Below are 60948 nucleotides of genomic sequence, written 5' to 3' on the forward strand. Positions count from 1 at the left end.
ATAAATAAAGCGTACGTAAATAAATCCGATTGTAAATAGGAAACCGTATATAACTGTCAATTTAGCGGACATGTCATTTCGCTACGCGGAATCGACATCTGCATCAATTTTGGCAGCTGCCTAGATATTGTGAGGGAAAATCTTCTTTATTTTCAAATAGAATAGAGGTTATTTTGGTATGGTCGTCAATCGTTGGATAGGGATTGCGATCGCGCCTGTCTTTTGCGTGGAACCCTTCCGCGTGGACCCGGATTATGTCCATCGGGACATGTACGGATAGAAAAATAAATGCCTACAAATATATATTTTTTATACATACTTTCATCTAGTTTCTTTAACGCTGATTAAGCTCATGTGAACTAATTGGACTTTAATTTAATTACAAAATAGTGTTCGGTTCCCAGCAGATAGGTAATCCATGAAAGTTTGATATAAAGTCAAGTTAGACAATGTTAATTTAACAATCATATCATAACTTGACGAATAGTCTTGAGATTTTCGTATTTTATGTATTGACTATTATCATACTGTACACTACAATTTATTGTAGTGTCACTAGTGACTAAATTTTGGTCAAAAAGCTCAGATTGACGGTAGAAGCTGTAAAATTTGCTTTGTAAATATAATAATATGACAAAAGATTTTGTCGAAAATTGTTTGTAGAACTACGACGTATAAACTTTAATTTGAGTTCTCAAACGATAGTCTCGTTTAGAGCTGATTTTTATTTCATAAAATTTACTTAATAAACTTAAAATAAAATATAAATATAATTAATATAAATATTACAATTAAAAATAAAGTCCAAACATTATACAGTAAAACTTATTTTGCTAACGCTTAACAATTCGAAGCGTAAATAAGGGTTGCGAGGGTGGCATGAGTCAGCGCTGACCGCTGATGAAGATCTCATTCACACCTCAGCTTTGTGCATATTGTCGCACGTTACTTGCAGATTCGGGATTACTACGCCGAGCACCGAACACTGCTTTACCGGACAATGACTCGGCTGTTTCATGCAAATTTTTCTATGACCGCTCTTTTGAAATGTTGTCATATATTTAAATAATAGAAAAAGATGTGCGATTGAAAGTCAACCACAGTGAATTGTAATATGTTTTCTTTTAAATGCCATTGAGCATTTAAAAGTCTTTGTAAAATAAACAAAGTACTTCTCGAACGTTATGTAAGTATATAAATAGTTGCAGTCACATTTTACTTCGTAATCTTACTCTCATCCAAAGAAGTTTCATTATATAATTATATCAAACAATAAAATTATAAATCAATCCATCCATATGTCCTCAATGCAAAATGCATTGGTAACATTTGCTTTTAAATCAAATCAAAATATTCTTTATTTAAATACATACTTTTGAATCGTCGTGTGATAGCATTGAGTTAACGAGTGACTAGCTATCGTTTTAAGATAGACCAGCAAACCTAAAAGGCGACTTATCACCAGTGACAAAATAAAATAATAATACATAACTAATAATAAATTACAGACTATATGAAAAATTATATTATTAAAAATAAAAACTGACCTTTAAAGTAAAAAAAGTTATAAATGATATACGAATTACTGTTTTACATATCGTTTTCAAAGTAGGTATGAATATTATTATTTTTTCAGCAAAAAATTACTTTTAGTTTAAAGTTGGAATATTTGCTTGGGTTAAAGTAGCAAGTTTTTATAAATTCTTGAACAAATCGAACTCTTTTTAAACTATATGCTACTTCTTACCTTTTGCAAAAAAGTTCTAAATATATATTATTATTAATAATTTATTGTAATATTAATGTAACTAAATACTCTAGTAATGATGTCCTACAAAATACCAATTATTACCTTTTTCGATATGTTTTCATAAACACATGACACTAAGGAACGATTGTTGACCGGACGCTGCGTGGGATCTTCCCATATCAAACATTCTCATAGAAAGTACGAGTAGCAATGAATCAATTGTGTCAGTTTTGATCGCTCCGCCGCAGATCCTTTAGCGTTTAAGACGCGGAAGTTTTGTCCGTCCTTAAAAACCGTAGCTTTTAAATGTAAAACCTTCCGTTTAATTTTTTTTTCCACAGCCTCATCTCAATAATGCTATAGATTGATCGTTAGAGAACTCAGAGACGAGAAAGTGCTTAATGTGTGGTCATAATTCGTTAAGAAAACATCGTAAAGAGTTTGTTGAATGAAATTCAGCCAAATTATCATCAGCAATTTGTAAAGCAGCTAAGATAAGCCATCTTCTCATCTAAAGGAAAGGATACCTGTTAGTAGGACATTGTAGATCTATTACTAGTGCTTCATATAGGTATAATATGTGTATAATATTCTGAACATTACCAACTCATCGATGCTATGAACTGACATCTAAAATTTTCTTCTAGAAGTCTTAAGAATCCTTCCGAGAATTAAACGATTTCGATAAATATTCCACCCTATCTTCAGTTTGGGATTAGTTATTGATAATAATGTGCAGTTATTTGCAATAACCGAACGCATTGTGTAAGAAGTTGAATTGACAATTGCGAATGCAAAGGGATTTCATATTATCTATCAGTGTGATAAAGTTGTACCATTTGTGAGTGGTATTAATGTTATTCTTACACAAATATGATTTACAGCGTTTCTGGGAACGCACAATGCTCCCGTGGCTCAACTCTTCCCCATTGTCGCCTGTGGACTTTTTTTTTGAATAATTTCGTAGCAACGTTGTCAGAAAGGATAATTTCAAATCTATGTGTCCGTCATCTGCGGACAATGCCCACTATTAGCGGATTATAATCCGCAAAAAGAGCAGGTACTGTTTCGGACGCCGTCTAAGTTAAGGGTGTCAGCGTTTTGATGGAATACCATAATTCAAGTAATAACAATATGAATGATTTTCGCTCATCTCAGACTTTTATCAACGATCAAAATTTTCAAACAACAGTGCAATTATTTCAGAACAATAATTTTAATTACATTTGAATATATTTTCTATACTAATAAAATATCGGATTTGTTATAATAAGTATGTCTGAAAGTGGCTCTTAATATATTTTGTTTTTAGCTGCATTATTAGATTTCGCTTTGATTTGAAACTTATCCACTCCACGTCTTGTAAATAAATTTGACAAGTGTTCAGCTCGTGACTTGCACCGATATTATAATATTTGCTTGCGCTAGACAGATGCAAGTCTCTCTCCCAGGAGACACTTGGCGACGATTATCTCAAACAATAACATTCTGCCGGACACTACGTGATATTGCCTTCGACTCTGGCATACGTTTGTTATTTTAGTTGTTGCTCAAATGATTTTCACTTCTGAACATGTTTCGGCTTCCTGGAATATTTTTAATTTGCAAGGAATAACATGTATTTTAAAAATTTGTTAAATATAATGACTTATTAACCTAAAATGAAAAAAAAGGTCCTGATTTAGTGAGTAGGTTTGTATATAAAACAAATCTGCAACGGGAACCTCTTCGTCTTATTTAGTGTAGAAGAATAGTCAGTGGACTTGAAAATAAGCATTCAATTGGAGTTAAAGTTTTTTATCGTCGTTTCTGTGACCAAGTGAAACATCAAATGACTTTTGGCGTTTTCTAAAAATGAATTCCCCGCTCGTATGAAACCTAACTAAGGAAATAGTATATAATAAAAAAAAACGAAAAGACTCGAAAACAAACTCTATCTTGCTTCCGACAAATTTGGATTACTTATTCTTCCTAAGGTCATTCATTTAGGCACTTAAATGTAACCCTAAACCAGTTGATTGGTAGATATTTCTAAAGTTTGGCAAAGTCATAATTATTGTCCATAAATAACACAATATAATATAACCAGGAAAGAACCAAATCACAAACTCATATCGGCATGTAAGTCCATAGCAGTTGATTTAACCGTATCTATAAAAAATGTATACAAATTCAGTATAATTGTTTAACGGACCACACTTGATGTTCCCGCTGCATCGAATCGTGCAACACCTTGGACTTGTCAATCATACCTTTCAAGTCCCGCTATAAAGTACACAACGCCCCACGAGACCATGTGAACATTTGATCACGGCCCACACAATTGATACAATTGCGAGAACGCCTACAAAACCTTGATTTAACAATAAATTCGCGGTTAACAGTACACATTTAGCCTTTTCGTCATGCATGTTTTCGATAGGCGTATGTCGTTGTGATAAGGTTCAAATTAAGGCAAAATATCGAGGATATATAAAGCTAGGAGATAATCCGAAACAGAGGGTTTCGCACCTGCTTGTTGTATGCGTTTCAACACTGATTATAACAGTATATTTGTCGAGATGAGAAAATTGACTATGGGTGGAACAAAAAGGAAGAATATCTGAATTTGTTGCTTATTTTTTTATGTATTTAAATTTCCAACTTATATCAGTTTTGTTATAAAAGATCAGCTTTTCTTCGCGACTCGATTAGCGTCACAAACGGGGTCTCGTAATTGATAACCCTTATCCTTTGTTTTATCCTAATCCAGTTCTCAAAATACCTCTATAAATCAAAATTGGAGCTAATGATGTTTGTTTAGGAAGATACTTTTATCTAATTTCTCATGCACATGTTTATCTATACACAAAAATACCGTCTGACCAACATTTAGACAATAAACAAAAGACAGTAAGAGATACTTCCGCAGTAGACAATTTTATTTACATTATATCATCAACTTTACTTATTCTACATATTTTCTCTCAGCTACACCAACGCAAGCTTTAATCCGTCGAGTTGCACCTATAACAGACCTCCTCACTGGCTCAAATATCCAAGCGACATCGGTGTTATCAAGAACGATGGCATCACTAGCGCAGATGCACAAAACGGGCCCCCACATCAAAAAGCGAAAATCTAGAAACCCGCTCAATGGAAATCCTTTCGCCAAGGTACGCAAACGATTTCTTATATTTATCTGTCCTTAATAAACTCATTGTAATTTTACAGCTAAAAAAATCTCCTTATAAATTTCTCCAATTATAATAATTTTTGATTATTTATCTCCTGTGATAGAATGGTACCTACCCGAGTGGATTGAGAGACTGAGTAGATATCAAGCAGTCGGCAATAGTTAGTTATCGTTGTGGTACTCTGATATCCAAACTGCATTGAAAGGATAAGGTGAAAAAGTTGAAAGGTTGAGTGAATCAGGTACCGGGCACAAGGGACATTATTACTTAGATCATATAGTTAGCGACATATAAATGGTATGAAAGTCGCTTCTCTTGGTCTACCCTACTAGGATAATTTGGATTTAAAAAATAATTTACTTTTAAGAAATGTAACTCATAACGGTAACTTTTGGATTTAAACAAAAGATAAAGGTATACATAATACTATGGTTAACAGCATATTAGAAATATAGATAAAAGAAATTGGGTACAATTATCTCTTATTTTTTAAAAGCGTGCATTCTCATTAACCCATACAGAATACTAGGGAATATACTTTGAGATATTCACCTGCATATGAATTTTACGAAACTTTGTAATTCGCAACGCCCAAAAACTTTATTGAATTTCCGAGTGCTCAATTTACTTTTTAAATTTATCTAGCTCTCAGTGATAAAGAAAAACATACCATAAAGATCCAAACCTTCTCCTTAAAAGCATAGGATTAATGTTGTCTTAAATTTTCGCGATAATTACACATTGACACTTTACAGCGTTCGTGGTCACAGGTAGACAAAGTGCTCGAAACGTCGGGATGTTAAAAATAATTAATATACGCGATTCAAATCCGTTATAACTAGTTTTATTTCAAAGCATAGGATTCTTCAATCCAGCAGGAAACATTTACATGTTGTCTCAATTTCAGGGTGTAATACTGAAAACTTTGATCAGAAAACCCAAGAAGCCAAACTCAGCTAACCGCAAGTGTGTACTCGTGCGGCTCTCCAGTGGGCGCGAGATGATCGCGTACGTGCCCGGCATCGGACACAACCTGCAGGAACACAACATCGTCCTCGTCAGGGTCGGCAGGTCAGCTATGTAGTGTGAACCAATAAAACAACAACAGCCTGTAAATTCCCACTGCTGGGCTAAAGGCCTGCTCTCCCTTTGGAGGAGAAGGTTTGGAATATATTACACCACGCTGTTCCAATGCGGGTTGGTGGAATGCACATTTGGCAGAATTTCGAAGAAATTAGACACATGCAGGTTTCCTCACGATGTTTTCCTTCACCGCTGAGCACGAGATGAATTATAAAGACAAATTAAGCACATATATATAGTGGTGCTTGCCTGGGTTTGAACCCGCAATCATCGGTTAAGATGCACGCGTTCTAACCATTGGGCCATCTCAGCTCTGAACCTATGCTAAATCTTAACTGCAGCACTTTTATTCTAGTGATGAGGTCTTACACAGTAGCAAGACTATGTCATTTGTAATGCTCTGCTCAATCTTTTGGCATCATGAAAAAGCACGTCAACTTTCACGATGCCCGCGCACATCATAAAAATTGATGAGTTATTTTAGAATGTTTATTTTATTACAAAATTAAAGTGAATATTTTAATTTGTGATTTAGTACTTATAGCAGTTGTGAAAAAGAAAAAAATTTGTTTTATAGAAAATATTTTTATTTATATTGTAACTATTTTCATTCAAGCTATTTCTAATTATTATATCACTATCATTTAGTAGAAATAATTTTAACGTGCGATAATGTCCTGGCCTAATTATAGTCGCGATGGCAATTCTCAACAAATAATACCTATCTGCGTATATTATTATACTAAAGAATGGCAGGCTCAAAGACAGGCGTCATCTCGTTTTCCTTACTAATGGAACCTCACCTCACCTCATTAATGGAATGGCAATCCAAAATGACCGAGAGAGTTCCAGTGCAGGGTACAAGAGAACAAATACTGCTAGACACTAAAAAAGACCGCCACTTTCTATAACTTTTCATTGGTCCTAACGTATATTAAACACTAGACTCACGTCAATCCAAACGGGTTACTTTACAAACATTACGATCAAAAAAAAGGTAATAACAGTCGCTCGACAAAAACAATATCTTCTAAAATAGGGTTTCGTTTATGATTTTCAGAGTTAAAGATTGTCCCGGCGTGAAGCTGAAGTGTGTCCGAGGGAAGTTCGACTTGCCGCACGTCATCAAGCAGAAAGTGTAGGTCGCCAGTTGTTTAATGTGATTTGTAGCGAAATATATTTAGTTTAAGTACACGGATTTGTTTTATTTTTTAGCCCTTTTTATCCTACTATCGTGGAGTATTAAAAACATCACGTTCGGCTTGATAGAATGCGAAATTGTTTGCGTTATTTACACTACCTACGATATTATAAGATTTTAAAATGACATGGTTATTTTTATCTCTCTATCTCGTGAACAAGACATTCGTAGATAATGTCGAAATATCGAGCTCCACCGAATAAAAATAAAAAATATGGTAAATATCCCGTAATTAGGTAATAACTACGATAGTAGTAGGTAAATAACAAATTTTGTATTTTTTTACAAAATTCCAATATAAAAAACAAATGACTAGGAAGCAATGGTTTTATGTTTATAACTCCAAGTAAGGACGCTTTTCATGCATTTGTTATGCTATTCAGACATTAGACTATTTATGCCTGGTACTAAAAGCCAAAACCCTAATACGCGACTGAAGCCGTTTATTATAAACCACTGGCATCAACTTTATTGCATAACGAGTATATTTATTGTCTAAAGTTTATTTAATTAAGATAAACGGAAACATATACAAACGCTACATGAAGTAAATATAAATGTAGCTACGGGCACATAATAAACAAGGGTTCGCGAACCTCATTGGTCGGTAAAATCACAAAGCGGCGCTTGCGCAAGCCGCTCCCATTCTATTGTGACATAAAGGTATGTACTTCACTTTTTATTCAATGGTAACTTGAATGGGCTTACTTACTTATTCGGTAGTTAATGTATTAACTTTATGATACGAGATAAAAAAGCTCTATTATAGGTATTTCACTCGAATTAGACAGAGTTATTTATACATAGTATAAAGTATATAGGTAGTATACCGTACAAATTAGAATGACTGTTTGTTTTAATTAAAATGAATTCGTAACAAAATTAAAATGATTAATGACTTCAGCGGCGAGTGAGCCAGTGTAAATAAATGAACACGTTGTGTTTCTTAAAGAGCAAAATATGTAAGTGGAGAGTAAAATTAATAAAAAAAAATGTTTTTAAGTTTGATATATTTATTTTATTTCATTGACAATAATTTAAAGAATATTCTGCAATTGTTACATAATATAATATCTAATAAATTACCTAAAATACTATTTACAAGATTGCACAAATAGCTAAGACCTTATACATTAGAATAAATAACAGTTAAAACGATTCTAATACTAATGCTAGCAGAGGCACGTCTGGTGACACCTCATGCATGTTTTTGTCGACAGCAGGCCTTTGAGCTTGGACAATTCATTCTTCAGATATGTTACTTTCAAAGCGAGATGGATCTCTCTCAGCTTCCTCCTATCGCGGCTCTGCTTCGCAGCAAAATTATTCCTTTCCCTTTGTTTTCTATAGGAATCGTCGGCGTTTTGACTGGTTTGAACGGCACGACGCATTCTCGGATTGTTACCGAGTAAAGCTCCTCCGTTCTTTTCAGCCATTGCTCTGAGCGCATCCCTTTCGAAGGCTTGAAAATCTGGATCATCAGATAATGAGTCGACGTCCATCATATAACTAGGACGCTTCCTCTCGTTCACTGATACGGGGGAGTCTGGCGGCGATATCATGCCCGTTCTCATTGGGGGGCTCATTGATTGCGGGATGTATCCAGAACACGAAGACGCTGGCGAGGCTTCAGCGACGGGCACGTACATCGGCTGGACATAGCCGATGTAGGGGTAATGTTCTACACTGTGTTGCACTGTGTTCGTACACGGATATGGAAACTCCGTATATGTTGGTACCGGTGATATGCTTTCCGATTTACACTTCACTGTGAGATCTAATGCTGCGTCATCAGCGTACGGCGTCCAGAGAGCCATGTTTGCTACAATGATGTCGTTACGGTGGATTGCGAGTAACTAATGATCTTGTGGGTAGCCCCTGTCTTTTTGTATGCACGGGGGTGTGGCCTAATTGTGCAGGGCACCCCCACTCATTGCAAGGGTTGCTTCCGCTACCTGAACCAACGGGACATATTGCAAGAACAATGGGGTGACTTGCGGTCTATTATGATGCGTTGCATAGATTTTGCATTTGCTATTCATGTCTACTGTTGTTTTTTGGCACCATCGATAGCAGAGTGTGAAGGTTGATTTCAATTATATCAAGATGTCACAATAGTTGACGCAATATCGGCAATTGTTTTCCGATACTGTCTTTATACTAAGTTCATTAGGAAAACTAAAGCATACCTATGTCAAGTTTATGGTTGAATAGTATTTTAGATAAAATAGTTAATGTACCTACTTGGATTGAGTTGGTATAATAATCGTCTTGGTCTTTAGCCGTGTCCATTAATTAAAGTTACTTTGGACATTAAACAGCCTACGAATGTTAGTAATATAAGAAATACAGCCTATATTTTCATACGATTATTGGCAATTACTATAACGGTATTTTTATATCTTCGTAGACCTCGTTAGGTAGCCTGCAAGGGCCGGGAGGAATTCAAAGACAAATAAGCATACCTATATCCACTAATCCGCAATAAACCGTCGATGCGAATTAAGGTAATCCCTTTTCTTATCAGGGGCGGACTGAGCCCACCAATGAGATTAGCAGCCGAGGAGAAAAATACCTCCATAGGTCTACTAGACTTCCGTGTAACTGAGCACTAAAATCCCAAGATATATTACCTAACTAAGTTACTCGAAGTTTATGATAAAATATACATAACAGATATGCCTCTCAAAGAATAACTTAACTTACATTTTTAACGGTATACCTTATAGATATAACAAAATAAATAAAATGCAATAATTATTCTCTAATATGGGGCCATTATGGACCTTGTGTATTCTTGTAGCCTTTTCCAAACGAAAATAAACAACCCTTTAGATTTAGGTATTTCATGAGATTTGTTAATAGACACATAGCATAGCTCATACAGACAAAGTCACAACCTCACCGAGTGTATCAAAATATTATTGTCATTGTTAATGATTTCAGCCATCTCGGACTAATTACGTATCGTTACGATCGCAAAACATTTGACAAACAGAATCATTAGCTAGTTAGCTTCATCCTGTAAACAAGTTGTTAACAAAATCCGTAATCATTGTTTATTGATATTATTCGTCAAAACAAATTACGAAAATTGCAATTTTGTAAGCAAACTCAGTATACATATTCTAAGTTTTCTAATATTGAAAATCGTAGACATTCTTTGAGCATGTCAAAATATACCCTTGTTGGACTTGCTCGTTCTTCTTAAGTCAGAGTTTGTGTTTCACAAGCCGATGATAGTTTTTATTGTGACTATTAATATGTAAGTGTGATGCCTCTCTACAGAATATAAAACAATGTTGCTTTTCGCCGTTAGATCAATTAAATTAAACAAAAAAAAAATTAACGTCGTTTTTAATAAAAGAATTAGTCAAGAGGAAGATTTAGAAATACAATACATGCATATCATAGTAGAGAAAAGCCGAGAATATAAACATTTTTCAACCCTAGTTGCAATAAAAAAAACAGTTTCACTTTTATATATTTTTTTTCAATCATCTAAAAGTTGTACATAGTCCCTTATTGGATCAGTGTGGACCCGGGACGAGTAGCTACTCTTTTTTAATAAAGACATAAGTATATCAATGAAATATAACGCATATATTACGTCAAGTCGTAAAGTTTTGGTTCATAAAATACCAGCCGACACTACGACTTCAAGTTTAATTTAAGACTTTAAAATGTAAATGAAACTAAAACATGTCTTATACGAACCCATTTATTACGTCGTTCTACAGAGAAATCCAATTGCAAAGTCAGTTCCGCTGGAAAAACCAGCAGCATCCTTCATCTATATATTATTAATCTATTCGAAAAGAATATAGTCTACTTTTTGCCTGAATACCAACCAACCCCTTTGAACTAGTAAGTATTTTATAATGCTAATAAAAAAAAAAATTACTTAGTGTATTTAATATTCGAAACTAATGATCCATTCTAAAACTTCACTTGGTGGTAGGGCTTTGTGCAAGCCCGTCTGGGTAGGTACCACCCACTCATCAGTTAGTCTACCGCCAAATAACAGTACTCAGTATTGTTGTGTTCCGGTTTGAAGGATGAGTGAGCCAGTGTAACTATAGGCACAAGGGACATAACATCTTAGTTTCCATGGTTGGTGGCACGTTGACGATGTAAGGAACAGTTAATATTTCTTACAGCGTCATTGTCTATGGGTGATGGTGACAACTTACCATCAGGTGGCAGTCAATCTTAGATTTCTAATTGATATAATTATTTGATAATTTTAATTAATATTTTTAATTTATTTCTGTATATATATGTGTTATTATTATATTCTAAGACTACGCGTTCTTGACTTACTTTAAATTATTGTACCTGTATTTATATATATCGGTTTGAAAGGTTTAATGAACCAATGTAAGTTGTAACTATTAACATAGTTCCTAAGGTTCGCGGTCCATCAACGATACGAGTATGAGGAGTGGCTAGTATTTGCACAGTCCTGATGTTCAGGGTCCCAGTTAAAAAATATAACAAATCGTTAATGACTTATTTTTTACGCGAATCTAAATGGCGAGCTAATTGATTTGTATTACCTATAATTGAGTATGTTTCAATATCACTCAATTGAAAATCAAAATATTCTCTAGTAAAGTAGAATTATACTTGAAACAACTTATGTATCGTCATATTACACAGTGTTGTATTAAATTCCTCTTAATTAACTACACCATTCTCAAAAGAACAGATCTCAGCATATTACAATCTGTTACCAATTTTTTTATTATTATATTATTATTGCATATTTTTTTGCGGAGATTATGCTTACAGTCGTAGCATTTGGTCAAATAGAAACCAAATCACTCGTGAACAATGAAAGATAATTCGAACGATTCATAAAAGTTACTCATGCAGTTATAGGAAGCAAATGTCATCGTAAGGTAGACCGGATATAATTGTATTTAATTCTTATATTATTCGGAATATTTTTAACCGACATCGCAGAGAGTTAGTAGGAGAGTAATGCTGCATTTGTAGCGACTTTTTTGTATAGATAGGACAGACATCCATAAACATAATGATGACTATAACTCGTACATTTTACAACTAGGTAGGCAGTAACTAGTAAGTAGGTAGGTTACGTATTGGGTTACTTGTTTTTATTCTCGGTTTAATCTAGGTAGCAATATACCGAAGTACATAGCTAGTAGATTAAAAATGTAAGTATACTTATTTATTGTAATTATTCTATTATTAGACAATGTTCTAGAAGAATTTTATTACATTTCTAATCCTACCTACAATTGTACATAGTAGGTAATCCTCGTGTACTTAGTACCGAAATAATTATATAACAAACAGCATCGTTGGAAAACCCGCAAAGCAGCTTAGCGTAAAACAAAACTGGGATTATAATCCGCCGTATTAAGTCATTGCAATAATGCGGGTGCTGTATTTTATAGTCATTGCCGCTGCGCAAGTTTTACGACTTCTGCAATAAATCGTGCGCCGGCGCAGGTAGGCGGGCGGTGGGCGGCACGTGTCTATGAGATTAATATTAATAACTGGCTATTAACGGCTAAAAAAGTTTTCTAAGTTTTTGCATGAACAGAGTCAGCAATGTTTCTATAATTAAATGACTTATTATGGTGCCGTTTATTTTATATTTAATACGTAAGTATTATATATAATTATATTATTTATTTTATTGCGTAAGATTATTCTTACTCTAGTAAAACATCGCTTCGCTCTTACCTAAATAGTAATTTTTTATTTTATCAGGTTTTGGTATTTTTTAATTTACATGGATGATTCAATATTTTAAGTTACTTTTTAAGCGAGCTCCTAAAATTTTTTTTAGTAAGTTACTATATCTTCCAAATGTTGTGATGCAGCCTTTGGTTGGCTGTTGGACTCACATAATGAATTTGCGGTCTATTTGCTTTTTTTTCAATATATTATAGGTAATAATTTAAGTCTAATATCATGTATTAATTTAACAAGCAAGCTCGTTTATCTGCTATATACCGAAACAAAATTATACTTCAATATTTTTGTATGAATGAATAATAAATTTATTCATATTTAAGTTGATATAAAGAAATAGGTAACATAAAAATAATTAAAAAAAATACAAAAATCAAAATATTTAACAGATTCAATAGTATCAATATGGAAGAACACCCAAGGTACGGCACTGTAGGCACATAGATATATCGTAACAATGTCTATTACATACTTATTTGAATCACCAAGTTGGCCAAAATATCTTAAAACGCAGCAGCTGCTTCTATCGATCTTATACTGACAATTCTTCTACTTCTTGAATGCCAAGTATAAAACAAAGGAGAGATTTTATTTATTGCATTTACTCGTAATTTTTTAAACCATCATAAAACAAGCAATCCCGCTGTAGGTACCTATATCAGTACTATTGAATAATTCCGTCTAAAGGATTAAGATCGCTTAAGCCTAGCCATTGTTTTACAACATTTAAAAATATTGATGTTTTTCTTTTTGGCTCAGCGGTCAGATTATGTACGAACGGACTTACAGTCTTAAATACCTAGATCGCGATGGTTTTACCTACATTATCATTACCTATATATATGTATATTGGTATACAGAAGTGCGATTCGGAGAAAGAGTACAATACTTTAATATGAAGTAAGTACATACCTACACGATGTATATCTGATAATGTCTAGCGGCGGGTTTTCAAATGTAGGTATTATTATAAATTAAAAGCCCCCACTTTAAAATATTACCAGAGTTGAGTTCATATATCTGTTTTTTGTGTGTTCATTTTTGTTTGTATCGCGCTGTATATTTTCAGTCACTATAAAAGGTTGACTGAAGATGACATTTTTTGGCATTATATCATTACGCCTTTCCATACCTAAATAAAACAAAAAAAGGTACGTATGTGAAGTTGTTCTTAAACACGTTTAGTTCTTATATTATTAAGTAACGGTATTTAAAAATACTATTCAAAAGCAATTGTGCCACAAAACAAACGACCGCAGACGCGTCATGAATTCGTCTCAAAAAGTCGTCATTGTCACACAACCCTTTACTAAATAATTTTCAACAGTCGTGTATCAAAAAAGTATAAACGATGAACATAGAAACACACAAAACGAAATACTAGAACATTCACAATACACTACCCGGGGCTTAAGATAAAGGCGCCCCGTGCAAATATTTTCCCAGAATGGTCTAACGGACACGTTTGTTTGCACCAAATCTCCAAGGATTTAGATAAGTTGAAAAATCAAACATGTTGCGAACGCTTCCAAAGTGTCATCTTTAATACCGTAAATAGAATTAATATTTCGTAACTGTTAACTCCTGTTTCACAGAATACAATATCGTTCTGCGTTTTTCAAAGTACCTACTCTTTGTAATATTTGTTTTCAAAGTACCTAAAAAAAAAGATAGAAATAATTATTGCGATTGGTTATCTTTGAATCAGACGTACTGGCATTAATTTTTATATACGAACGTATATTGTTTAAATTAAATTGATTATTACAGTTACTTTTAATTTTGCTTTAAATAGAATTAGGTAGGGCCTTAGTGTTAATAATTCTAATATATTTTAATTAAACCATTTAAGAAAAACTTTGAAACCATTTAATTTTCAATATATTTTATTACTAACTACTTATAACTCATTACTATAGATCTGATTTAAATCGATACATATTTTAAACGATTTCAAAAACTTATATTCTCGGTTGGAATATAAGTTGGTAAGTTTTAACGATTCCACGATTTTCTCAAAAACTACCGATGCTAATAGTCTAACATTGCCTAATCATCTGAATAGCTTTAGACACTGAGATAAATTATAACCGAATATTTTGTATCGTTTTATACTTAATTTCAACACAAAACGCCATTGTTTCGTATTCGCAATCACACATATAAGATTTATCCTTCAATGCAAGGGAGAGATCGATATTACATAACGTAAGGGTGAATGGGGTCGCACCCTCGCTCATTATGCACCGCCCATGCACCCTCGCCTGCGCAAGTTCATAAGGGTGGGGTGAAAGTATATTGAGACAATTAAGACGTAGGTAGCGGTGTATATTGTTATATACAACTATAATTACTATCTGGAAAAAGATTATTTTCATTTTAACTACACGAAACTTTTTAAAATAATATATCTGTATTTATCGACATGTATATTTATTTATTTACTTATCTCTCTGGTGGTAATGGACCTTAGAATTGCCTTTCTTGTTCCTGTAATTAAACTTTTAAGTCGAAAAGCAATGGATAATTTTGATGAGTTGATGAGAGTAGGTTGTGTACCACCTAGTACCAGTATCTCAAAAAGTATAGAGTATTGTCATTAAGTGATATGTAAAAATACTAATATTATACACGCGAAAGTAATTCTGTTCATGGGAAATCGAGGATAGGAACTACAACAACAACAACAACAGCCTGTAAATTCCCACTGCTGGGCTTATGGCCTCCTCTCCCTTTGAGGAGAAGGTTTGGAACATATTCCACCACGCTGTTCCAATGCGGGTTGGTGGAATACACATGTGGCAGAATTTCTATGAAATTTGTCACATGCAGGTTTCCTCACGATGTTTTCCTTCACCGCTGAGCACGAGATGAATTATAAAGACAAATTAAGCACATGAAACAGCGGTGCTTGCCTGGGTTTGAACTCGCAATCATCGGTTAAGATGCACACGTTCTAACCACTGGGCCATCTCGACTCTTTGATAGGAACTAGCGAGTGATGAATTACCTAAGTAGTCGATGAAAATAAATAGAAACATTTATTATGAAAACGATACATATGTTGCTGGGTTTGTGTAGAGGATAATGAAAGTCACTAACTGGTTCACGATTTATTATCGAGACGGTACAATTATACGGACTGTGATGCACTTGATAGACACTCTGTTTTACATATGCAATTCTTCGACTTTTATACATGATATATGCCAAAGAATATGAGATACCTACACAGATGTGAAATATATTAGTCATAGAATATGTAACTTTACTAACTGTTTACTTTAATACCTATGTGCATATACGGCACACATACAACAATACCCGTTTACATAATTAATCTAATGTTGTGCTACCCAACATTAGATGTCATGTTGGGATGCTGGAAATTTTACCGTAATACATCTTATATACACATAGACTCTACTACTATTTCTGATACAGTTATATTGAACACTAGCTATACCCGCCCGCTTCGCTGGGTATTAGTCGCAGAAAAAAAAAAATTAGTTTTTAATTTTGTAATTAATTACTGATCATCAACAATGTACAAATAATAAATTAACAAATAAAGAGAAAAAAACATGCGAGATCTAGTCAAATTCTTATCGTCATCTATTTCATCTTCTTCAATGATGTTCTCGATAGGCTGCAGATTGGTCATAACACCTATAAAATTATACGATGTTATATAGGTACGATGAAATTTTTAATTTAATTTCTATAGTCTGTAAAAGTTTGCATCAAACCAACACGTACTCTTTTATCCGGTTCTATCGAATATCAATGTTATTACATTTACAACCTTGTCAATACTTGCGAACGTGCGTCAAAGCATCCTGAGTATATTCGTGCATATGTCTTAGACTTCCACTGTACTAAGATCTTTGTCCAATATCAGCAGATACTTTATCATTCGATGTTGTATCTCGTAAATTAATGTACTCTTTGGCTCAGAGTTTTGATTGGTTGTATCGAATGTAGTTTAATCGTTCGTTCTCGACCATAGCGTACATGTCAACAATGAATTGTTAAAACAGTTGACGACACTTCAGAATATGGTTAGTTTGATTATCTCTAATCATTATACGATACGCAAAAAAATCCATACAACTAACTCTTCGATGTCACAGAGCCTGTCGTGAGAATATTTTGATACAGTCCGAGATTATATCCATCATCTGTTCCCATAAACATAATTGGATAATCGTAATAATTGTCATACTATTGATGTGTTTCAGCGACACCTTGATTGTTTTTGTGTCGCTTAGTGATAACAATACCTCGTTTTGTAATTTCTGTACCGACAACTACAGCTGTGACTTCAGGAGCTACGGCAGCATTAAAACGCCTTTCATGCTCTGCATTCAATGGCATTATATCTGCATTGATAATGACTTAGAATCATTTGTTGTTTCACCTTCTAGAGCAGTTTTAAAATCTTTTACTAAACATTCATTTTCATAAAGCATAATCCTAAATTTAGCGATGGTTTCTCGATTAGTTGTGGTACTGAACATGCATCGAAGATCAATCTTTTTCTACGTTGTGCATGGAATAAATGTCCAGAAACTGGATTTTATTTAGATACTGAAAGAAGTGAACCAATCATATGATACACTTTAAACGTAGACGCGAAATTATTGTATTGTACAATGTTTGTTGCTCCAAATGATGTTATTTCAAAGCAAGAATTGTAATTTCTAATATGTTGAAGGAAATGTTCAGACTCCTCAGTAGTTCCCGTAACGTAGATAAGAAGAGGTTCTGGTGGTTCAACCAGTTGTGGTAAATACATTTTGTCAGTGGAGTAGCACTATATCAGCAGTTTATTTTAAACATCATAGCGTGACAATACGGGCATACTATATTCATTGAACCAATGATCACATCGGGATTTATTGAGATTGGTTCTAGTTCTTGACTTAGTCTATTTTAATCGTTTATCATCCAGTGAATGGGCTCGCTCGTCAGGTTTTTCAGTATCTCTTGATAAAGATTCTTGTTCGAAGATCTGGAACTTGATCATAACGTTAACTAACTGTTTTGGCAACTCTCAAAGTAGAAATTCGGATTCTATTTATTTCTAAAGGTATTTATTGTTGGTATGTTGTTTCCGTAGCTCTTTTGGATGACGCTGCGTATATATTGTTGATGTTCCGTTCTTTTGTTTCTTCAATGTCATGGTAGTTTCTATTTATATAAATTATTTTATTCAATGATGATCAATGATTTGCATTTTTTATTTCATATTTTATACTTATGGGTTGATCATGTTTACACATGTTTTTCCTGTATACCAATTTTTATAAAGATCGGTGCATCTGTTCTCGAGTTGTAGCAGAACATACAGACAGACAAAAATGGCACAAGTGGTAAAAATTATATCAGTCAATCATAAAAAGAATACTTATGACGAATTACGACAAAAATAAGTGTACAGGCAGACTCTAGAGATTTATATAGTAGTATAGATTTAGTATTCACGTGCGATAGCTTTATTATTAGCGTATTTCATGTATAACTTTGGTGTTTCTATACCGATTTCTATGCTTCTTTTTTATGGAATAGTTAATACTGTTAACTTTTTTAATTTGGGATGATTGAGAGTGTTATAAGAGCAGGAATAGACAAATATAATCAGAAAGCTTCGAACTACTAAGCTATTGGGAGTGACACGTGTTATTGTGAGTCAACCATAAAAGATAGACAAAGGCTGTCTTGTGATATTTTTTACATAATTTTAAGGAGAACATTTCCGTAATACACAAATTCTATGTAGCTTTAATCATTAAGGATGTACACGCGACGGAAGCTTAAAATTTGGAGTAACTTCTCCCATTTTCTGACATTTCTCTTCACTGCTCTGCTCCTATTGACTGTAGCGTGATGAAAAGTATACTATAACCAGCTCAGGAGTATGAAAAATAATTGTACCAAGTTTCGTTAAAATCCGTCGAGTAGTTTTTGTTTCTATAACGGTTATACGGACAGACAGACAGACAGAAAAAAATTTTACTGATTGCATTTTTGGCATCAGTATCGACCCCTGATCACCCCCTGATAGTTATTTTGCAAAAATATTTCATGTACAGAATTGACATCCTTACAGATTTATTATAAGTATAGATTACTTGTCGTTCCGCCGTAATGCCGAGGTGAAGTCGAAGTTTGCGAGCTCAAAGACGGGCATGAAGCACTATTAAGTTTTCATGTGTATAATTGAACCGTGTCGTGTAACCCGCAAAAGGTACCTACAGTTTCCAGGACACGGTTCCGGTATCCAATGCTTCATTCGTCTGTTCTTCACACTTAGGGCAATTACTGACTATTAATATGTAATAGTGCTTCTGCTTTGAATAAAAATATTGAATTGAATTTAAAAACCAACCAGAAGTACCAATAAAAGTTTACACGACAAAGCGAGGACATAATGCTATAATTTTTTTTTTTAAATAGAATTGAGACAACATCACATACATTACTCTGATCCCAATATAAGTAGCTTGTGTTATGGAAAATCAGAAACGGGACCTCGTAGTGGCGTATCCATGAAAACCGTTGGACACACGACTCGACCACGGAGGTTGTCAAAATGACTTAAGGAGGACATAATGTCATAAAATAATATGTACCTATAGTATATTATTGTTACTATAAAAATGTTTTTGCAGTTTAAAGCTTAACAACTTTTTTCAGTGCTTCAGTTGGTTGGTACATTTCTGGGCAATACGAGTCAGTTTGTGTTTATAATTCATAACGCTTCGAATAGTTACCTATGTAAGATTAATATAATCCTCAAACCATATCACCATAACATCATCAGACCACTGCTGTCCACTGCTGAACATAGGCATCCCCCAGAGCGCGCCACGTTGCTCGGTCCTCTGCGTCCCTCATCCAGCTTCTACCGGCGATCCTGCAAAGGTCCTCGGACCAGCGGGTCGTCCTACATTACGCTTTCCGAGACGCGGTGTCCGCTGTAGGACTTGTCTGCTCCAGCGGCCATCGGTCCTACGACAGATATGGCCAGCCCACTGCCACTTCAGCTTGCTGATTCTCCGAGCTATGTTCGTTACTTTAGTTCTCTCCCGACAACCTCATCATATATCAACATAATAACAAGGTAGAATGAGGAAGCTTAAATTTTTTTACGGTTAGAGGCGGCGTTTGTTGTGGAATTTGGAGCTCTTACTTTTACATACAAGAATAGTAGTTACAAAAGTTATCTATCGGATACTCAAGCTGCAGATTCAATAATCCTTCCTGCATGTCAGGCAGACTTGATGTATGATAAGTTTTTATTTCGCGCACGCGCACGTCAAGCTGTGACCGCAATCAAAACAATCTCCACGTGACAATCTCGACGTGTTTATCTTAACTCGCCGGTAGCCACGTGTGCACGCGCCTCGTATTATTTTAGGGTCGAACTTTAAATGCTAATAATATATAAACTTTGAGCTTTTTTCATTAAAAATATAAATTAGGTATTATTATAACATGCAAATAAAATCTTAGAATGATAACCCACAGATCGATTTACGCCACCTAAGGCTTGACGAGAATAGTTATATAATCAAATCAAAATTGTTGGATTAAGTACACAAAACTACTCGTTGTCATGGCGGATGCAACTTTGACGAAACGAATGCCAAATCTGATCTGATGTGATCTATGAAATATCTAAAATTACCTAAATTTATAAAAACAATTACATGTAAATAAATCTTGATATCTTTCTGATCTTGATATGTCATTTATAAGAAAACCATGCATCCTTCATTACAAAGGCGTCTTTAAATTCGGAAAAATTGAAAAAATATATTCAAACTAAGTAAAAGCTGTAAGTTTTTGAAAGAGATTATAATGAAATAAAATATTTTTTCTAAAAAATAACACCGACTTCAAAGTGATTAATAAAAGTAATAAAATAATTTGATTTAAACACGTATTACATACACACGTATATAGTACATTTGCTTTTCACTCAAAATCGTCCGACTTCCATAATACACTCCTTGTTTTTAAGTCGCTTAAAAATGCTAACTTATGAAGAGCCAGTGAAAGACACTCAACGAAAACTCGTAAATATATTTTTTTGTAACTTAACGTTCGTCCAATATACCTAACGATAAAATTAAATTTATTACAAATATTCTCCTACTATTGAGTCACGTATGTTTGTTCGGTAAAAGAGGAACGAAAACAAAGTCGTTAGCAAACATCTTTAACCAAAACAAGTCGCCATATTTATTAAGACGTAACGCGTTAACGTAATCCTAATTAAACTATTTGTTGTTCACTTATTGTGGAGTAATTAACTGATGACAATAAACACTAGCTATTCCTTGTAACTTCGTGTCAACTCGTACATCACATTGTTTTCCACAATTCTATAATTTATATAATACTGGTGGATAGACGGCGTAATTTCGCGTTTATTCAATATATTTTTCAGGATTTTCGAGACCTATGACCGGTTTTGTTTTGATTTCATTGAAAAATGCATCTCACATTTGGCGCCAAAATGATGTTACCTTTTTAAATGAAATTTTTAATGTCAAATAGTATTAGAATCAGAATGTAGTTATTATAGAATTAAAGTTTGTCGAGCACTATTTATTTTAATTTTGATTATGTCTTTTTTCTTATATAGCGGTAGGAGCGCTAACCTAACCGACCAGTAACTTTTTCCTGTATGTAAAATTAATTCTTTGTTAAATCGTAACAATTTAGTAATTTATATGTATTTTATAACCGATTGTCCTAAAACTTACATAAAAATAGGCTTAAGCTAATAATATCTAGATGTCTCTTAAGATGTCTCCTATGATTGACTCGTTGATCATCACTTCCAAAAAAACGATCAGTGTATTTCAGTGAGAAATCATTTCATATCTAACCTACTCAGATGATGAGATGTTGACTATGTTTTCGTATGTGAAATAAAATGTTACGATAACTTTACGTGTTGGTATGTCAGCTAGATATAGTGTGCCTTGTGCAAGTTATTTTACTTTCTTCTCAGGCCAAGGTGTTTTCCTTTTCGAATCTATGGCAGTGTTAAATTTGACAATCAATAAGTGTACTACTTCCTCATTGATAAGTAATTTCAGTTGAGTTTGAGTTTGAAGAAGACGCATGCATAAACATATAAACACAAAAATATTTGTACAGTTTATATTCGGCAATTGAATGATTATTATTTATGTAACCAAATATATAAATATGTTCACAAATGTACTGCGATTCAAATTTCCTTTTTATTTTCTATAAAAACACCTCCTCCTACTATTAAAGAGGCGCGGCTTGCGCTCGCGCACGCTATAATTCAGACCAATGAAAACGACGGATCAATTGACGTATATTACTCCCTAACGACACACGACCGCGGTCGTATTCGTAATCATTTGATATGATTAATCTCCGACAATTATTTCAATTAATACAAATACTTTTATGTCTTTAAATTTATCTAGTGATTAAGGAAAAGCCTTACCTATTATATTTTTATGTCGTAATGGCCCAAAGGTTAATTTTAACCAATCGTAGCGGGTTCAATTTTCAGACCCAAGCAAACATTACTGAAATTTAATCTGCTTAATTTGTGTTAATAAGATATTAAAGATAAAAGCATAATAAGGAAACCTGCATGTCTCAGTTCAGTGTGGTAGAGTAAAGTTTAACATCTTTTCCCAACAATTTGATATTTACATTATTTTTAATACATTTTATACAAAGATTTAGGTGAATTAATAAACGATATATTTCTTTAAATGGCTTTTACTATTTATTTATAATGTCGAATAAAAATAATAAGTAATTGTTTGTTAGGTTAATGAAAACAACGTTAATTATATCAAAGTTATATATTATAAACCTTAAAAAAATACTAAATTCATTCGCCTCGAAGTTAATAATTTTATTTATTACAATTTACAATGAGCTGTACATACTAGGAGGCTGATACAATATATTTACTATTATTTACAATGCAATAATTTATAAAATCGTAATTGAATGCACTTCACTTGTGTATATAATATCTAAATCGTCTCTCCGTCACTTAACACCGACACTGCTGTTGACAGCGCAGACACACTCGTTCCCCGAGCTTGGTCCTTAAGTCCGCGATTTTTTTCTTCAGAAACGTCACTTGAAACGCGAGTCGCACTTCCCTCAACTTCCGCCTATCTCTGCTCTGTTTTGCCGCGTAATTATTCCTTTCCCTCTGTTTCCTATATGAGTCGTCAGCTTCTTGGCTCGTCTGAACCGCTCGCCTCATCCTCGGATTGTTTCCGAGTAAGCAACCCCCGTTCTTCTCCGCCATCGCTCTTAAGGCATCTCGCTCAAACGCTTGATACTCAACATCATCAGACAGCGAATCGACTTCGAAGGACTCCTCTGATTGCGGTGGTGACGGCACCTTTCTGAAGTTCCAGTTCTCGATGGGAGATATCTGGGATGGTGGGATGCTGTACTCGTAGTAATTGTAACACCTATTTTCATGTTCCAAGCTCGGCGACACTGATGAATATCTGTATTCGGGAGCCTTAGGTCTTAAAGTCCTGTCTGGGGAGACTTCCTTTTTGACATTTTTAGTTAAGTCCAAGGCTTTTTCCGCGTAGGGGGTCCACAGAGCCATGTTAGCACGTGTTGTCTTCGGACCGCGAACACTGATTGCAATTTTTCTAACACGTCTGCCTCATTTGTGGGCGGAGCGTAAAAGGGTGACAGTGGTAGGGTTAATCCGCTACCTGCGGGACTCGTAACGGGACCGAAGGCGACATCAATATTAAATTTCCCATTAAACAATAGGATTATATTTCTATTTTGTTTCGATAAGTAAGTTAAATATTACAGTTTGAGAAGTCCAATGAAATTGAATAAGCAAACTGAAGATTAGTAAGTATTTCAATCAGCAGTTTAATATTTTATGATATGTAACTGAATTATATTTATCATAAGACATTACCGAATAATGTATGTAGGAATTATTTCATGACATGAGCGAAGTACCTATTGTCAGCCATTTGTTTGTTTATTACTACAGTCGAAAAACGAGTACCTAGGTTACATTTACGAGCTGTTATATAAGAAGCTCTATTTGCCATTTATAGTGTTTTATCTTAATTCAAACCTTTGTCCTTTGCTCTCGCACAGACCGAGCGGATTGCGTCGAATTTATCGCAATGCGGTCGCCGCTGTAAACAATAGTGACATTGTCTGAATTTTCTGGTTAACACGAGACTGACGCAAAGCCATTCACACTATCAGTAAATAAATCTGATACATCGGTTGTGAAACAAATTAAAATAGGTATTTAATTTCGTTCGTTGACATAAGGCAGGCTTGACTTTAGAGACAATGATAAATATCTATGAAAGACATTGTTTTATACATTTCAGTGAATCAATACATACAGCGCTCTTATCATAGGTTAATGTTGGAAATTCAAACAACGTAACGATGATAAAGGATTTTATTCCTGTTAATGGAGATCATTCCAGAAAACAAGTAAATTATGTCCAACGAAATAGATAAAGTCTATACTGCCAATAAACATTATTAAAGACCTAATTATTGATTGTATAATTACAAAAGTCATTTTGTAAGACCTAATACCTTATGATATTGTTTATATGTTCCACTAAAATTCGCATCCCAAGAAGCTTTACTCCGAACACCATATAACAATAAACGTATTATTATTAACTGCACTGGTGTCGAAAACGTTTCAGTATTTCACTATCAAATAATCCTCACATTACTTTGTGCCGTAAATCCCTCTGAGCTCCAGAACTGTTCTATAAACATGAGCACAATAGATGCATTTTATTACTACGTACCGCAACTAATAAATAATGCGCTTCTCTTACGGATTAAATGAGATTCCAGAATGAAATTAGAATTAAAAAGGTAGTGCGGACGAATTTTAAAATTCAAAATCCTTATTAAGTCGTTAAAGTTGGTCAGATGTTTTTTCGAAAATGCGAAAGAAATTAAGTCTTTTACGTTATAACGATTAAGTTAATGCTCCGATCTACATAAAATTTGGTAATAAATAAAAAATTTAACAAAAAGAAAAACCGACTTCAAATAAAACACTATTTTAAAACAAATAAATATGCACTAAAAAGTAATAAAAATAATTGCGTATTCAATATATTTCTTAGTCCTCCCAAGTAAAATGAAATGAAAAATATTAGACTACTTAAAAGTCTAGTATATAACAATAGTTTGAATAATAATATAATCTGTGATATTAATTTTTGTTTTGAATGGCGTTTTGAAGGTTGACAAAACTGTTATTGTAACCTGGAAAGTTCAATTAAAGTGGGCAGAAGAAGTTAAGTGTACGTAGTTGGTCCCAAAGTTCTGTCACTGGCACATTATTTTCCAATTTCGAAGACGATTTAAAAAAAGTTTAATTGCATTCCATTTTTGAATGTTTGTCAAGTATTAAAAAACAAAAAGTTATCATTTGCCGCGATTTTTCACGATGGAGTGGACCGTGAAAGAAAACCGAATAGCAGTTTTAGCGTTGCACCGCTGTGGGCACTCGCCGAATACCATTTTCAAGTTGCTCAAAAATTTAAAAATATCGCTTAGGTTTGTGTATCGTACTATAAATAGGTACAATGAAGTTTCAAGTGTTGAGGATAAGAAAAGAACTGGCCGGCCACGCTCCGCAACGACACCAGCAGTGATCAAAGCAATCAAGGCACGCATACGAAGGAATCCTGTCCGAAAACAGAAGCTGATGGCATTGCAGATGGGGGTCAGTAGAAAAACTATCAAAAAGGTGTTAAACGAAGACCTTAAGTTGCGAGCTTACAAAAAAAAGAGTGGACACCTACTTAATGCTCGTCTAAAAGCAATAAGACTCAAAAGATCCCGGGTGTTGTTGAAACGGTACGCGAAAAATCGACATCGTGATATACTTTTTTACGGACGAAAAAAATTTCGATATAGAAGAAAAGTACAATAAACAGAATGATAGAGTGTATGCTGGGAGCTCTGAAGAAGCAGCAAAAAGAGTTCCGCGGGTGCAACATGGGCATCATCTATCTTCAGTGATGGTCTGGTTAGGAGTCTCCTACTACGGACCAACTGAGGTTCATTTTTGCGAAAAAAGGGTCAAAACCAGTGCAAAAGTGTACCAAGAGACGGTTTTGGATCAGCATGTCAAAGACCTGCCCAACACGTTATTTTCAGGACATCACTTTGTGTTCCAGCAAGATTCTGCACCTGCACATAAAGCCAAGACCACTCAAGCCTGGTTCGAGCGTCAAAACATCGACTTCATAAGACATGAAGATTGGCCTTCCTCCAGTCCGGACCTTAATCCTCTGGACTATAAAATTTGGCAAGTCTTAGAGAGGAAGGTGTGTGCTAAGCCCCATAAAAATTTGGACAGTCTAAAGTCAGCTATAATAAAAGCAGTCGCTGAAATAGACATGAATATGGTGCGTGCTGCGATAGACGACTGGCCGCGGCAACTAAAGGCCTGTATTAAAAATAAGGGCGGTCATTTAGAATAATTTTAAGTTAATATAATTCCTTATTAAATGTTCTTTCATATAATATATAATTTATAAAAAACGGATTAGTACTTCTCTTTTTATCATTATTTTCATATATGACAGAACTTTGGGACCGACTACGTACAATATAGCCGAGCTATAAGCAAATACGTTTAGTTTTTGTTTTGTTTATATTAATTCAGTCTTAGAATGGAATTGACTTTAGTTAGACTGGGAATTGGATAAGAACATTAAAAAAGGGGAGGTATTAAGTAATCTATTTCTTTATTTATATTTATAATGCTTTGTTATATAAACTTGTGATTAATTGAAATAACTTAAGATTCTATAATTAAAATTTTATTTATATCTGTATGATTGTTATTAAAGTTGAAAGCTGTTACTCAAAATTCATCACAATAACAAATATACAAATATTCTTACAAATTAAAAACGTTAGTATTAAATAAAGGTAGGTAAACAGATCCCGAATAAAAAAATAACTGACTAACTTTTATCTACAAAACAAGTTTAAAACAAAACCGATATATTGGTAATATATAATATTAATTTAACATCTTACAAATTGCACTAAACAATGTCATTGGCAGGGTTTCGTCAACGGTTGCTGAAATGAAACCATCGGAAGCGAAGGTTTTTTACATAAGATGACAATATTAAAATGAATGCACCAAACCAAACAACCTAATAACTTTTGATGGTTTTGAATAATCTTTTGACCGATTGTAGGATGCGTCTCACTTGAAACGTTTAAGGTATTATAACCCTTTCCTGTGACGGGATCAATGCAGGACCACCGCTGGACTTTATTTATATAATTGCAAAATGGCGACCGGAAGTTACGAGACAGAAGCGACAGTTGGTCGCCCGATGACGCTCCGATGACTTTTATCAAAGCACGCGCTGGACATCATTATCTGTGATGGGAACTCACCATTAGGCACTCATAAAAAAATTAAATAAGTTACATTTGAAAGGGACTATTAAGCTTTATGCTTCTGAAAAAGAAAGTTTAAATGGAATCATCTCTATTTTAGAATAAATTTCGAAACTAAAGAAAAAAATATTTAATAACTAGTGATCGCCCCCGACTGTACTCGCCTTTTAAAGGGTGTTAGGCAACAAAAATAGCATATGACCTTTCTTGGAGTTTAAACTTTATACGAAACTTAATAAAATTCCATTCAGTAATTTGACCATAAAAAAAAGGACAGACTGAGATACTTTAGCATATTTTATAACATTAATATTGTATTTAATCAATATTCTTACGACGAAATTAATCAAATACGATATTATTTATGGGATATGCAATCTGCAATAGTTATTTAAGAAAAAAACTAAATCGGTATTCGAATTTATTTTAAATTGAAATGTATAGAAATCAAATCGTCTGCAGTGCAAAAAATCGCTATAACGGTAAAATAAAATAGATATCAAACACACATTATTATGAAACAGTTATATCATCCATCTTGAAATATGTCAACAATACAAAATGGTCGAACCGACCACTATGCTTTGTAAAGGGTTAACACAAATGACAGGCGCGTGGGCATTCACACGTAACCCGTACTATTAAATTTATCCTTTAATACAACGTAATAGATGTTAATTTACCATGAATGTATTTTTAAGCAAGGAATATAAGCTATTTAATAAATTTTTAACCTTATTGTATTGCAATAGAGTTGATTTTGGATTATATTTATCGAAATAACAGATGCATCTTATTTCCGCGTTGCAACTGTATCAATCACACAATGCGGTAGTTATCGATTACTACATTTAGTACACAATGAAGCAATAAATATTACGTGTAGAATACATCTTTATATACTAATATATACATATTTATTTATAACAAGATCTGCAGCGCAGTTTTATCTTCGTTAAATTTAAATACACATGTAATTTTTCGAATGAGCGTTTGTAAGAAGAACTTTTTGTGTCTTATTTTATAAACTACCTCCGGTTCGGAATGTAGATTCTACATTGTAAACTGAAGTCAAAAAATACATTTAATCCAATTTAAGCAATTTTTTATAGTATTGTGATTTATGTCTTAGTATTTATAATAACAATATGACGGAATATATAAAAATTCATATATTTATTTGTAACTAAGCGGCCCGTCCCGGCTTCGGACTGGTGGACATTTTTTTAGTTATTTTTATTGTTTTTATCGTTCCTTTTTCAGACATATTTAACAATCGTCGTTCTACTTAAATTTATTTACACAAAATTTAATAAATTATATACCTAAACCTTCTTTATGAATCCCTTCATCTATTAGGGTGAAAACCTTATGAAAATCCGTTCAGTATTTCGGAGTTTATCGCGAACATATAGACAGTCAGACGGGCCGGGGGATTTTGTTTTAAAATATGTAGTGATCACACCATTATATTCAATCAAACGGCCAATATACCAGGTACCCATGGGTTTTACAATATTTTTTTTATGATATAGGTTGGCGGACGATCATATGGGCCTGATGGTAAGTGGTCACCATCACCCGTAGACAATGACGCTGTTAGAAATATTAACTAATCTTTACATCGTCAATGTGCCACCAACCTTGGGAACTAAGATGTTATGATGTCCCTTGTGCCTGTAGTTACACTGACTCACTCGCCCTTCAAACCGCAACACAACAATACTGAGTACCTACTGTTATTTGGCGATAGAATAACTGATGAGTGGTTGGTACCTAACCAGACGCTAGCACAAAGCCCTACCAGGTAACTACTTACATATATACTTTTAGTTTAGAACTGTATTATAATAGGGATTATTTTTTGAGACATACATATATCAGTACACTCTCGACTCTGCGCGACATATTTAAAGTTTAATTGAAATAATTTAATAATTATTACCTAACGCATTGAAAATAAATTAAACCATTAAAGGTATTAAAGCTTCTTCAATAAGAAACAGTCATAAATTATACGCTTAAGGTAACTTTCACGATTGTGTGTTTTCGTTCGGCAACTCTTAACGCTTCTTATAATCTTTAAGTATTTAAACAACTATGTCGTAAAAAGATTAAAAATCAGTTACTGCTAGTTCCTAACCGACTCTGGAGAGGATTATAGTTTATTGAAAACACGTCAAATCTAAGAGTCGATTGATTTTATTAGTTCTTGCCTACTTTCTTAATACTCGGGAAATATTAAGCCTTATTATGCCTTATTATATATATTAAATGTTATTCACACAAGTAGCCGAGATGGTTCAGTAGATAAAACGAAATATACCGATGTTAAATGAACATGGTTATTTTTATTATTACAGTTATTTAAATCCGGTTATTTACCACGTATTTTATTTTATTTGGTGGAGCTCGATCTTTCGACATTATCTACTAATGTCTTGTTTACGAGACTACAACTAATACAATACAACTTTATAAGGCTTCTATCTAGCTAACCTAGCTGAAGAAGAAGCAGAAGCTCGCATATAGTAATCGAATACAATTTTATTCGTACTTACATTGATAACTTGCATTGTGAATTTGTAAAATAACCCATTCGTATTGTATTAATTTGTTTTCAATGGTATCTATAGATCATTAGAATTTTGATATAATATATTGAATTTTCACACGAGAATCTCTCTAATAAAAACATCGGCACGAGTCTACAAATATTATTCGAAGCTGTGGTCAGATTGACGCAGAAAGGGAGGCAACATTTTCAACGGCGTTACATAAAATATTGGTATTGACTGCAATTTCTATACTAATAATTCAGAAAGACGTTTATTCTACATAATTAAAAAATTAAAACAATTTAGACAAAATAATAATGAAATTATCATCATATCAGTTTTGTCTTATTTTAAAAGAAAAAAAAAAAGATGAATACAGAGGTCTTCAAAATTATATAATATACTTCAAGCAAAATAAATATATAGGATTATAAAAATACGTTTTGTGTAAAAATACTTAGCCCTCGTATGATATAAGAGAGCGCTGTAAGAAATATAAACCACTCCTTAAATCGTCAATGCGCAAACCCAGGAAGATAAGACGATATGTCCCTTGTGCCTATAATTACACTGGCTCACTCAAATCAAACCGGATCTTAGGCACAATTACTGTAATGGTTTAGAGGTACCTACACAGTGGGCTAGCTCAAAGCCCTACATATCATACAGAAAAACATATTTGTAAAAAGTCGTTAACTATAGGTATATATGTTATTTTACTCGTTTCGTAATAAATCATTATTACTTTTTATAATAAATATAAATTCCATTATAAGACCGAATAAAATACAAAAAGGACGACACTTCAAAATGAGTACTTTTAAAATAACATCCATCGTTCGGTGAAATTGCGAAATTACGAACCGGTTGAAATGTTCATGCAAATTGTATAATTTGCATTGTAATATTCGCAATGACACAAAGGGTGTAACCGTTGTCCCGGCCGGACATTTTCCCTGAAACAGCTCTACTTTCTCTGACAACAATGGCCCTGTTATCGCCTTCGTCTGCGATGAACCATAAACTCGGCGGGTGCCGGACATGACGCTTCGCCGATTTGTTTGACATATTGTTTCAATAAAAAGACATTTTAATGTTCGCTCATTGTTTTATGATACAATTACAGTCTAAAGTGTGGTTTGCAAGTCTCATTTTAAAACATATTAGGATAATTCCTACTAAAATTACTTAAGATTATATAAAACTTCTAACTACATGTAGGTACCTAAATGTATTCTAGGAATACCAGCAGTAAAACAATATATTTCAATATTATACTAGTAAAATAAAAAGCAATGATTATTGTTTAATTGTATGAAATATTTAGAGTCTATTCCAACTACAAAGAGATAAAAGATAAATTAAATTAATTAATAAAACATTTAACATCGAATCGACGCGATATAAGTGGCCGAGCGCTTGAACAAATTACCACTACGGATTTTCGAAAATATGAAATTTTGAACGTATAGTCAAAATAACGAAAGAAAAAATAAAGTGGTTCAAAGTTAAATTAAGTGGAATAGTGTTGCATTAATAAAATACATATCCTACTAATATTATAAATGCGAAAGTTTGTGAGGATGGATGTATGTATGTTTGTTATTTTTGTTACTCTTTCACGAATAAACAATTGAACGGATTTCAATGAAATTTACAGTAATATAGTTTAAACATGAGAACAACACTTAGACTATAATTAATAATGATATTATGTAATTTCGTCAAAATGTAACGATACACATCAAGTAGCCGTGCGAAACGGGGCGGATCCCTATTTAAATAGTACCTAATTGTTAGTAGGTATTATCCAATATAGCTGAGCATTCAGCTAAGGCATGAAAAACTTTTATCAAAGTATTGTTTATCTTTATTTTGAAAAAGCTATGCACAATTTTGACATAAATATGTCCTTTTGTTGTAATACATATTTACTAAGAAATACGGGGTCAACGCATATTTCCGCGTTTATTAATTGAATATTTTAATTTCTGTCCCAATTATTAATATACATACTCACATTATTCATTTATAAATCTACATTAACATACATTTATAGAAATGAATCCCCATTCCTTTTATTATTTTTAAGTTTTCTAATGCCTTAGAGAAGGTTCTTAATGAAACAAAATTTAGGAAACTAAACCAATTTCTATATTTATTAACATAAGAATTAATAACCATAAATGCTTAAATATGAACTAAAACTATTTACTGTATAGATCTTGACCGCGTGGAATGGTGGCAAGAATGCTAGCAGCATTTCCCCGTTGAATCGCAATTCCGATCCTCTGGGCAAAAAACGAACCAGCCCTCCTGTTACCAGTGGCGGCAATGAGGCGAGGTGTTATACTTTTGATGAAGCTTTTTGCACCACTACTCCAAGGGCCAAGCGTTTCGACAGCAATTTCTTATTTCACGTCGGCCAATTGGAGACGATAATCTAGTTTGCATATATTATATCACATAATAAATCGTTCCTGACGCTTCGGTATGACATTATAAAATGTATTTTTAGTTAAACGCAAAATATAATACAAGGCCTTCTTAAATCAATTTAGTTGTCGATTTTCAGGCAATCCTAGTAATGATTTAAATGCAAAAGTTTGTGAGGTTGTATTACATACATCTAAATGTTTGTTAATCTTGTACGAAAAAAAATTACTCAACGGATTTAACTGAAATTTTACAGTAATATTTTATCAACATACCTTTTTTTATCATATATGATGTTAACGAGAAAATTAATTGATGGAAAATAATATTTGGTCAATTTCTTGCCGGTTTATCTCGGTGGAATCTACGTTTAAAAGATATTTTCGGACAAAGATGCTGAATGCATCAGAAGGGAAAAGCAGATTTTTTTGTATAGTATGGTCAGCGCCCTCACTTAAAGGATTAATATTCGCAACACGGGCAGGTGTTACCGTTCTCTGATTTTGTTAATATTTCGTGTAAATATGACACCGCGTCATGTATAATAGAATCTGTGACAGCTGCCGCTTAGTTATGTATTATTAGAAGACAATAATTTATTTACTTAAAGTTACTTAAAAACCAGCTAATTAGGCGAACTGATAGGTCAATATGTATTATATACCTACATTAATCAATTATAAGCCATGTGTCCGCACACACATGCGCACACAAAAGATTTAAACTAACCAAGAATAATAAAACATATTAATTATTTAACCAGTTAATATGTACAGTGCATTCGTTGTTCATTTAATTCACATCTTTTAAAAGATTGAATTTTAATTACAAGAATTACACCTACTTATTGATGGTCAAATTAAAAACAATTACGGATTCGTAATTTAACATAAAATAACATAAATACCTGACTAGAACCACAAAGGTACATATCAATACATAAGGAAAGGAGCCTTCCTACTCATAGTATAGATACTAATCCGCTAATATTGGAAATAATAAAGTATTTCCCTCAGTCTGTCGCGAATTTGAACCGAAATTATTGAAATCATTATTGAAAGCAAGCTGAACCCTTAGGAAGGCTTTTATACCTAAAACCTATAACCGCACCTCCTAACGCGAAAGCGGAACTAGCCAAAAGCAATTGTCTTCAAAATCTGTTCGTCCGTAACAGTAATAATCAATGAGTATGAATTATTCTGAGGAGTAAACGAATTAGCATGTGGCCGAATGAGCAAGACCACCGTCACTGTATTGCAAAGGGTTTTTTTAATCTGTAGTCATTGTGCAAGTATTACAGACCAGATAATGTGGATTATAGTTTTGTCAACCAAAATACAATGTGCAATTATGCGAGCGACTATTGTATTATTTTGTCTCCCATCTTTTGTATTAAAATTTTAAGATTACTTATGTAAAGCGTGCTTGAATTTTTTTTATGCTTTAGGTTGTCAGACGAACATATGAGCCACCTGAAGGTAAGTAGTCACCACCGCCCATAGACAATGGCGCTGTAAGAAATATTTACTTTTCCTTACATCGTCAACCCGCCACCAAACTTGGGTACTAAGATGTTATGTCCCTTGTGCCTGTGTAACATTGGCTCACTCGCCCTTGAAAGCGGAACACTACAATATTAAGTAGGCACATTTTTTTGGCGTTAGAATATCTGTTGTACTTTGTATATCTATGGGATCATAATAATGTTATAAATATTATTTCATCTACTTATATGTTCTTTTTGACGTAAAGTCGGTCAGTTATTTTACAAATATATTAGAATTATACTTATATATTTCTACTAAGTAGTATGGATATGTGCAAGCTCGTCTGGGGTGCTGCTACCCCCTCATCACATTCAGCCGGCAAACAGTAGGTTATACACAAAGTATTGGTGTGTTCTGGTTTTAACCATAACCGTCACTGGTTGCAAATGCAGTCGTTGTTGGCGCATTGGTACAATTTACTACTGTGACTTCTGTCCATAACATGACCATTTGATATATATAGGATATAACAATAAATATTATAACGAATAAAAATATTGTATCATTTAGGCTATAAATTGTTAAACTACCCTCAAAAATTATTTTTGTCGATTGGTTATAAATATTTTGTCAGCATGGCAAAACATTTGCTTTTTACAATTTTATAAAAAGAAGAAAGTATGTTACTATTCAAATGTTTTTCTTTTCTTTCACATCATTGAATTTGAACAGTTGATGGGTTAGTGTGATTACAGTCACAATTTAGATTGATGTATCAGTTTATATTACAGAAGATCACCGTTTACATTCACTCAGTCTATTTCTCTGTATATTATAAAACAGATACAAACAATTAAAAAAGTAAAGAAATTTATGAGAGCAGTGTTTAAATATATTATTGCTGGTTTGCCATATTTTTTTTTTATTTTACATAAATTAGGTTTCATAGTACTTACTGCCATCTATTGTTCAGAAGTAATACTATATAAAATAAATTGTTTAGCTTTAAAAATAAATAAATGATAACATATTATATGTAATTATTTTCAATTGTTAGGCTACTTTATAAACTACAAAATTTTAATGTGAAGGAAATTATTCAAATGTAATCAAGAATTTTGCCATCTAGTGTCAAATAGAAGAACAACACTTGTTAAAAAGCTTGTAAAAGCATTACAACATATAATGAACATCGAAAAGTTCTTAGTAAATAGCAAACAATGTATTTTACAAACTTGCAAAACTTAAAGCAATTATAATAATATTTAAGTAGATTAGATATTTTATAATTTTAAGTTATCTGTGGTCGGCCATTTTGGTATTTGATAATTTGACTGTCCGTCGAATCAGAGTGGATGTTATGTTTTTATCCTACCTACAATATTATTAGAAAAATTAAAAAATATTCAACGTCGGACGCGTGGCCCCACTCCCGCCGCTGCGACACACGAGCGCAAACTCAGCAAGCTAGACCCAAATTGGTGCAGAACGATCAGCTGTCACGTATCTGACGTGTTGAACACAAACAAATCTGATATCCGGGGTGCTATGCTGTTGGCAAGATGAACGGTACGTTTTACGAGCAGCTAGGGGGTGTGGCTGGATTATTCGAGCAATGGGGCACGTGTGAGCGGACGGTAGTTGCATGTGCGCTGGCTCGAAGGGTCCCTTGGCCTGGCCTGAGACTTGTACAAAGAGCTGTGGAGGCAGCTCTGCAGAGCCATGTCGAAGACGAGCGGCTAGAGAGAGATGCCAATGATGAGACTCTCCTGGCAAGTCTACTCGCCGCTAGGGCGGAAGATGACGATGAAGAAGGTAACTAGAATTTCCTTTAAAAAAATTTCGTTTAACAAATTTATATACGTTTCTTATGAAAACTTTTCTCATAAGCCAATTAGCCTTTAACAAATTAGGAATTACTATTTGCATATTATTATATGTGTAATATATTTTTTATTTTCATTAGCAAAATAATGCTAGACACTGATTAACACAAATATTTTTACTTACTTCCCTTGTATTTGATGTTTTTAGTTAGACTATAAGTTCTCTCTTTCTATTGACAATGAATTATTATTATAAGGAAGAGTATATGGCATTGCTATAACACTATCACCTAAAAAACTTTTAGAGGTAAAGATGATCGGTTTTAATTAATTAAAGTAATACGTCCCTTATTTGATACCTACTACATAAATTTATACTTTACTAGTAGTAGTAGAAGTAATTACTTATATTTCCTGTGAATCATTATTCCAAAATAACCATCTGTAAACATTGTGTTGTATTGTAGAAATGCATACTGAAATAATCGAAAGATAAACTAGCCTTACAAACAAAATTGTATTATGATTCATATAACCTCTGTTAAAATTACTTTGTATAGAAATGTACTTAATAATTTTTACTTAAAAAATACATAAATTATTTAGAAAGTTATGTAAAAATAACTGTTAATATTCAATGAATAATTTATTTACAATATTCAATGTAGAGATTTTAAAAGAAACATTTGAAAGAAAGTGTCTCATAAGATGTTGTAGACTTTCTTTTTAGTATTCCTTGCTTATAATAATACTTAGTTTTGTGATTTTCTGATTTAAGAGAAACATTTCTTCAATAGTGGATGTGCCACCAACCTTATGATCTACGTTGTTATATCCTTTGAGATTATTTCTGGTTTAAATTTACTCCAACCTTAAAACCGTTACATAATTATACAAGTGTTACTATATAGAGGTATTGTATTGCAATTATATTTTATATTATGAAATTTGAAAGTAACTATGATAAAACACTCATCATCATTATCTCGGCAATTACCAGCCCAAAAATATAGCCTCAACACAATAACCTTACCCGTTAAGAGGACTGAAAAAGGCCTGTTATTGAGTAACATTTGACTATATAATTTTACTAAACTTTTTATGTACATGAAATTGTGAATTGTAATAGGTACAAATTATGTGTCTTTAATTTATTAAAAAAAATATATATATATTTAGATATTTTATCTTATATTATATTATTATGACTTTATGTTTATTTTATACACCTGTAAAAATGCAGACAACCACAATATCGATGTTGTCTTGAGAGTTATTATGTACATAAATTCATTGCACTACTTATTGGTGTTGAAGATTAAACACTAAGGAAACTCAGCAGTGACTATAAATGGTAATATGGAAATGAGTGTGTATCCATATTTTTTATCGAAACCACTATGAAATTTGATAAAATAGTTGTGTTCTTTAGTTAATAAATTAGCATAAACTAACTTTTAACTTAATCTATCACATAAGAACATTTACATACATACATTACTGATCATGATAAAAATTACGTTGGTTATTAAAATATACTTCTAAGATTTCCCTAGCACTCAGTCCTGATAAAGTAGCAAGCTCGTCTTTCATACTATTTTTTTTTTTTTTATGGTATAGGTTGGCGGACGAGCATATGGGCCACCTGATGGTAAGTGGTCACCATCACCCATAGACAATGACGCTGTGAGAAATATTAACTATTCCTTACTTCGTCACTGCGCCACTAACCTTGGGAACTAAGATGTTATGTCCCTTGTGCCTGTAGTTACACTGGCTCACTCACCCTTCAAACCGGAACACAACAATACTGAGTACTGTTATTTGGCGGTAGAATAACTGTTGAGTGGGTGGTACCTACCCAGACGGGCTCGCACAAAGCCCTACCACCATTGCTGCCATATTGCTGCGGTCTGATTTAAAGTGTAAGCTCAGTGGTACCACTGCACGTGGCGTGTCGGTAAGGTAACGTGTGCCGCAGACGGCGAGCGGCTGCGACAGCTTGTGCGTCTGGTGCCGCTGCTGCGCACGGACAACGAGCGCGCCAAGAGCGTGCTGGTGGGCGCGGCGCCGGCGCTCGTGCAGCGCGTGCTGGACGCGCCGCGCCGCCACGTGGCGCCCGACCTCTGCCGACAGCTGCTGTCCTACTTGCTCGTGCACCCCGCGCTCACGCTGCATGACCAGAGGTGAGCCCCTCGCCAACAATAGAATTTCAGTCAGCCGTGTTCTCAATGTACATAAGGGGTTGTCCATTAATCACGTGAGGCTTGAAAGGGGGGGGAGGGGTTTGATAAAAATCACGAAAATAACACAAGGGGGGGGGGTGGTGTAGTAAGATATCTCGTGTATTTATTTTTTCGTCTAATGCGCGATTTTTAAACAAATATGATCCTTAATTTCAAAATAAAATAAGATTATAGTTTATACCTGTATTTAAATTAAGATAATATTCAGAAAATTTTAAGATTCGTTGTAGGTACTAAAAGTACACGTGATGTTGAGTAGGGGGAGGGGGGGTGGTCTTAAACCTCACTACGTATCACCAATGGGGGAGGGGGGTTAAAAAATGGTAAAAAAAGATCACGTGATTAATGGACAACCCCTAACATTCTTCGTGTAACTTTGCGACGATCTCTGTGGTCGAGTGGTGTGTACACCGGTTTTCATGGGTACGCCACTCTGAGGTCCCGGGTTCCGATTCTCGGCCGAGTCGATGTAGATTACCATTAGTTTTCTATGTTGTCTTGGGTCTGGGTGTTTGTGGTACCGTCGTTACTTCTGATTTTCCATAACACAAGTGCTTCAGCTACTTACATTGGGATCAGAGTGATGTATGTGATGTTGTCTCATATTTATTATTATTCTTCGTGTAACTTTTAAAATAGTTATTAATTATATTATTACATTTTTAAATTTGATTACATCTTGACATCTGAACGTATTTTACGTTCTTTGTTAATTCCTCATCAGAATCTCATTTATGGAGGCCCCTCTCTTATGCTGGCCCCATGGCAATTGCCTCCGTTGCCGTCCTCTTAACTGTTGGCTAAATCAGAAACAGAATGTGTTCAGCAAAATAGAACACAAGTTCCGTTTTAGAGTTGGAATCGCTGATAATGTTGTGTTTTTAATTTTACAGAACGTTAACGCAATGGCTTCGCTATTTAGAAAATCATATATCGGGCAACAGAAACACAGAATCGGTTTGGCAGCAGAGGATAGAACCGTGTCTGTTGCCCGACACGAACATCTGGGCGAACAACAACAGCTTCAGACGGACGATCGGCAAGAACGTCGAGTTCAGAGGAATACTAGACTCAGTAGACCAAACGTCTTATACGGACATTTTACAAGAATCCTTCTCCAAGAACGGGAGAGACGTGGACCTCAGCCTCGACGGTGAAATGTTAAACTTTGACGCGGCGATATCTCAGCCAAAGTCCCAGAGATCGAACAGTCTGACCCCCCCTTCCACTAATTTCATGCACATGTCGTCATCAGCTGAGAACCTGAGTGATGAACCTTTTGTCCAGAAACCTCGAAGTTTTTCCCTCTCTAGTGAACATAGTTTAAGCCAATTGCGGCCTATTAGTATAATGTACGGAACGACGGGCAGCGAGACCAGACTAGATGACCTCCGATCGAACAACTTCACGGAACACCCCGGCATGTCGACCGTCGCGCAGTGGCTCAAGAGCTTGAGGCTACACAAGTACGTGTGGCTCTTCACGAACATCACGTACGACCAAATGATGGCCATTGACGAGAAATATCTCGAAAAGTTAGGTAAGTATTATTCAGTATGATTACATAGTTCCACAGTATTGTCCAGTAAATAGTAATTATATGTCATAAAATACTAAATTTTGTTTTATATTACATGACAACAATTTATTTCTTCATTTTTGAATTTAAATCTTATGTTAGTGTAATCCTTATTTAATTTTCTATTTGCTTTAGAACAAAGAATTCGCCTCGCGCACTTGCAAAAAAATCCATAAATTAATGATTTATTGTCAGATGTTCAAGGTTAAAAGATAAACATAAATCATTTAAGTTTTCATTTGGCAACTATTAATGTAAATATTTAAGATTATGACTATCTGTCCACCTATTGTATTCTATCAGTTTGAATTACTAACAAGAGCATTCACCTTGGCTTCACAAGTAAGCACATCAACTGTCAAACTCATTCGTCCTTTATCACAGAATATGAATATTCTAATCAAATATGATTGCTTGTTTGAGAGAGTCCTACAATTTTTTTTTTTATGGTATAGGTTGGCGACGAGCATATAGGCCAGCTGATGGTAAGTGGTCACTATCGCCCATAGACAATGACGCTGTAAGAAAAATTAACTATATCTTACATCGTCAATATGTCACCAACCTTGGGAACTAAGATGTTATGTCCCTTGTGCCTGTAGTTACAGTGGCTCACTCACCCTTCAGACCGGAACACAACAATACTGAGTACTGTTATTTGGCGGTAGAATAACTGATGAGTGGCCGGTACCTATCCAGACGGGCTTGCACAAAGCCCTACCACCGAGTAAATTAGTTTACTCACCTCAACGAATTTAAAATTAGATATATTTTTCCATTCTAGTAATCTACTAAAGTAATATTATAATACAAATATTCCAGGTGTAACAAAAGGTGCTCGACACAAAATTCTTCTGTCCATTAAGAAACTGAATGAACGGGGAGCAATATTAGAAGGAATCCAAGCTGAGCTGGCATCCAGCAATGGATCGGTATTGAGGGCACTGGAGAGATTAAGAGGAGTGCTGTTATCACCGATGCCTCCAGGGTCCGAACTTCCATCTGCTGTTGTTGCAGCTCTTGATCTTGGTAAGTTAATCTATGAATGAAAATAAATTATTAAAATTCATTTTTGAAAATTTTTATTTGTAACGAAATTAAATTAGCTGACTATTTATTGTATAAACTCAGACAGAAAATATTATTATAGCTATGACTTGTTACCAATAATAATTTTATTAGAATAATTTCTAAAAGTATAAAGTAATTAAAATATCTTAGCACAGAAAGATAGTCGAATACATAAGCCCCTCGAGTTAGAAGTCACTTTGCCCATAGACACTAGTACTGTGAAATAGTAAGCCACACTTCTAACTAGCATTATGCTGTTAAACATTGTATCTAAGATGTTACATCTCTTGTGCCAAGAATTATCCTAGATCACAAATCCTAAGACGCCTTGGATAAAATGACCAAAATAAGGCAGAAAGTCCATTCGGCAAGTCTCGTTTCCGCCCTTTACGAATAAGTAGGATATAATGCAATGTGAGTCCTGGTAGTGAGCTTATGGTTATGCAAGTAGCGAGAGCATCGCAGTCACGTGTGTATGCGACAGCCGCGCGAGCCGAGCCCGGCGCGCTCGACCCCGTCTCGCTGCACTGCTGGCTTATCGAGAAGGTACGCCCACACACCTTACGCACTTACATGCGCCATCCCAACTGCTACGAGACTACAAACATGCGCTACGATACACTACACTACTAAACGCTACGTAATACTCTCATGCGCTACTATACACTACTTAACGCTACGTAATACTCTCATGCGCTACTAAACACTACTAAACGCTACGTAATACTCTAATGCGCTATGATACACTACTAAACGCTACGTAATACTCTAATGCGCTACGATACACTACTAAACGCTACGTTACACTCCCATGCGATACAATGTACTACTAAACGCTACGTTACGCTCCTATGCGCTACGATACAATACTAAACACTATGTTACACTCCCATGCGCTACGATACACTACGATACACTACTATACGCTTCGTTACACTACCATGCGTTAAGAGTCACTCCTAAACGCTACACACTTAGCACTTCCTTGTGCTACGAGACGCTACTACGTCCTCTGAACAATTAAAATTATAACACTACTAACAATGCTTTTAAATATGATCGGTACTAAAATGATGAATAAAGTCAAGCGTCCCCCGTCGCGCAGGCGCTGCACCACGAGGCGTTCGCGTGCGGCGAGCTGCAGAGCGCGCTGCGCCGCCTGCGGCACCGCCTGCCGCCGCGACAGTTCTTCCACCTCGTGGGCGACGCGCCGCACCGCCGCCTCAAGCACAGGTGTGTGCGCGCGCGTGTGTCTGTGTGTGTGTGTGTGTCTCTGTGTGTGCGTGTGTGTATGTCTGTGTGTGTGTGTGCGTGTGTGTCGCCGGCTAACGCGCGTGTGTGCAGGTGGCGCGCGCCGCAGTGCCCGCTGCGCCGCTGGGCGCCCCCGCCGCGCGGCAAGTCGCACTCGTACCCGCCGTTCCCGCCGCACGGCGCGCCGCGCCCGCCGCCGCCGCCCGCCGACGACTACTCGGGCCTCGACGCGCTCTGCCTGCAGATGACGGAGCAGGCCATCAACTAGTGACGACCCCGAGTGACTTGTTTATTGGACGGTGTGAATATTATCGAAATTACTTAATAATGTCGCTAGACCGCTAACTTTGAAACGTCTCTGTATATTTTAATTGAGTGACTCGACTCGACTCCGACGCCCCCGTTGACCGAGTCGTATCGATCGTATTCGCTGGGAGGCGGCCGCCTCCGTAAAGGACTTACCCCCGCATCGTATTCATCATGTGAATATAAATATTTTTAATTTTATTTATATTGATTATTGCTATTGTATTAGTTGTAATTAATTTATAATCGGAGAGGTGTGTCGTTTTTATTTTGTAAGTCGAAACATAAACGATGAAAACGAAAGCATTCGTTTGCGAGAAAACTTTATTAGAAGCACATTTACTATCTGTGACGAAAACATAGACATTAAGCATCTATAGATTAAGATATGATAATAAGAAACAATTACATCGACTGTATCCGCCTCTGTCGAAAATAGTTTAATACGAGGATAATAACATGAACAATACGTTTAAGTCTTCATGTTCGATTGAAGAGATATTATGATTCACTTTTTACGTGAATTTTTGTAAATATCATGAGTTTTTTTATTACAAATATATTAGCTAATTGTATAAATGCTATATCCTAATTTCTTTGGTGCTATTCTGCAAGTTTTTATTTTTCAGTAAGTCATTAGTGATAACTTAGCTAGGGCTAGATACTGTTATAATTTATAATTACGTTTAGAAACAATGGGTAATATAGCGGAGCTTATAATAGAATAATGGGCACAAATCGGCCTAAAACGATTACACGGAATGGAGGTCGTTTGAATGTAGATTTTATGATATTTGTTGTCTGTGGAGTGTTTGTTGACGTTTATTATCTGTTACGAGGCGCGCGACATGCGTTGGCGTACATAGGCATATAAGTAATTGTTGACTGACTGCATAATTTATATAGCGAATGTTCATTTCCATAGATTATTAATTTTATTTTGTTTTTAATGACATTATATTTATATTGTAAATCTTTGACTGGATCAAAAATTTTGATTGAATTTTGTGCAATTTTATATAAGTTTGAAATTTTCATTGAAAATAAACACGAATAACAATATACACGTTGTGTTTAATATATTATTTTATTTATAAATATGATAATTGTTTTGACAATTAATGTAGTTACTGCATTCATGAAATGAAATAACCATTCACTCGAGACATTGTTTTATTTCTTGTAAATTGTTTTTATTACCATTTATTTGTAACCTCTCTTGCTGTTGCCTTTTTTCTTGCTTTTTAACTTATTCTTCTGTGATACAATGGTACTGTAACAACACCAGTACACGAAATAAATATATAGATGGGAGTATATAATCTTTTATTATTTGCCCGAAATTTCCTCCAAAATATGACATCAATCTGTAAGCCTTTCCTTATGGGTTCCTATCTTGTGTCGAGCTAGATCACTCTTTCTGTAGAATCCTCTAGAACATTTGTCACAAGGGAAAGGAACAATATTTCCATGAAGCTTCAAAACATGGAAGTCCAACATTTGTTGTGATGGAAATTTGACTGTGCACCCATTTATTGAACATTTGTACTTGTCTATGTATTTATGCCTGAAGTTTATATGTCTGGCCAGAGCCTTACGCTCTGAAAAGCTACTTGTGCACAGCTCACATTTGAGTGGACGTTCCCCTGTATGTTTCCACATATGCATTTCAATATTTGGCACATCTTTCAGACATATATTGCAGTATCCTGATTTTGATGAATGAAGTCTCTTAATGTGTAGCTTCAGATTGCCTTTCATTGCAAAGCTCCGTCCACAGTAATTGCATATGAACCTGTTAACTTCTGAATGCATTCTAATGTGCTTCCTGAGGTTATTTTTATACTTAAAAAGAGTGTTGCATGTTGGACAGGTATAGTTCTTGGTACTTGTGTGTGCAACATAGTGATTTTTTAATTCCTCTTTGGTACAAAATTTTTTATGACATGTTGAGCAGGCATATGCCCTCTCCCCTGTGTGACGGACTTGGTGTCGATGGAGAGCATTTATTTGTGTAAACCTTGCGGGACACACTGCACATGCATATGGAGTTTCGCCTGTATGGACTCGCATATGAATCTTGATGTCATTTTTGGAAAAGAAACCCTTTCCACAAATTTCACAAATGAATTTCCTCTCCCTTTTATCTTTTAAATGGTTTCTCTCTGCATGTCTTTTAAGACTACCACTGTCTTTGTATTTCTTATCACAAGATGGGCAAGGATATGGCCTTTCATTTGTATGAGACCTCATGTGTATCATAAGTGTTGAGGGATTTGGGCACTGGCGGCCACAAACACTACAAGTGCTTGGATGTGGATCTTTAATCTTCTTTCTTATTTTAAAGCTTTTCTTTAAGCCATTCCTTTTCTTTCTTGTGTCTAAATGTAAGTCAGTATCTTCTTGTTTTATATCACTAGATGTATCATATGGATCTTCTATGTCATCTTCAGAGAGAGAAGGCTCTGGCTCCTCCTTTATTTCTATTTTGGCCTTGCTTTCATTCTTAAAATATTTTGAATCAATTGATCTCAGTTTCTTATCTGTTTCTTCACATTTGAGAATAAAACAGTAAGAGGATTCTAGTTCATTCTCACACAACTTGCAGATATGTATTGGAAAGTCTTCGTCTTCAGAGATTCGTATATTTTTACAACAGTACATAATCTTTGCACTTATTGGAACACCAGAACTGTGGTCATATACAGAAGTTACTCCAGGATTTGTATAACACAAACGACATACAGTCTGATTCATTCTGTGATTTATATTAATCTATACAAATTGATTTTAAACTATACAAAATACAAGAGACAAACACACACTTGCACACAATTCCATTAATAAATTTTGAATTATTTTTTATTTGTTTTAAATAGGCTATTGGTTTTGGATTAAAAGATGCAAATAGTTATTAAAACTGTAATAGCTATAATAATTCAAATAATAGTACGGATGTTCATCACTTTACTGTCATCTTGAATTCTCGATCTTTGACAATTGTGGTTTTTATTTTGACAACGGCTTAGAAATTATTCCGGTTGAATTAATGCAACGAATTGAAATAATATAACGAAATCATATATCATGACAGTTTTTTTAGGTATCCATGTTTTTTTTAATTAAGCTATAGTATTTTTAATTACCTCTTCCAGATAATAAATTATTATTGAATGCTGTAACAATCTATTTCTAGAAAAAATAACTATTTCGAATATATACAAGTCAATAGTAAAAATATATGCTACTTTAAGGCATTTAAAATTATATATAGGTATGACAGGTAATACTGGCGTTACTTAGTGTCACCTGACAATTAATTGTGTTTTGCATATGTCAAATAACCTATCATGTTTGTTTATTTTCTGAAATTTTGTTTGTTATTACTTTTAAACCACAATCACAATAATTATATAGATAACATTAAAAACAATTAAGAGTTTCATATTCAATGGACTCCCTAATTTGTAGGATTTGTCTCGACAAAACCGGCACCGTGTCTGTTTTCGACAAAGAAAATGACAATATTCAATAGGCATGATGACAGTAACTAAGAATCACTGAAATTATAATTTTAAATAATAATATAGGATAGAGAGACTCTAAGTAAGTAACTTATTTTTAAATTACATGTGTGATTCTATTTATTTTAATAAAAATAAAAATACAAAACATAAGAATCCGCCATATTAGGTCAAACACCAATCAGAATCGCGTGACGTCACGCTTTCGTAAAATTGTTTTGACAATTGTATATCGTTCGAAATTACCTTGTGTTTACTCGTTTTGATATTAACGTCACCGATTATTTGATATTGCGTTGTTAAATATTATTATCACAGTTTAAAAAAGACCAGCAAAGGAACGTTAGCAATGGAACAAGGATTTATCAAGGCAAATAGCTCTAATTTGCCGAGAATCGACTTGTTGATGCTGGGTGGATATTTTGCATCAAACAACGACTTCTGCTCCGCTGAATTCCGAAATGTTAAAACTTCTATGTAAGTATTATGTGTAATAATAAGCATTAAAACACAGTATAGTAGTCAAACTTCCCTAAAGTACATACTTATATTATTTCTATTGTGTGTAATCATGTTTAAGGTTATGTTATGAAAATACCACTTAAATATATTTTTATTTATTTTAGATCCTCTCGACCATCGTATGGTGATGACGCTGTCAGCTATGTTCATCTTAAACGTAGTGGGAACATGTGCACAGTGAGGGGCAAAATTTGTCCAGAACATAAGGTACATGCAAGGTTATATGCTGTCACAGTAATAGTAGATGAAGAAGAGGAAGCTGTTATTTCCGTACAATGTAACGATTGTGTCGCTTCTAAAGGAGGCTGCAAACATGCTATTGCATTCCTTATGTGGATCCATCGGAGGAGTGAACAGCCATCCTGCACAGCTGTAGAGTGTTACTGGATTAAATCCAAACTGTCCAGGGTTGGAACTAGCCTGAAGTACATGACAGCAAAGGACTTGTCAAATGGTGCACCTAGCTTGCTATCAAATAGTAAAGTTCTTGATAAGTTTTTGGATATTGGCCGAAAAAGAAATATTGATAACTGCGAGTTATTAAAATATCAACCTAGTTATATTTATAACAATATTAAAAGTTTATCCATGCACCAGCTTATGCTTAAATATAAGGAACAATCCTATGACACATTTTTAAAAAAGATTGTGCTGTCTAATCAAACTATTGCTCAAATAGAGGAAGAGACCAGAGAACAGCACCAAAACAGCCTTTGGTTTGAATTGCGCTATGGTCGAATCACAGCATCAAAAGCATTTGAATTTAGTCGGTGTAAAAAGAATGATGGAAGTCTAATAGCGTTAATAATGGGAGGGACTATACCTGACACACCAGCCATGAAACATGGTAGATTATTAGAGGGTGAAGTGCGAAAAACTGTCAGCATTAAACTTGGCAAAAAGATTAGAAAATGTGGACTCATGCTGTCAAAAGAGTACCCAATGATAGCAGGATCACCAGATGGGATCTGTGAGGATGCTGTCATTGAGATCAAGTGCCCCACAAGCGTAAAATCATATAAAAATTATCTAAATAATGGCAAACCAACTGACAAATGTAATGCACAGATACAGATGCAAATGCATTTGACAGGGCTACAAAAGGGTTACTTTTGTGTAGCTGATAGCAACTTCAGTGTGAATAAAAATGTGGAAATTGTAAGTGTGAAGTTTGATGCCACATATATGTCTGATTTTCTTAAACATTTAGCGGGTCTGTGGAAAGAAAAAATATATCCAATATTGTACGAAAGTACATTGTAATCTTTATTATAAATATAAAATGCACAAATAATAATTTTGTAGTTTTATTTAAGTAGAGAGTCTTGCAAATTTATAAAAGCACATGCAATTACAATAATATCATCAAGTACTTTTACAAAATTTGTGTTAAGACATGCATGGGGCTTTAACATATTAAATTCTCTTAAACGTCTAATTAACCTCTCAACATGAATCCTTAAACTAGCTATCTGCTTTGTTTCCTTCACTTCACTTTTAGATAGCTTGGCTCCAGTGACAACACTTGGGGGCCGTACAAGTTGTACTCTCTTCTTACGCAAGTATTGTTCTACATGCTTGAACCCTCTGTCAGCCATCACACACATACCAGGTTCTAAACAGTTGATAAAATCACAAGTCTCAACCAAACGTGTGTCTGTTACTCTTCCTCCATAGCCTGGTGAAACATAGTTTACTAAACCATTTGGTGTACATGACACTAAATATTTAATGGTATTAGCCTTTTTGTATTCTGACCATGATAGTGCTTGATTAACACTTTTTGAAGGCTTTTGTACTTCAATTTCAAAACAGTCAATTATGCAACTTGTGTGATGAAATTTATGTCTGAAAGCCATGGGCAAAGTACGTTTTATCAAATCTTTGTTTAATTTGACAATAAAGGGTTGCATTACACTGGCTATCACTGGTATACATTTAAAAAATATTTTGCTTGCATATGTAGTAGTCATGGCAAAATCATCAGCAAGCTCTCTAAATGGATTATTTAATCGTATTTTTTTTAAACAAAGCAGTAAATGGTTATGAGGGATTCTTGTTTGTTCTTCAATTAATTCTAATAAATAGCAACAGCTTTTTGGAAGACCTAAGTAAGACCTTGGGTTTTTCATTATCTTAAGTAATGTATATTTGAGAATGTTTAATCTTTCTTCTTTCTTTGTCTCCTCAGTTAATTCACTGCAGTCTGATGTTGATTTTATTATAAGAGATTGTATTGATGGTGATGTTTCTCGCTGACTCACAGATGGTACATATGAAATATCACTGTCAGACTGATCTTCTATACTAATTTTATTCTTGATAACATGTTTGACACCACTGCTTGATATCACTGGTTTACTATAGCTTTCAATTTTAAATGGAGATGTAGCGATTGAGCAGGAATAGGGTTTTAAGGGTGATGTTAACTGGCTTACTAGCTTAATTTTGGTCTGGACAGCTTTGCTTCTAAATTTATGTGTTATATGTACTTGTACAGATTTATCCACTGATTTTGGATAGGTAGTAGTAGGCCCTTCATGATGTTCTTCACTTGTGTGTAAAACTAAAATATAAAAAAAAATACTTAAAAAAATATATAAATCAGTGCCTAATGTATGTATGTATAGTTATACAAAAATTTTGTAACAAACTTGGTTATGATAGAATTGTTATATGTTCTTTGTTATTGATAAATGTAATAGGCAAATTCAATCACTATACACTTTAACCCGTTAAAACGGAAACTTATTCGCTGACATTATAGTGTTGATGAGTACCTGAACTTTCTGATGAAATTATTGTAGGTTCTAATTGTTTTGTAGGTGTACTTTTCTCTGCAAAATCTTTTTCACTTTCTTCAATTAGTATCCTTCTTTGTTTCTTAAGAACATAGGGTCGCTCTATGGTATTGGAAGTTCGTTTTCTTCTGTCCAATTGGCATTCAAATCTTGTGGGCATACACCCGGACTTCATGCGCATTTGCGAAACTGAACCCATTACAAGATACTGAATATAATTTTCCATATCGTTTGGTAACTGAAACAAGAATAAAAGTTTAGTAATAGAGGAATGGAAACGTGATCGCCAATATTATTGACTATTAGAGAAAATTCTAATGATCTCTAGTTTAGTTAATTATTATACAGTAAATAAGAGATATACTTACGTCGAAATGGTCTTCGCAGAAATAAAGTACAGAAGTTGAAGATATAGCTGTTGGGTCTCGTCTTGCAAGGTTTAGCCACATATTTCTAACTTTTTTCTTCAAAGGAACATTAATAAATAACTTGTTCGGAGTTTTTATAGATGTATTGTTACATTGAGGAACCGCACACCATCGATACACGTTAGAATTCATAATTTTCGTATCAAATAATTAAATTACGGATCTAAATAAACATTTAACATGCGAACTGACAAATGTTTACGAAAGCGTGACGTCATAAACAGACGCCATTTGTATTCTAGTGTTTTTGTACAAAATTTAAAATTTATTTTTAAATGATCATTTTTTCCTAATAAAATTTACTTTTTTGCAGAATTAAGATTTATTTTGTATAAAGTAATAACGTAAAAACACGGTAGTGTAGTTTTTCAAAATTTGTCGTCATGCCTATACAGCGCCAAATTAATGCGTTTGGTGAACAATATCGTCTCCGAAGAAGATGGCTTACCGAGTATGATGTGCTATGCTTGTGCTAACGATCTTTCATTGGCGTACCAATTTGTCCAGAAATGTGAAGCTTCCGATAAGGCTTTGCGATGTTTGAGCGCGCCGATCGAACTATATTCTGATTTACAAACAAATATTGAACTAAATATCAAGGAAGAAGATGTAAAACGCGAAATTGACGATTGTGACGACCAGGACGATAGTTTCTCTAATAGTTTCTTATTGGAAAATTGTTCAAAAGAGTATTTTCAACAACAAAAAGAATCAAGTTCGCAAAGTAACGCGGTTCAAATTATCGACGAAAGAAACATTGCGATAGAAATTGAAAATGAAACTGAAAGGCAAAATAGTAAATCAGATAACTCTTCGAATGAACAAGACAGTAATGATAAAAATTGTAAAATTATTAAGGGTAAATTTCGTCGAAACAAAGTCAGGCGGGGAAAGCTGGGCCCCATACAGTGCGTTATCTGTGGACTCATGACCTCTAGTCCTTCAGCAATGGAGATCCATATGCGCACTCACACAGGAGAAAAACCATTTGTATGCACATCATGTGGGGCAAAATTTAGTTCTAAAGGCTTGTTGAAAAGACACAATGAAACATTTCATTCTACAAGAGAACGTAAATTCACCTGTGAAACATGTGGCAGTAGCTTTTTTAGAAAAAATGATATCATTTCACATTTAAGAGTCCACACTGATGAAAGGCCTTATGTTTGTCCCTATTGCTCAAAAAGATTTCGACAAGTGGCTTCCAGAAACCGTCATCAAATAGTTCACACTGGAGAAAAACCATTTTCCTGTCCCATTTGTAATAAAAAATTTGCCCATAAAAGTCTTGTTAAAAAACACCAGAGTGTGCACAGCGATGAAAGGAAGTATGCCTGTCATTTATGCAATAAAAGTTTTAAATCAAGACCAGCATTAAATGTACATATTGGCTTACACACAAATGAAAAACAAAATGTCTGTAGTTTTTGTGGCATGGCATTTGCTATGAAAGGTAATTTGCAAACTCACATCCGTCGAATTCATTCCGAGAAATCAGGGCAATGTTCGATTTGTCTCAAGACATTTTCTGATTTAGAGGTGCACATGCGTAAACATACAGGTGAAAAACCATACATTTGTGGGACATGCAATGCAGCATTTGCGGTCAAACGAAGTCTGGCTCACCATATGATATTTAAACATGAAAATGCAGGCAAATTTAAATGTTCTATAGGAGACTGCACTAAAACATTCCCAACGGCAACTATGCTCGAGTTTCATCTCTTAAAACAACATACAAACCACACACCTTATATATGCCAGCACTGCCCGAGAAGATTTTTCCGCACCAGTGATCTGTCGCGACATTTGAGAGCTAGCCATATGGACATAAATTTCAAACCATCTATGAAACCCCTTATTTCAAAACCTGTAATGTATAGTTAAGAGCTTACAAGACTGAGTGCTGAATACTAGTCAGATGTATAAGTACCTAATGAATAAATAAGATTTAAGAGTATTAGTTTGTAAAGATTTCATTAAGAACTATTTATTACTGAAAACTTATCTCAGCTCATTTAAGAGCAACTAAAATATTCCTTTTAGAATATATATATGATTTTTTTGTCATTATATAATTTCTTATTTTTGTTATATTTTTTTTAGTGTATTAATGTACCCTAGAACAAATATTTTCTTAAGCTTACATTTATGTCGTCAAATATTTTATTTAACTACGTTTTGTAAGCAAGTAATGGTATTTACCATGTTTATTAGATTGACTAAACTTGAAAATTAAACCTCATAATTAATTCGTCTGACGTGCCTTTATTTCTGTATTAATGTTCCCGAATCAGCCCTTTTCCTGTGCGTCCAAACCCGAGCCCTTCGAAATTCAGTGGCGCGGAAATCCGTGGTCGAGTTTCAAACAGACGTTAAAGATTCAACATCGGTAAAACAGTGCGTGTCGGCAATGCAGCACTAGACCAGGTGTATGCCCCTTTCTTTCTTTTTTCTACAGGTAACACTAGCCCTCTCTCTCGCTCCAATTAGGTGTGCGCGACGAGGTGATACGAGCGGCCAAAGGACGTTAGCCCGCGACCGGCTGCCGACGCGCGTCGACTCGCTCCGAGCCTCCGTCTGTCGTCAATTGTTCCACAACCGTGGCAGGTGTCGGTGCCGTGATGTGTATTCTGTGAAGTTTAGTGTCAGACTTTTGACTTCTTTCCTGTTCATATCGGATTGTTCTTCAAGTTTTCACCATGGGTGAAGTGAGTATCTCACCGTTGGAATGCGGTGCTCCATTTGACCACGGACGCTCTCGTTCTTGATCCTGCGATTGTAATCACAAGTTCGTAGGTCGTCGGCTCGGGACATGGTCCATGCCCCATAGTGTATGCGTGGTAGTAGTTCGCCGCTCGCGTGTCCGATTTAATTGCACTTTCATATACGGCGAATAATTGTGTGAGTTTCGGAATGTATGCTGGGTCCAGCCGGTAGAAAGCTTATTTTTCGAAGTTTTAAGTTATGTGGCGCTTGTTGCGTCGCATCCGCTGAGATTATCCGTGTACTGTTATACATCTGATAAGGCAGCGCGGCGATACAGTATCTTCGATAATACTAATACATTTTTTAATTTATTGCCATCGAATGTTTCTGCTAGGTAATTAAAATTAGTAGGTATGCTTATCTGTTCCATGTAATGTCGCTAATAACGCGACTATCGATTGTTTCCATTTAGTTTATCAAAACCACTCGATGATATGCAGACTGTATAAAGATTTGTTATCTCAAATTCAACGTATTACAATATCAAAAAATATAAAACAATAAATTAATAAGTGAGTACTCGTTTTAGAATCGCCTGAGATTTTTTTAAGAAACATAAAAAAGTAATTACTTAGAAGTGATTTTAATAGCAATTAATCGGTATAAGCGAGGTCATGCGAAATGGTCATCAAGATAAACGCTACATAGCTACCAAGTAAAAAATAACAATTATATGGTATTATAATATATAAAATGTAAATACATAATTCGAATCGTAATAATTTCATCACAGAAAACGGCTGAATATTTTTTGTTGCACACTATCTATAATCATAAATCGTCATATATAACAATGAACCTATATGTAGAACTAGAAATTATTTTTGCTTAGAGACGTATGTAAAGACTAATTAACTTAATGAAGCTAAAACGATTACAGATTTATAAGAATATACACAAAATAACGTTAACCTTACAGAATGTCATGCAACGCTAATCTATACCCAAGGTCAAATATTCTTTCTGTGAAAGAATAAGTATACCTAATTAGCAAAAAATTCTTATAATATATTCATTCGCGTGTAAATCTGTGTACGTACGTTAGAATTTACTATGCTGGCTGCATTATAACACATTTAATTAATAAACAATAAAATGCGAAAATAATTATGTATATTTAATTTTAGAAATTTTTTTTGGTATACTTAAATGTCGAATACGTATTTTAATAAATTTGTTAAAAACAAATATGTCGTAATAATTTAATGAAACATCTGTTCTAGAAACGAAAACGAAACGGTTTTACGATTAATGATTTGATGAGTCATTTTATCACTTATTTACACTCACGACTTATAACTTTGTATAAAATAAAACATTAAATGCTTTTTTTAAAGTCATACGAGTCGCAATCCAATCGAGTGTCTCACGTGTATTCTTGCATTTGTGTCACTTTGTAAGGTCAATATGAACCAGTGCGCCACTATTGGTAAAGACCCAGACATAACGTAGGTATAAAAATATTACATACTTGGCAGCATTGCCTAACTAGGTTACAGTCACGTTCGCGAAGTTTTCGATTTGATAACTAAAATACTATGTTATACAATAATCGTGTTTTCGTTTTTACAGTCTATGCTAAAAGAGGACCCGCTGTCGAGGATTCAAAGGGAGATCATAGAAGTGACAGAGAGAGAGCGGGAGTTCAAAGAGGGGCACTTCAGAATCAACAGACTTATGTCTGAATCTACGATTGATATGACCAGTCAGAATGGCCATCTTAATGGCGATGCAGAGGATAAGCCGCCTAAGACCCTAAACAGAGCCGTCTCCACGTCTCATCTTTTAGGCCCTATTTCGCCCTCTCCACCCAGTACGCCGGCGCTCCTAAACACAAATGGCTACACGCGCCGGTTTACGCCACAAACTGGGACGAAAGGAATTATGCAAAGGTTTATAGCAAACAAGGGCAAGTTACCGGTAACCTCGCCTACGACGCCCACTGCCGTCATTCAGCAGCCGCTTGTCTTCACGCCTATCACAATCGCACCGATCTCCGCTCCAGCCGTGATCAGCCGTACCCCTGAAGGAAAACCCGTGCGCAAAGGCTACGTGCCGGTAGAAGAAAAAATACAAAAGGAACTGAGAGAGATGAAGGACAGAGAACACGAACTTAAGAAAATGAGAAAGAAACAGAAACCTTTCGATATAGAGCTGAGCGACAACGAAACCACTTCCGAGTCGGAGGATGAGGAAATTCCTATGCCGGGGAAGTTAAAAGCTACGAAATCTATAGGCGAACTGTACGAGGCGCTTAACGAAGAACTGAGGTCCCCTTCGCCTAGAAATAGTTCAGGTAACGAGTCATTGGGTAGCTTGAAGCCGGCTAAGTCATTGGCGGAATTGTGCGATCTTGGACCCGGGCAAGAGTTCCTGGCGCCGAGCTCGACGCGCCTCATAGCTCAGTGGGAGTCCATAATACAGCAGAAGCAGGAAGCCGGAGCGGCCTAGTTGTAAGCTAAATGTTAACGGGATAAATGCGTAATGTTAGGGCGTGTGACGCCAAATATGTTTCGTCAATCAAGATCGCTAGCGAGCGGAACCATGCGCGCCGAGTGTGTCCGACAGCCGGTATACTCATTAATGTGTAAACGTCATCTGGTGGATAGTGTAACGGAGTGATCGGGATAGTTAAACCGTTCTGTAGGGACGTCTAGAACTCGTATGTATATCGGTAAAATCGAGTGACGGATAAAATTGTCAGACATCGACAGTTTAATTGGGCATCATATCCGATCGATTCATTCAGCATTCGATCGAATGTGGAACAATTAATTTTCTCCAGACCGCGAACAATGCAAATGATGGTTATCCGTACGAGTAATTATCTCGGTGTTGGAAAGCAGGCGATACACGACGCGGGTTCGTCTACGATGTGAGTAAGACAGTTTCTTCCTATTGTTCGATATTTGCAGCCTACTGAAAAACTGTGATGGATTTTTTGCGATGGCGCTTTCCCGCAACAGAGCACTAGCTTAATCGGCTATCACACGTAGTGCCGTATGCGGCCCCGGCTCTCAATCGTCGCCGTGGGAAGCCGCGCGGGATGCTAACAACGATAATTGATATTCGTTTGTCTCCCGCGATGTTCTCGCTTAGAGCATAAACGCTTTCTCGTTCATTCACGTCTCTGCTACCATCAGCTACTTTTGTAACAATTTATTGTGTAAATAACGTGTTATATTTTTATTTAATCGTTCAAGTCATTCTCTAAAAGTATTTCTGACTGAAATTATTTTAAGATATGTTAATTATTAATTATTTTACCGAGCCAACGTTAACTTTACGTCGATATATTTTTTGTGTAAAGTAAATGATTGCGACAGTAGCGGTTACTTTCGATCAGGGCAATTAGTCGTCAATAACTGCCGGCTTGTATAATTCCTATCAAATTAAGAAGTACTTTCACATTATGCAAAACTAACTGCTTTTGTGTGATCCATTTGGATAAAACTGATCGAAAAATATAAATAGAAGGCAAAATTATCAAACATTGATTTGTTAAGCGTAGGAAATCTGGTAATTATGTAGTGGTTAGTCGATGCTTAGGTTTCACAATAGTTAATGCAAATCACAATAAGGCAGCAGGACTGCCGGTGCCGGGATACTTAAACTTCAAACCGATTAAATCATTCAATTAAAAATTAATGAGTAAGATTTAAATCTTTTACATTTAATACTATTTTTTTACAAATTATTTATATCTTTCGATCAAAGATAATGTTTTAAAAAATCTAGTACATAATTTATTTTATAGTCTTGTTAATTAAAGCATTTGAAAATGAAATTGCAATGGAATGTGTCCTAAGATACGATATATATTTATACACAAAAAACCTTTATAATGTACTTAACCAAGTCAATATATATACATATTATATTATATACTTAGTATATTAGATTTTAATATAGATAACTAATAATAAATACATGTTCAAAGATAGATTCGTTAGTGTCAATAGTATGTGCCTTATAATTAAAACGATACGTAATATTATTGCACAATTTAGATATCATTAAATAGGTGTAAAATTCATTTTTCGCTTAAATAACTTAAGCCTTTTCTTCATTAGTTATTAAATTCAAAACATTTTTTACGTCAAATTTCAACAATGACAAACAAATGACAGTTTGAATAATTATTTTAATGTGTAGTGAAGTTAAAGCTCTCGCTTTTTATGGTAAAGCCTGATTTAAAAATTTAAGCATAATATTGAAATAGTCAACTTAAATTAATGTTGTATATTTAGTTAACAAATATTACAATTACGTTTGAGATTGATAGTTGTAACATGCAATTAATGTTAATTCTTAGTTTCGATGTTTCTGTGCCAGGTAATGAAATTTGGCTTATATATTATTCATTTTTTATTTATATAGACAACTATTAATACCTTGTGGAGCTATCGTCATTAGTACACATATAAATATAAAATTACACCGTGTAACTACTTTTTACTATTTACTTACTTATTTATTTGGTGTAAACTATCTCGAGAGGCAGTAGGATAATTTAAAAAGGTCCAATATGATAAAATGTCTACAGTGCATAGTCTCGTCGAGTATGTAACCTCCCAAAACCCGTAATGTGATAAAATTGCCTTATTGTTAAAAAGTTTTTCGTATTTATATATTTCGTAATGAAGATTCCTATTTATAGTAAAAATATCTTTAATCTTAAGTTTACAAAGTAAATATTTATAATTTATATTGTGCATAATAGATGGAATGATAATTTATGTTAAGGTTTTCGCAATAAATACATTGTCAAATGAACTCGTCTTTTATTACCTGTGATCTTGTATTTCAGATTGGCGCAATCGTGTTCTCAGGTTTCGATGTTTCGAATGTGTAACGCACACCGTTCGGCGGTGCGATAAAACATCGTAGGCCTAATTAGATCAAATATATATACTATGTATGTATGTATTTGTAACATACTTGTAACGGTACCGAGTGTCGTGCTCGAACATGCTTTTTAATTAATTATATATATATTGGACCGTTACTGAGAACCGTACCTGTGTAGGTTTAATTATTTTTAAAGATTTCAATACAATAGTGTAATACATATACTCTTTTCTATTTTTACAAAATCATTTTTAAGGATCAGTAAAATTACATGAACAAAGTTAAGTCCTAGCAAGAACTAATTATGTCATGAAGTTTTGTCGTCAAGTTTCAATGAGTTGAAAACTATTTATTTCGATACAACTGTATAGAATCAGTAATATCTTCAGTCAAAAAGTTATATGGGTCATTTATCGTAATAAAAAAAAAAACAATCACTATGATGCACGCTAACAATATATTTTCAACTTTTCACGATTAAGCTAGTGAATCGCTGGAAGATAAAAGCGAAGAGATTGAAAGAGGTAGTCAGCAGCGAAAAGAGGCTCGAAAATAAGTACCCTTTTTTTTCTTAATCAGGTGGATCTATTAATTGTTGTAATTAGATTACACAGTGTTGTGTAATGACGAGTTTTGTTACCGGCAATAATTTCTGTACGGGACTTAGTTTATATGGAAAAGAGCAATTGGATTTTAGTACAAATGTAATAAATTACTTGAATTTTTAAAGGAAGGAACATCAGTTGGAAGGAAGCAGATTATTTGTTGGTTAATTTGTAATGTTATAATTATATTCGTTAATTTCCTTTACGTATTATAATTACCTGTTACTTCGTTTATGCTAAGAATGCGCATTTTTAATTAGTATTATAACATGAGATGTAATATAAATGTTATTTAAATTATAATTTATACCACCGACGGGCTCATTACGAGACTTGGAAACTTTTGTTCTGATTGAATTTAAATTTAACATAGTTACTTCTTTCGCAATGTCGTATAAATCCTACCCGTACAAAGTCGGGCACAAGTTAATAATGACATTGTATAATCTGATCTATATGTGATTTCTTCTGGCTGTTTTTCTTATGTTTGTACTTTGATAAGACTGAATTAATTATAAATTTCACGTATTGTTATTCTCGTATCCTTATATTTACACAGTACAAAACAAAGTCCCTTACCGCTGTGTTCTTGTGTATAAAATTACGCAACGGATTTTGATGCCTTTTTTATAGTTAAGAGTGATCCGAGAGTAAGGGGTTTTTGTATATAATACATGTACAATATAGTAAAGAGATAAGAAAAAAAAAACAAAGAAAATATGTATGTTTACTATCAGCATTGCACCCGTGCGTAGCCGGGGTGAGTAGGTAGTATATAAATAGAGTGTTAAATTAAGGCTATCAACAAACGATATATAAAATACACGACTGACTTGTTAGTGATGTTACTAACTCTTCGTCGACGCCACGCGCCGCCCGCACTCGAGTATGAACTTAACTAACTTAACTAACGCAACGTCCTTGAAAAGAACAGCAACGGGCACGCGGCTCCTTCAACCTTGCGTTGTAAGGGAACAAAAACGTCTTCAAATATCTTTGTAGATTTGAAACTGAAAATCATTACATTGTTATTTATTTATTTACTAACAATTACGAGAGTCTTAGTGTATTTCTTGGTAAAATTAATTAAAAAAAAAAACTCAAGTTTAATGTCAATATTTCTAAATGTAGTTTCGATTCATTATACCAAAAACATCATGGAGATCTACAATTAAAAAATAAAAAAGGCTATCGCGTAATTCAAGTCTGATTTCTGACCCCTTGGACTATTATCGTCCCCTCTCCTGGCACAAGCTCTAAGTTTAATTGGAGGAGTTAAGAATATTAGTTATTCCTTAAACTGGGCGATGATACTATTTTTAAACTAATAATATAAAATAAAAGATAATAATGATTCTCAAAATATTATAAACATTAGATGAACAGAGAAATAAGTTGATTATTTCATTTCGTACAAGACAAATGAGATGATTATAAACATTTATTTTGATGCTGATAAGCGAAGGCTGTGTACAATTATAATGTTCGTGTGGTAACTCAATGCAAATGGCAGCTATTAAGCTCCGCGTCTTCATTCGTGCGATTAGGTGGTAGCTTCACTTAATATAGTTGTTACATTATGATTCAAAGGTGTTTGTAAAAGACTACTTAAATTAAGTATATTTTCATTCTGTTTTTTTTTTTTTTTAATTATTAATGTGTTAGTTAAAAATATATTTTTTAGGTTTCAACCAAAGAGTCAAAAAATCTTTCCATCGCTGTGTATTAGGTGACTGGCATCAAACATATAACATAATATTAAGTTAACTTAACTGTTGTGGCCCAACTTGTTCAGTAATACACAAAACTTCTTACATCACGTTACTAAATCAGAGTCAGAATAATGTTATTAAAATTACGTAATGAATCGCATAAGGGCCGTTAATTCGACATTTCGTTCATGTTCAGTAAAATAGATAATTAATTTATACGAATTACATATATTATATCAAATAAATTATCGTCTGTATGTGTGTTCATTTCAATTTCAACTTTAATCAAAAGCAATAAAGTTGTGAATACTGTAACACTAATAAATTATAGTATTAAATCTCACTTAACCAGTTAAATGAAAGCGAATACATTACCTTATATTTTTTATGAACTTAACACGAGAACGCAACCTTTACATTGAGGATAAATCAGATGTTTCTTATAAAACATAATTGTAAATAGAGATTGTTGAAAGGAAAATAAGAATCCCAGTCGATTTAGTTATTTTTCAATTCAATTAATAGTTTAAAGGCTTATGATGTGCTCCACATAATTTATATTTCATACTATACTACAATTAATACAATTGTCATAAAGAAATTGCCTTTGAGATATTCTAATGATCACCAAACCCATTACTCGGAATGATTGGGCAGCGCACGTGCGTGCACTCGTCAATCACGTTTTATCATTTATATATAATAATTTATTTAACGCTCCTCAACTATATGATTATTTCCTTTATTCAATAATTAGAACAATTAGTTAGGCGCTGACTGTTTTTAATATAAAAGTGAAAGTGATTCTTTATATGTTGCTAACTTTCACGAACGTATTCCCCATATATTTGTGATTTTAACGTTCCGATATTTTGAATCATACTACTTGTCATTTCGACCGAAGTAATACTAACTTCAACCTAGCTACCTAACTTTAAACTTAATCAAAATACCTTTATTGATGTATTCTCTTCTAGTGTTCTTAAATCATCATTTAACAAGGCTGTTTGGATATCAAGCTACCACCGTTTCGAAACATTAATTTCGTCAAGAAGAACCTGCAAATGTCAGTGAGTACTTTTTTTTATAAATCAAAATATTATTTCCATGTAATAATCATTGACAATTATTATGTAACAACTGAAGCTGCTAATAGCTTTTACAAATGAAATTATATATAAATAAATAAATATAGGACAACATCCCATACATTACTCTGATCCCAATGTAAATATCTCAATGACTATATGTCATAATATAATACAGACAAATCCACTAAAAGTACGAACAAAAAAATTTGCAAACCAAAATACCGTATTTAAGTAACCTATTGCACGCAATTTTGCATCGTCATTTTACATGATAAAATTATATTTCAAGTTACAAGTAATAAACTCAGTAGTTACTCTTTTCTGGCAATAATTTACAATATTAAAACAGTAAGTGTATTATTAGCTTTTTGTTGTCCTATCGTAAGACATCATTTGTGTTTCATACTCGGCGAGTCAAAGTACAGTAGGTATTAGGTACACAAATTAAAATATTTCGTTCA

General features: G+C 34.2%; 9 protein-coding genes across 11 annotated transcripts in view; 5 read left to right on the top strand and 4 right to left on the bottom strand.

Annotated features, from left to right (window-relative positions):
* Positions 1-7203, top strand: part of LOC124535657 (40S ribosomal protein S12, mitochondrial) — a 9072-nt gene extending 1869 nt beyond the window's left edge. Inside the window, exons 3-5 of the mRNA XM_047111942.1 lie at positions 4721-4905; positions 5834-5997; positions 7070-7203. Of these exons, the coding sequence (XP_046967898.1) occupies positions 4721-4905; positions 5834-5997; positions 7070-7151 (431 nt within the window). The 3' untranslated portion in view covers positions 7152-7203. The remainder of the gene's footprint in view (positions 1-4720; positions 4906-5833; positions 5998-7069) is intronic.
* Positions 7204-8382: 1179 nt separating this feature from the next.
* Positions 8383-9027, bottom strand: LOC124535509 (thyrotroph embryonic factor-like). The gene has a single exon (XM_047111718.1). It carries the CDS (start codon positions 9025-9027, stop codon positions 8383-8385), a length of 645 nt encoding a protein of 214 aa, XP_046967674.1.
* Positions 9028-23006: 13979 nt separating this feature from the next.
* LOC124535521 (transcription factor VBP-like) lies at positions 23007-23585 on the bottom strand. The gene has a single exon (XM_047111737.1). The coding sequence runs from the start codon at positions 23583-23585 to the stop codon at positions 23007-23009; it is 579 nt and encodes a 192-aa protein (XP_046967693.1).
* Positions 23586-35218: 11633 nt separating this feature from the next.
* On the top strand, positions 35219-42291 carry LOC124535613 (protein Smaug). Of its 3 annotated transcripts, none has more exons than XM_047111882.1 (7): positions 35219-35720; positions 37713-37917; positions 38871-39517; positions 40379-40585; positions 41076-41173; positions 41733-41860; positions 41972-42291. In XM_047111882.1, exons 1-7 carry the CDS (start codon positions 35468-35470, stop codon positions 42144-42146), a joined length of 1713 nt encoding a protein of 570 aa, XP_046967838.1. In that variant the 5' UTR covers positions 35219-35467; the 3' UTR covers positions 42147-42291. The 3 variants fall into 3 exon arrangements, with proteins under 3 accessions (XP_046967838.1, XP_046967839.1, XP_046967840.1); XM_047111883.1 differs by having other exon boundaries at positions 41079-41173; XM_047111884.1 differs by having other exon boundaries at positions 41112-41173.
* A 1069-nt stretch (positions 42292-43360) lies between these two features.
* On the bottom strand, positions 43361-45227 carry LOC124535616 (zinc finger protein 567-like). The gene has a single exon (XM_047111888.1). The coding sequence runs from the start codon at positions 44939-44941 to the stop codon at positions 43547-43549; it is 1395 nt and encodes a 464-aa protein (XP_046967844.1). The 5' UTR covers positions 44942-45227; the 3' UTR covers positions 43361-43546.
* A 282-nt stretch (positions 45228-45509) lies between these two features.
* Positions 45510-51855, top strand: LOC124535615 (zinc finger protein OZF-like). The gene is made up of 2 exons (XM_047111887.1): positions 45510-45715; positions 49849-51855. The coding sequence occupies exons 1-2, from the start codon at positions 45636-45638 to the stop codon at positions 51344-51346; spliced, it is 1578 nt and encodes a 525-aa protein (XP_046967843.1). The 5' UTR covers positions 45510-45635; the 3' UTR covers positions 51347-51855.
* On the top strand, positions 45825-47493 carry LOC124535617. The gene is made up of 2 exons (XM_047111889.1): positions 45825-46185; positions 46335-47493. The coding sequence occupies exons 1-2, from the start codon at positions 46058-46060 to the stop codon at positions 47491-47493; spliced, it is 1287 nt and encodes a 428-aa protein (XP_046967845.1). The 5' UTR covers positions 45825-46057.
* LOC124535614 lies at positions 47476-49842 on the bottom strand. The gene is made up of 3 exons (XM_047111886.1): positions 49400-49842; positions 49011-49269; positions 47476-48796 (listed from the first exon to the last, which is right to left on the bottom strand). The coding sequence occupies exons 1-3, from the start codon at positions 49589-49591 to the stop codon at positions 47538-47540; spliced, it is 1710 nt and encodes a 569-aa protein (XP_046967842.1). The 5' UTR covers positions 49592-49842; the 3' UTR covers positions 47476-47537.
* A 109-nt stretch (positions 51856-51964) lies between the features above and the next one.
* Positions 51965-57004, top strand: LOC124535619. Its single transcript, XM_047111891.1, has 2 exons — positions 51965-52170; positions 53801-57004. The coding sequence occupies exons 1-2, from the start codon at positions 52162-52164 to the stop codon at positions 54677-54679; spliced, it is 888 nt and encodes a 295-aa protein (XP_046967847.1). The 5' UTR covers positions 51965-52161; the 3' UTR covers positions 54680-57004.
* The last annotated feature ends 3944 nt before the right edge of the window (positions 57005-60948 follow it).

Source organism: Vanessa cardui, chromosome 15, assembly GCF_905220365.1.
Source record: "Vanessa cardui chromosome 15, ilVanCard2.1, whole genome shotgun sequence".
NCBI lineage: Eukaryota > Metazoa > Arthropoda > Insecta > Lepidoptera > Nymphalidae > Vanessa > Vanessa cardui.

Excerpts from the sequence above, each read along its gene's own strand:
- LOC124535521 (XM_047111737.1), bottom strand. The coding sequence starts at position 23,585 with ATGGCTCTGTGGACCCCCTACGCGGAAAAAGCCTTGGACTTAACTAAA.
- LOC124535614 (XM_047111886.1), bottom strand. The coding sequence starts at position 49,591 with ATGAATTCTAACGTGTATCGATGGTGTGCGGTTCCTCAATGTAACAAT. Across the intron at positions 49,270-49,399 it reads TCTGCGAAGACCATTTCGAC|TTACCAAACGATATGGAAAA; the intron begins GTAAGTATATCT and ends TTCTTGTTTCAG. Across the intron at positions 48,797-49,010 it reads AATTTCATCAGAAAGTTCAG|TTTTACACACAAGTGAAGAA; the intron begins GTACTCATCAAC and ends TTTATATTTTAG.
- LOC124535616 (XM_047111888.1), bottom strand. The coding sequence starts at position 44,941 with ATGAATCAGACTGTATGTCGTTTGTGTTATACAAATCCTGGAGTAACT.
- LOC124535617 (XM_047111889.1), top strand. The coding sequence starts at position 46,058 with ATGGAACAAGGATTTATCAAGGCAAATAGCTCTAATTTGCCGAGAATC. Across the intron at positions 46,186-46,334 it reads CGAAATGTTAAAACTTCTAT|ATCCTCTCGACCATCGTATG; the intron begins GTAAGTATTATG and ends TATTTATTTTAG.
- LOC124535509 (XM_047111718.1), bottom strand. The coding sequence starts at position 9,027 with ATGGCTCTCTGGACGCCGTACGCTGATGACGCAGCATTAGATCTCACA.
- LOC124535615 (XM_047111887.1), top strand. The coding sequence starts at position 45,636 with ATGGACTCCCTAATTTGTAGGATTTGTCTCGACAAAACCGGCACCGTG. Across the intron at positions 45,716-49,848 it reads AAAGAAAATGACAATATTCA|ATACAGCGCCAAATTAATGC; the intron begins ATAGGCATGATG and ends GTCGTCATGCCT.
- LOC124535613 (XM_047111882.1), top strand. The coding sequence starts at position 35,468 with ATGAACGGTACGTTTTACGAGCAGCTAGGGGGTGTGGCTGGATTATTC. Across the intron at positions 37,918-38,870 it reads CTCACGCTGCATGACCAGAG|AACGTTAACGCAATGGCTTC; the intron begins GTGAGCCCCTCG and ends TTAATTTTACAG. Across the intron at positions 40,586-41,075 it reads TGTTGCAGCTCTTGATCTTG|TAGCGAGAGCATCGCAGTCA; the intron begins GTAAGTTAATCT and ends TGGTTATGCAAG.